Genomic DNA, 72,089 nt, shown 5'->3' with positions numbered 1-72,089 from the left:
TGCGTGGGAACATGGAACAACTTTCAGTGAGTTGCATGCGTGCCATGTGTCCTTCAGATGTGAACTGCCAGGGGCTCCTGCATAATAATATTGTGCCGTCCCTGTCCTTATAAATACACACCTCACCACGGTCATTATCTCTTCTTCCACCTCTTCTCCTCGCACCAAAACCCTAGCGCCTCCGCTAGCTCGTGTCGACGCCGGAGACGAAGTGCTTAGCTGCCGCGACATCTTCGACGCCGTCCTCACACCGGCCGCCGACCTCGTCCTCTCCGCCGTCGCCGTAGGTGTCTTCCGTTGCCAAGTTAGGGTGCGGGAGATTGAACTGCTCGGCCTCTCTCTCCATCTCGTCTAGCAGTTCGTCAAGCGGTAATTAAAACTTACTTTTTACTGCCTTTTTGATCTGTCAAATCCATTCACTTCATCCAAAACTAGTTTTTTCACTTTCATATCTGGATCTGTCCATGTCTGCATCTCATATCATGCCAAGTATATTCACTTATGCTTCACAACTAGTTAGATTCCTCACTTGTACTTATTCATGGATTCGTACAAATCTAGAACCGACTCTCTTCAAATAAGTGAATGTCTTCGCACTATGAGGTCAATGTCTTCAAACTGATTTATCTTCAAAATCTTCTGAGAATGCATATGAACTCTTCCCCTTCCCTCGCACCTTAATGCTGTCACAGGTACATGTCCGTGGGAGAATCCCTTGGTTCTCATAGTCTGCATTCATTTGCAGAGTTTTTGCAGTGTCACATCAACTCTCCTGAAGCCAGTTCCTGTCTGACCAGCAAGAGGAAGCCATTTACAGTCTTGAAGCCATTCAGCCTGAATCCAATGGCCATTGAAAAGTCTGTAAGGAAGGGTGGCAGGCAGCGTCGTGGACATACAGCCAAGGATCTGCCTCCAGATCTGTTTGAGCAATACAAGTCAGATCCCGAGGAGAGCTATGGCGAGCGCAAGATCCGAATCTAATGGATTCGAAGATATTGGGCAGAGCAATGGTTCATGTACAGATTTGTGACTGCTGAATATGCTGAAAAGAACGCCAACAAGGAGCCCTGGGGAGATATTCTATACAGAAATATGCAGCCCAAGTCCAAGCCTGGAGCCATTGCTCAAGACTTCTATCTGTGCATGCTCCGAGGGCCACAGCCCGAAAACGCTGACCCATCATCTTTGTTGTGGTGTTTTGACGAAAATCTCTTCAAGCGCAACTATCAGTTTGCAAAAGAGTCAGCAAAGAAGAACAAGAAGGACCTTGCACTCAATTTCAACCCTGGTCCGCCTACTCCAAGGGCTGATGGCACCCGCGATGCCAATCCCAATGAAATCGGCCCCTTCTACAACCTCGAAGGCCTCATCACTCACATTGTTGTATAGGGGGCTACGGTGGATCACTCAGTTGACGACGCAGATTCTAATGAAGCGCCAGCTCCACCTCAGTCACAGAAGCAGAAGAAATCAAAGGCTTCAAAGCCCTCTGCTGCACCGAAAGTTTCGCGTGCAAAGCCATTGGCAACTGCACCTCCTGAACCCAGTGTGCAATCAGAAGATCTCTCTCGTGTCTCCAAGAAGACGGAGAATCCCAAGAAGAAGAAACCCATGAAGATTTTTGGGCATGAACTTACTCCTGCTGCCGTTCTACGAAACAAAGATGAAACCATTGATCTGTCCAGCGATGAAGATCTTGGTGATGATGCCCTTGAGGTGCCGATCAAGAGCAAGCAAGAGGCGGAGATCTTCAACAATCTGCCCCTTTTTGATGTGGATATTCTGAACCACTTCATCGACGAATGGTTTGATGACCTGAGCCTCAACATTGATGATCTTCAGTTGCCAGTTGACATCAGCGTCACCTTCCATGGAGCCATTGCTAATGAGTTGGCCTTGGCTCAGAAGATTGTCGAGCCGAAGAACAAAATTGATTTTGAGAAGGCACAGTTCAAGAAGCACATGGCAAAGCTCAGCGTGGCTGATGTTCAAAGCTTCAGGAAGATGTTGCATGAGCTCAAGGAACAGTTTCACAAGAAACGTGAAGAAGCAAAAGGTTCAAGAGAGTGGATGAAATACTTCGCAGAGAAATGTGTTCAAGCACACAATGAGGCAGACAAGGCGCAAGGCACTGGGGAGTCCTGGTATCAACCCCAGAATGGCTACCAAACAGAAGAAGAAGTCTGCTACGGCCCGAACTGAAACACCAAGGCAGGAAGAACCTCGCATTGTCTTCCCTGTCAGCATGACACGCTCAAAGCCTAAGGTCCCCTCAGAAGCTTCACAGCTAAAGAAAACCAGTGCAGCTGAAGCTGATGCCAGGAAGCGCAAGCACAAGGATGCTTCTGATGATGCTCCATCCAAGAAGAAGAAGAAGAAGAAGACTAAGTCTTCAAAGAAAGAGAGTATTGTTGCTGCTGCCTCTAAGCCCCTTGTGGTTGAGCCAATTTCTGTTGCCCGTCCTGCCTCAACAAGCCAAGAGCGTCGTCTAGTGATTCACGAGCCTGCTTCCATAGAGGCCCCTGAAGATGAAGAAGTACCAGCTGTTGACCCCACCAAAGCTGAAGACATTGGTCGTAAAGACAATATAGATGATGATGAAGTCCTTCCTCAAATCAAGCACCAAACGGTATCATCGCCTGTTCTCATGAACAAAAAACTCATCAGCATTGGTCCTTTGATGCCAATTGCTCAGAATGATTCGTGGGCTGATCACCCCCAACAAGACACCCCAATTCAAGATGAAACTCCCATAACTCCAACCCCTCAAGTCACCACTCTGGTGCTTGGCGACGACTACATGCTGCAGACCACTCCATCCACACAGGCTTCGCCCGCATTCTGCAGGCTTCACAAAGGCCCTAGGCCTCAGGTCACCATGTCGAGCATTCCAGAAGGAGAAGTGCAACAAAGCTCAGTTGCACGTGAAGTGTTTTCTGAAGCCACTCCTACTGCGAATGTCTCTTAGTCCGAAGCAAAAGCTGCTGAAGACATTCCGGCTGCATCAGCCGATGACAATCAAGAACCACAGGAAGAAAAAGAGAGAGTTGCCACACCCCCTATGTAACGCCCCGGACACACCCGCCGGTGGTCGTTACTCCTGGCGGGATCTAGACTGGCCCCATAGATCAATACTAGTCTTTTCTGCGCACTTTGTCCTCACTCGTGTGCACCCGGGAGCAACTTCCCGGTCGGTCACCCATCCTGACACTACTCATATCAATAAGGAATTCCTTCTTTTCCGGAAGCCCATTTGGACAGAACTCCAAAGTTAAGCGTGCTCAGCTTGGAGTAGTGTCAGGATGGGTGACCGACCGGGAAGTTGCTCCCGGGTGCACACGAGTGAGAACAAAGTGCGCAGAAAAGACTAGTATTGATCTATGGGGCCAGTCTAGATCCCGCCTGGAGTAACGAACACCGGTGGGTGTGTCCGGCGCGTTACAAGTTGGTATCAGAGCCGACCCTCGCGGTTACACGGATGTTTGCGGACAAGTGTGCGGTCATGTTGTTCATGACGTTTGTGACCTGTCGTTGCACACGACATGGCACATGTACCGGACTGGAAGCACAGACGTATGTACCAAGAGGGAACGTTCATGTGGCCCGACGAGGACGTTGGTTCCTCTGAGTGGGGGTGTATGTGATAGCCTGGCTTATTAGGGATGATAGACTACTCATATCAATAAGGAATTCCTTCTTTTCCGGTAGCCCATTCTGACAGAACTCCAAAGTTAAGCGTGCTTAGCTTGGAGTAGTGTTAGGATGGGTGACCGACCGGGAAGTTGCTCCCGGGTGCGCACGAGTGAGGACAAAGTGCGCAAAAAAGACTAGTATTGATCTGTGGGGCCAGTCTAGATCCCGCCAGGAGTAACGACCACCGGCGGGTGTGTCCGGGGCGTTACACCCTATCACTCAAGAAGTTGTTCTCGAGGAGAACGTGCCTATGCGCGACCCTCCTTCAACTGAAGCGGAGGTTGAAAACATTGAGGCGGCCACAAACAACACTGCTGAAGCCAATGACGTTGTCATGGCTGAAGATACTGTGGCGCCCGAAGTCGCAATCAATGCCGAAGCTGCTGTTCCACCCCAAGGCCTCACACTATTGAGCAGACATTTGATCGCGACCAACTTGTCACTGTCAGATGGCGTGTTTTGGTTCCTCCCATTGCTCTCGGACCACAATATGAATACCATGTGGAGCACAGGCCTCAGGTCCAGAAGCCAAAGCCCAGACTGCCAAGGTTTCCCGGTGCTGCAACATCGCCAGGATCGTTCAGTGTAAACAGCTTCATGGCACACAACAAATTCTTTGACAGTGCCAAGAACCCTTACTCGAAGCCAAAGATCTCATCTGATCGCTTCTGGAGCTATCAACAGCGCAGTTATTACTCATGTGTATTGTACAATCAAGGGCGAATCTTTCCTCACATGCGTCTGGATTGTGAAGCCATTACTGGACTGCCCTGCTTGGAAGAAGCTCTAGACAATTTCAGAGATGTTGGCCTTCTGCAGTTCGTCACTGACAAAGAGCATTGGAACGAAGAGCTTCTGCTGCAGTTCTATGCTACTCTTCACATTCGTGGCTACAACAGGGATCCGAAGACTTGGGTCCTTGAGTGGATGACAGGAGATGTGCATCATGAAGCCAAAGCTCAAGATGTCATCGAGCTTACTTCCCTGCCCACTCCAGGTGAGTTCTAGTCAGCTACACAGGAATGCTCTGGAGAGTATATTTCAGAAGCCTGAGCCAAACATGAGTCAGATGCTCAGCATGATGAAGCCATTGCCACAAGATGCAGAATATCCCAAGGAATTCTTTGTCGAGGACCTCGAGTATCTGCCTCGTACCATTTATCACATTGTGAGGCAAAATCTATGGCCAGTAAAGGGACATTCACCTGCAGCCAAACCTGAAGGCACCATGAAGACTTTGGTGTTCTATATTCTCAATGGCATTTGCTTCAATGCTCAAGACTTCTTCATCAGGCAACTTGTTGCATCTGGAATTGATCTATTTGGCTTGAAGTTTTATGCTCCATGGGTGATGCGCCTGATCAAACTTCATTCATCTGTCGACTATCAACCCTCAGCGCGCAACCATCTTGTCTTCTTGCCTGAGGTTGATATGTCTGTCGAAGCCATCTACCCTGAGCCTGCTAAGGAGCCACTTTATCTTCATAACGTTGATCACCAAAGCTTCAAGCAACCAATTGAGGGAGTCCTTGCTGCCACTCGAGTCTATCCTCTGGCTGGAAATATGCGTGCACCTCATCATGCTCAAACTGAAGCCACTGAAAGCACCATTGCTCAAAGGCCTCGGAAGCGATCTCGTGTACTCAATGACTGAGAGCTTGTTGTGGCCTTACATCAAAAACATGATAGACACCATGACTGGCTAAAGCGTCAGATGCAGAGCCTCTCGGTGGATATTAATCGCATTCGCAATCTTGCCACCAAGAACGCATTTGTAGCGCATGAAGCCCGCCGGTGGTCTTGGAAGAGTCTCACACTACTATGCCCTGAAGAGGATCTTCGCGACAATGGCTTCACCGAGCGCTTCAAATTGGATTCCACGCCTCCCCAGAATGCCGTCTTGCGTCGAACTCCTTCCATAGTAGACTCTGAGTCCTCATCTTCGACTACAACAGTTGTTGCGAGAGTCGTCGATGAAGAAGACGGTGCCACTTCACCAACCATGGCTTTGCCGCGACTCGACACTCCACCAGGCCCCTCTGCACCACCAAACTCATACATCGACCCTACACCTACATCTACTCCTGATGGGAACGAGTGGATGCTCTATGTCTTCAAACCTTTTTGGTCATTACTGACAAAAGGGGGAGAAGCATATGAGTTGATAGTATTCAAGCAGGTCCATATGGGTGGTTGCTATAATTTTTGCCAAGTGGTTACAACTCTCGTTTTTAATACATTTGGTTCTTTGGGTTGTAACACTTAAACTTGATGGTCGTCTGCTATGTTTCCTGCTACTCTGTGATGTGATGATAAATTCCACATGAAGTCATTCCGCAGACGTCCATTTTTCATTATGCATGTCATTATCTTTGCTACATCTGTATATGCATTATGAATTTTCTTCATAGGTTGAAGAGGATCTCCACAAGTAAAACATGCCATGTGCATTTGCATTCCAGAGCAAACTACTTATATGCACATATTCAGGGGGAGCCTTTTTGCTACTTATGAAGACAATGTCTTAAATCCTTAAACTTTCACATACTTTTATCCCCGTTGAAAACTTCAACCAGTTTGTCATCAATCACCAAAAAGGGGGAGATTGTAAGTGCATCTAGTGCCATCCCTAGTTGGTTTTGGAGTATTGACGACAAACTTGGTTGAGGGACTAATGTGTTTGTGAGAATTGCAGGATAACACAGTATTCCCTCATTGATTCGGTTTACCTACCAGAGATGACCCCTAAAAATGTGTGAAGACATTGAAGACAATGGTGGTCTGTGAAGATATTCACAATGAAGATTATGACTCAAGAAGACATTCATGTGAAGACTATGGAGTGCGAAGACATGGTTGTTTCATAGTTTCCTTTTCTTCTTTGTTGAGTCATAGGAACCACCACACTGTTAAGTGGGGTCCAAGTGAACAAAGTCAGAGTGACTGAAGTGATGCTCAACCAAATCCTATGTCTTCGAGTGAAGACAATGAGAGCAAATCTTATCCAGAGCTGGATGAGTCAGCTTTACTTGTAGCCCAAGTCAAGCTGCCACGTGTGTTTGAAATTTGACCGTTAGACACGTATCAGTTCCTTAGTGACCGAGGGTCATTTCGGACAAATCAGGTCGGGTTGCCTCCTGGCTATAAATATCCCACCCCTACACCATAAATTGGTGGCTGCTCAGAGTTAGTGCACGGCTTTTGTCGTTTGAGAGCAACCCACCTTCAAAGCATTTGAGAGAGAAATCCTTGCGAGGAAAAAGCCCTAAACACCCAGAGCCAAAGAGTGTTAGGCATCACAGAAGTCTTTCTGCCTGCGTGACCTGAAGACTTGTTACACTTGAGGACTGTGAATCCTCGAGCCAGTTAGGCGTCGCGTTCTGAGCATCCAAGAGTCATTGTGGATTGCCGGTGAACGAAGTCTGTGAAGGTTTGGAAGTCTCCCTTGAAGACTTACGAGAGTGATTGGGCGAGGACTGTGTGTCCTTAGCTCAAGGGGAATAAGGTGAATACGCGGTCTTCTAAGTTGAATCTCAGCCTCCCTAACCAGACGTACAGTTGTCACAACAACTGGAACTGGTCCAACAAATCCTTGTCCTGACCAAGCAACTGGTTCTATCCTTTACCTCTTTTTACTTATAGTTTGTCTTCGTGAAGTCATTGCCAGCTTGCATGATCTGATTGACTTCATTGTGTGAAGACTGTTGTTGTTTGGCTTCATACTATCTTCCATCCTGATCCATACTACCTAGCTGCTGATAGTCTTCGTGCTTTCACTTCATTGCTTACATAACTATGGCTTGTCTAGTGTAGTCTACCTTCCACTGCATATCAATAGGTTCATTTCTACTGTTTGTCTTCAAAGCCCTCGTGTTTTGAATACTTTCATAAAAATCGCCTATTCACCCCCCTCTAGTCGATAACTAGCACTTTCAGATATACATTGTTCCCTTTGTCATCGGTATGTTACTTGCCCGAGATTTGATCGTCGCTATCTCAATACCTAGTTCAATCTCGTTATCGGCAAGTCTCTTTACTCGTTCTGTAATGCTACATCCCGTAAATAACTCATTAGCTACATTGCTTGCAAGGCTTATAGTGATGTACATTACCGAGAGGGCCCAGAGATACCTCTCCGACAATCGGAGTGACAAATCCTAATCTCGATCTATGCCAACTCAACAAACACCATCGGAGACACCTGTAGAGCACCTTTATAATCACCCAGTTACGTTGTGACATTTGGTAGCACACAAAGTGTTCCTTCGATATTCGGGAGTTGCATGATCTCATAGTCATAGGAACATGTATAAGTTATGGAGAAAGCAATAACAACAAACTAAACGATCATCGTGCTAAGCTAACGGATGGGTCAAGTTAATCACATCATTCTCTAATGATGTGACCCCGTTAATCAAATGATAACTCATGTCTATGGTTAGGAAACATAACCATCATCGATTCAACGAGCTAGTCAAGTAGAGGCAAACTAGTGACACTCTGTTTGTCTATGTATTCACACATGTACTAAGTTTCTAGTTAATACAATTCTAGCATGAATAATAAACATTTCATGATATAAGAAAATATAAATAACAACTTTATTATTGCCTCTAGGGCATATTTCCTTCAGAGGCAACAAAATGGGCCACCCTGGCAGCCCTCCACCCACTCGCACAGGATGTCCCAAGAGCTCATACTGAGAGTAGTCTAAATCTTGGCCACGCTCATTCTGAATGATCATGTTGTGCATGATCACACAAGCGTGCATGATGTATCAAAGCATCTTTTGATCCCAAAATCTAGCCGGTCCTCTCACAATGGTGAATTGGGCTTGCAAAATCCCAAAAGCTCTCTCCACATCTTTCCTAGCCGCCGCCTGAGCATTGTGGAAATCAAGTTTTTTTTACCTTCCGTTTTTTAACTTCTTCACAAATGTTTGCCACTTTGGGTAGATGCCATCCAAAAGATAGTAGCCATAGTTGTATGTATGGCCATTTGCTACAAACTGCACTGGTGACAGTTCACCATTTGCAATTTTATTCATCAGTGGTGACCGATTAACAACGTTGATGTCATTCAAAGATCCAAGCATTTCAAAAAAGCATGCCAAATCCAGGTCTCTTGATCGGCCACCGCTTCAAGGATTATAGTGGAACCCTTTTTTCGCCATGGAATTGTCCATGCCATGCCTTAGGACAGTTCTTCCAACTTCAATGCATGCAATCTATTGAGCCAAGCATACCTGGGAACGCGTGAGCTTTGTTCATCTCCAAAAGCCTTGCACAGTCTTCAACATTGGGAGATCTTAAATACTCTGGGCCAAACACTTGCATAATTCCAACTACGAAGCGCTTGACACACATGATGGCTTGACTCTCACCCATAGCCAAGTGGTCATCAACTAGATCAGCCGGAATACCGTATGCCAACATACGCAAAGCGGCTGTCACCTTCTGAAAGGTGCTATGTCCGAGCTCTGCGGCGGCATTCCTCATTTGCTGAAAAACCCGATCATGACTTGCTAGTTTCTCTGCAATGCGCCTGAACAACTTGGTGCTCATCCTAAACCAGCACCAGAAGTATGACTCGGGGTACACGGGATTATCCACAAAATAGTGCCACATCAATCTATTGACGGCATCGATTCGATCCCTCCAAATTTTCTGCCAACCCATAACCGAACCATCGTGCTTCAGTTTTTTTATTAATGTGCATAGCTAGGATCATTGCAAGGTCCTCCTCCTTTTCAATATCAAATTCTTCTTCGGAAGAATCATATGACGAACTCATCTACTCCCTCCGTAAACTAATATAAGAGCGTTTAGAATACTAAAGTAGTGATCTAAACACTCTTATATTAGTTTATAGAGGGAGTACAATGTTGAATTTAAACTAGTCTATAAAAACTACAAACAACATGCACCAAATTCATGTAAAAAATGTGAAGTTGAAGCAATACATACCTTGCAAGCATTTTGTTGAACATCTTGTGGGCACCGAGCGGCAGTGGACGGCCAGGCGTTGTTCGTCGGAAGAATGGCATGCGTGAGGGGCGGCGGCGACTAGAGGGAGACGAAGGAAGCAGCGGCGGCACGGGGATAAGCCGGGGAAGCGCCGGAATGGTGCTGGCGGTGGCGCCCACGATTGGATTGGGCAAGGTGGAAGTCGCGAGCAAGCGCTCGAGTGTGCAGCGCGCAGGAGCGGACGCAGCAAATAAATGGAGCACAATGCCGTTTCGGCCGGCGCGCTGAACTACTTATGCCACGCGTGCGGTTTTAGCGTCTCCGCTGGAGCTTCCGAAATGGTTGCGCGTGCAAAAAAGCCAAATTTTACAGCCCGACACTTATATAGCGCGGGTGTACGGACTTGTTACCGCGGATGGGTATGGACTAGCAACGGGACAGAAACGGCTTGCTACAATGCGTGGGGACCTCACAGCCTGAGGATCTCGAGTGAAGAGCTCAATTTGGAGAATAAGATATCGGTGGATGTACGGACTCCCATAAGTCCATAACATTGTTGTGTCCTTTGTTTCTTATTTTATCTTTCTGTAATGGTACTTGTGCAATTATCTCGGGTAGAAATTGCATTATTTGCTTGTCTTCATAGGATTTCTTTAGCTTTGCATATCTTGTCTTGTTGGCACAACTAGTTGACCCTAGTTGATTTAGGCTTTAAACTTGTGAAAGAAAAAACGTCTAGTTATATTGTGCAAGCCTATTCACACTCCATCCCATTCATAGGCAATATCCAAGGTCTCTCTTGCTTTGGCTTTACCGGCTGGAAGCAAAGATTGATAGCTAGTGGTTTAGCATATCGAGACACATTTCGTTATTATAGTATAAATTAACCATTACATGCTTCTTAATTTTCGGGACAAGGGTCTAAATATAGAGTAAAAGTAAAAAAAAATGTAGATGCAGGTTTTCCCCTGTGAAGGATTCCCAAAGTCCCTCTTGAGGTAGAGGAAATCGCCATAGCTATGCCCAAGCTGCTAAGGCTATTTTCGGTGCTTTGAGGGATGTAGTGTTTGAGTTGATCATGCCCCTCGATAATGTCCATGAGGTTTCGACAAAGCTTAAAAATAGATATGATGTTTCCAATATTTACGAGGATGATCACTTGTTTTCATGGTCATTGATTGAGGATTACTCGAGGACTTCCACCTCCGACCATGATGAATTTCCTCAACCGCGTCCACTTCATCAACATGTGTATGCAATGTATGTCTGAATCAAATTTGTTACATATTTGTGTAATGTGCTTCCTTACCACAAACGCCTTGCTACGTACAGAGACTAATGCCTTCTCTTGCGACGAAATAGTTCTTGAATATGAATCTGCTCAACCTCTATTCTGTGACAATTAATCAAATGTTCACAGTTGAATTCACCCTTTTGCTATAAAAAGGCCGGGTTTTGTTAGCCCTGATAAGCAAGCCACCTTGGACGTCATCCCCTAGGCGGCTCCTTACAAATATTAGTAGAGCTACTGACAGGTAAGGTTGATTAGTGTTAATACTCTCACCTAAGCTAGGAGTAGCTAAGATATAAAACGCCCCCACATGGAATTTGAGGGATATCCATTCCCGGTGCATGACCCAAGAAAGGAGGGAGGAAGAACACCGAAGTCTTCGACCCACATTTGTATATACATCATGATCGATGTCACTATGGCTAAACTATCCATGCAGCCGGACCTATAGGTACTACAATAATTGTACCGATTGTGCACCAAAAAATTACTACCACTGCATCAGTACATAGTATATTTCTTAGTTCTCCCTCTTTGCGAATGGGAAGCTGATTGATTAGGCATGCTTAATTATTAATTAGTATGACCGTATTAAGTTTAGTTTCCAAAATGTACTGTGGCCCCTGAGATTACGTCCTAACTCGACGCTCACAAGAAAGATTGATAAACATTTGTGTATTGTATTGTTTGACATTTTAATACATTTGACTCCTGAAATACATGAAACGCAATGAAAGCAACACTTACCTTACAATTGTGGATACGTCTATTGTGTTTTTCTGTTTACCACGATGGATATCATACTATTTTCTCCCTTCATTGACTACCAGCTTGACAAACAAAATAGTCATGTGCCATAAATAATGGTCAATTTGATTACTGTTTTTTTGTGGAGAAACTGATAACCAAAGTTAAAATATGAAATTCAGGGGCGCTATATAATACTGTATAAACGTAGATAGAAACAGAAGAAGTAGTTTGGTACAAAACTGAACCGAAAACATGTAAAGCAGACACTGCAGGCATGATTACCATATTCCAATCCAATAATCCAAGAGTTATTTGGACTCTCAAACAGTGTGGAACGTCCCGCGAAAATGATATAGAAATCCACACAACCAGCCCACCAAATACTCACACGTAATTGTCTAATCACATTAGCCACAGAGGGAGACGAAGTGCAACACTGCTATAGGCCGGCAGTTGGACGCGAGATCCTGCAGTTGGCTAACCATCCAATTAGTTTAAGCTGTCCAAATTAAGGAATCGCACGCAGCGATAATACGGGCCGATCGGTCGAGCTTGACGTATGCGTCCGGTCCAGCTAATGATCCAGCTGGCTCGTACTACCAGCTGATTTGCTAGGTAGGACGCACAGTGGCAGAGGTACGCATGTACTACTAGCTTGTGCGTGTCCGTACGTCCTCGGCAACCGACGTTCTTTCGTGTGTTCACATGCGTGCTGCTAACAGTGTTGGTAACTTGATATGATTTTTCAAAACATACGTATTACTACAAAAATTTGCGGAGACACTCACCTGCCAAGTCCTGCCGCCGCTTGATTTGCCTCGCGATTCAAGAAGTAGTTGAATCTTGTAGGAGGATACAATAAAAAAGAAAATCTCTCAAAAAGCTTTCAGTCTCAACGATAAAACTTACGGTTTTTGCATCTAAAATGCCAAGTTTCAGATATATTATTTTAAGCAATTTTTTTAGTCGGCCGAGGACACAAAATATTTGATTTTAATCGGTCGCTCGTACCATGTTTCAACATTGAAACTTAACACGTTTCTTTAAAGTCATCAAAATATATTGAAAATAGATCTTGTTTCAAGGCGTTGGGCACAAGAAACACGAATATGAAAATATAACTTAATCTGAAACTTTCATTTAAAAGATATAGAACTTTGAAAATCAGAAGCCAAAATAAAAATCGGTACCAGGGACTTGAATGCCCCGCACCTGCGTGCCGTGAATCCTTGTTCCGTGTTACTATGGGTTAACTGCTGCTACAGGACTTCAGAAATGTCGCCATCCTATGGATTTTATTAAGAATTGCCATCCAATGCTAATTAGGTACCACTACCCATTTCGGCGGTATCTTGATTTTCTAACCATACTGGGCCATGGGAACATGCCTACATTGATATGCATGGAAATGGAATGGATGGTTGGAGGTTAGCTCTAAAGTAACCATCAAAGTTCCTCCTCTTTGGGGAAACCTGTCATCATGGCTTCATATATACGGAAATAAGTATAGATATTTTTATTACTATGGACATAGCACCACAGAAAGCTAAAATAGAAAGAGAAAGTAACACGTGATTAAAATGTCATAACCTTGGTGTATAATAAAAAACCAAATAAAGGCATAGCCTATTGTCTTATATGGAAATATTACACCAACCTGAAGTGGGAAGGCGCGTCAAACATGCAAATAAATTATTTCGTCGGATGTAACATCTTACTAGTTAGGGCAACTCCAACGCCGTACCTCAGATCATCGCTAAACATTTGTATTTTTCTGACATCCAACACCGTACCTTAAATGTCTGCAAAAGTGTCTGGTGTCCGAAATCCTACAAACCGGCTGCAAAGTTGGGGGAGATTTATGGGCATATGGACCTTCGCCGCGTAGGCCTCCGAAAACCATAGCCCACCCAAAAACTCCACCTAGACCCCCTGTTTTCCTCCCTCTGCCCCTTCTCCCTTCTTTGCACCTACTCCCTTCCAGTCTAACGCTGCTATTGTGCCACCCAACCGCCGTTCAGGCTTTAGCGGACCTAACCACTACACCACAGCGTCAGGACCACTCTGCCAACACTGCTGATCCACCCCTAATCCGATCGCTGCCCACCTACCCTTCGCCCTGTAGATGATGCTGATGGCGGACACGACGCCTAGCAAATGTTCGACCAAATGCCATAGCCAATTTTTTTGACTTTTTTGTTCTTACTTTGAAGCAAACACGATGCATTCAGACATGGAGTACTTCTCTAGGAATTTCACGGATTCATGTTCGTTAGATGAGGACTGAGGATGAAATGGCGATGATGAAGGCGATCTTCCAGACATGCGCTGTGTAGAGGAGTATCTTCTGATTTACAAAAGATCAATCAAGGCGCATTGAGTGTCGAACCGGAATCGGACATGGGGCATTTGACACTCTTGGACGAGTACTTCAACAAGATGCACTATCTGAGTCATTTTTCGCCATATCTTTCATGATCATGCACACCATGATTGTAAATGATGAGGGTGATGGAGTTCGTCACGGTCTGGAATTTGAGGCCATGCGTGATCCTTCCAACTTCCACCATAAAATTTCACGACGTTTCATGATTTCATCCAAATGCATCAACATATTCAACATCGAGGAACCCATTAGCAACTTCAAAATGATCTGATTGAGCATCCGTGGGCGCTTCAAGGGGACAACAAGATCATATGTTGTACTAAGCTGAATTCAAATTTGAACCATTTTATTTAAAACCTTCATATTTGGATTGTAATATTTATAGTTGATAAATTGTAGTAGAATTTTTGCATGCTATTTATGGATGAATTGTGCATACGGTACAATACATCGGGGGTGGCACATCGGCCGGGAAGCCCGATGTTGGGCCGGCCTTGGGGCCCAGTGGGACCTGGCGACGACACGACTCAAGGAGGCAGGCCAGGCCAGGTTAGGAGCAAAGACTTCATCTTGGAGTTCAAGCGAAGAATCTCTCATGCATGAGATCGGTTAGGAGCCCTGTAAACCCTAGCTCTCATCTCCTTTATAAGGCGAGGCTAGGGGTAGCAAGATCCATCTACTCCCTAGACAGAACTCTCAGTAGCCATATTCACCATCCTCTTGTACCCCCCTCCCATGAGGTGCTCCCACGTCAATACATAACACAGCAGGACGTAGTGTATTACTTCACCACGAGGGATCTCACCTAGGTAAAAAACATGCGAACTCACCTCCGGTACTTATGGATACGCTTGCTACCCTATCGAGGAATGAAACGGTTTTTTGCACTGCCAGTTGGCGCACCAAGCATGAGTTGCGTTGGTGGAGACCAACTCGAGATCGGATCTTTCATCAATCTTGGCGAACTTGCATCGGGGAAGAGCGTTACTTTTGGATCACTCACCTTCATCACGGGTGGGGTAGGGTGGATCAACATCAACCCACCTCCGGCCCCAGCTCACACCATAATCTTTAGGATGCTCGCCTTCATCATCGACCGCTATGGAGACCGCACGCTCTGGGTCACACCAATCCACCAGACAGGAAAAGCGGCCTACACCAAGCCCGCACCGGGGACACCTGCCTCCGACTCGAATGATAGCGACGTTTCCTCAATGATGATCCTGGTAGATGCTCGGGTAGCGACCAAAAGACTGGAGCGTTGCGCCAACTCTGTAACAACCTACCGGACCTCCCTTGCACAGCTGGTCACGATGGTGTGCACGAACTGCCTCCTAATCGACGACAACAACCCAAAAAACTGCATCTGGGACGACTATATCACCTACAACAACACCTCTTCTATAAGCCTCATCTCCCTTCCTAAAATGGAAGCGAATAATGATGACCCACAAGTATAGGGGATCAATTGTAGCTCTTTTCAATAAGTAAGAGTGTCGAACAACGAGGAGCAGAAGGAAATGACAAGTGGTTTCCGGTAAGGTATTGTCTGGAAGTGCTGAAATTGTAAGTAGCGAGTAGTTTGATAGCAAGACAATTTGTAACGAGCAAGTAACGATGATAGTAACAAAAGTGCAGCAAGGTAGCCCAATCCATTTGAGGCAAAGGACAGGCCAAAACGGTCTCTTATGATAAGCAAAGCGTTCTTGAGGGTACACGGGAATTTTATCTAGTCACTTTCATCATGTTGGTTTGATTTGTGTTCGCTACTTTGATAATTTGTTATGTGGGTGGATCGGTGCTTAGGTGCTATTCTTACTTGAACAAACCTCCTACTTATGATTAACCCCCCTCGCAAGCATCCGCAACTACGAGAAAAGTATTAAGAATAAATTCTAACCATAGCATTAAACTTTTGGATCCAATCGGTCCCTTACGAAATAGCGCATAAACTGGGCTTTAAGCTTCTGTCACTCTCGCAACCCACCATCTATTTGCTACTCGACAATGCATTCCCTTAGGACCAAATATGGTGAAGTGTCATGCAGTCGATGTTCACATGACACCACTAACGGAATAACACCATACATACTATCAAAATATCAAACACATATCAAGTTCACATGATTACTTGCAACATGATTTCTCCCGTGACCTCAAGAACAAAAGTAACTACTCACAAATGATAAACATGTTCATGATCAGAGGAGTATTAAATAGCATAATGGATCTGAACACATAATCTTCCACCAAATAAACCATATAATAATCAACTACAAGATGTAATCAACACTACTAGTCACCCACAAGTACCAATCTATAGTTTCGGTAACAAGATTGAACACAAGAGATGAACTAGGGTTTGAGAGGAGATGGTGCTGTTGAAGATGTTGATGGAGATTGCCCTCCCCAAGATGGGAGAGTTGTTGGTGATGATGATGACGATGATTTCCCCCTCCAGGAGGGAAGTTCCTCCGGCGGAATCGCTCCGCCGGAGGCAAAAGTGCTCCTGCCTAAGTTCCGCCTCGAGGCAGCGGCGCTTCATCCTAAAAGTCCTCCTCTTATTTTTTTCTAGGTCAAAATGACTTATATACTAGAAGATGGCCACCGGAGGTGGGCCGGGGAGGCCACAACCCACTAGGGCACGCCTGGGGACCTGGCGCGCCCAGGTGGGTTGTGCCCACTTGGTGGCCCCGTCTGGTGTTTATTGGCTCCAGTATTTCTCAAATAATCCATAAAAAATCCCCGTAAAGTTTCAGCTCATTTGGAGTTGTGCATAATAGGTGGCCTGACGTAGCTTTTCCAGGTCCAGATTTCCAGCTGCCGGAATTCTCCCTCTTGGTGTGTTCCTTGCAAATTATGAGAGAAAAGGCATTAGAATTACTCCAAAAGGCATTATTATGGATAAAAACATTATAAATAATAGTAAGAAAACATGATGCAAAATGGACGTATCAGATAACTACGACGAGGCAAGCCCTGCCACAGCTTCATCAATAGACAGAGACGAGCTACCACGAGCCATCACCATGGAGCAAGTCCTAATGACGGCTTTGGGAGGCTCCAGAGGAAACTACAACCAATCTTCGACGCTCAACAACTCTCCCATCATTGCCAACCCTAGTGGAGCAGGGCCCACGACAATCGTGATACCTCCTTTTATTCGGTATTGGAACAAAAAAGAGTATCCCACACCTATTTCCCCAACGGTGACCCTGGGTTATCGAACTCATGAGAGGAAGATTCCCTTGAAGTGATGGTCTCTAGCAAGCTTTCCTCAAAGTGTCAAATCTAGCTTTTGACCATATCATCAAGCAAATAGTGATTCAAACACTAATAATAAAAATAGGTATGGGTATGAGGTCTTATGCTTACTACCTTGTGCTTGGATAAAATAAGGTAGTAATTTCTGCGCTGGAAGTCACCCATCTAGATCTACTTGTTACACATCAAAGTGGGGGATGTTTCCAAATAACATCTTGACCGCCACGACTCCTGCATTAAGAATTAGTTGTCCTACCGCAGGCCCTATCCGTCGTGCGGGGTTGCCTCGATAATTAAGATAATGAAATCAAACAAGAGCTTTGGGCGTTTGATGACTACACGTCATTTCTCCCCAAGAATATGATCCATGTTACCCTACTGAACCTTACCGTCATCGGTGTTCAGTATAACACTTCACGGTCCCCTCGCTCCTAGCCTCACCGGTGCCGGATCTCCATGATCCTGGGTATCTGTAGGGTTGAAGATCACGGACAAGACAAGAGAATTCTTCATGGAACAATTTTATTTCACACATATGGGACGCTATGTCAGAGTCTTCCATTGATCCCCTCAACAAATACCTTGGGTTGCAAGACCTATGCCTCAACCCATACCTTACTAAACTACTCACACATGGAGATTAGATCGCGAAAAAAACATTGAAGAACACATCTTGAGATTGATTGATTGTGATATGTCTTACAATGGATGCCTTGTGCGATGCACGATTACAAGTATGAATGAGATGGATGAGCATTATGGTGGTGGTGGAGATGGCTATGGCGATGACGGCGCCTAGGGTATGCGGATGAGGGTGATGATGAAGAGGTTATAGCTTCTGTGATCGTTTCTCTGCTATCACTTCGACGGGGTCCCTTTAACGAAAGTTGTTTAGGTGGATGATTTGCCTTGGAATTCACGCCATACGGGCGCCCGCATGAAATGCCGTATTTTGTGCTGTCTTCGCACAGACGCCTCCTGTTGATTCCTTCTTCTTACATTTGCCTTCCATTCCATTTCCACACGTGATTTCTTACATTTTTAGCCAATTTCCCATCGAAACACATCAAAGAACTACAAAAAACACTTTTGTGATGATACTTGTTTGTCACTGTAGGTCACGTTTTCTGTCATGCATGTACACCCATGACGATTTTATGACAGAATCAAGATAAGTCATACCTATGTTGTCGTAGAAGTGTTCTATGACAATACCAAAATTATCATCATGAAAGTGTCCACTTCCATGATGATAAATGGCGCATCATGGAAGTGTTTTCGTCAAGGGTAACCGACACGTGGCATCCACAGTAATGGGTCATCGTTAAGCTATGGGGTTCCGGTTTGGATCCAATACCCCGTTAACAGCCCAGACCAATGGGGATTTTCCACGTGTAAAATTCTCATTCACTGGATGATTCCACGAGTCAGCTAGGCGTTGGGATATATGTCATCCTAACAATGGACAAAACGTGCCTCTGATACGCCGACACGTGGCATGACCCAATAGTGGCCCATTTAGGTTAAAAAGTCCGACCCATTTGACTTGGTCAAAAGTTAACAAGCCAGCCCATCGGAAGCCTGTTAACAACCCGTGCGCGTATATCCCATTTATGACCCGTTATGGCCTTTTCGAACTCGACTCATTAGCGTGTTGTGGGCAGTCCAATATAATTCGAGCCCGTTCTCACTTTCGGCCCATAAATGGCCCATGGCGTCTTTCGACCCATATGAGGCCTTTTGTTTCTTTAGGCTCTTTAACGGCCCGTGGTGGTTCTGGCCCATAATAAACAGTAACTTGCTTTATACCCATTAACGACCCATGATTCAATTGGGCCGTTTCCAGCCCATGTTATCTTTCGGTCTTCTAAGGACCATATATTCTTGGCCTCATTTTAGGCCTTCGACTACTTGCGGTCCATTACTGGCATGTTCCGCTAATGGGACAAATAAGGCACGTGGTTACAGTCGGCCCGTTAACCCTTTGGGCCTTATTCATCCTGTCATGTATTATGGGCCCATCAATGACCTGTTAAGCCCGCGCTGCCTTATGACATGTTAACGACCCATTATGGCCTGAACCCATAAACAGATTGTTCAGGTTTTGGCCCGTTTACGGCCCAAATAACGTTCAAACAATGGTCCATGATCAGTATGGCACATGGATCCTGCCACCCGAAAGAGGCCCATGGATCCTATGGCCCGTAAGTGGCCCATGGATCCTAATGCTCGTATGTAACGCCCCGAGACCGATGTGCCAGGTGTCTTCCAGTTATTCGCTGTTGTTGCCTTGTCATTGCTTGCATGTCATGCATGTCATATCATGTCATCATGTGCATTTCATTTGCATACATGTTTGTCTCGTGCATCCGAGCATTTTCCCCGTTGTCCGTTTTGCAATCCGGTGCTCCTATGTCACCCGGTGTCCCTTTCTACCTATTTTCGTGTGCGGGTGTTAAACGTTTTTGGATTGGACCGAGACTTGTCATACGGCCTTGGTTTACAACCGGTAGACCGCCTGTCAAGTTTCGTACCATTTGGACTTCGTTTGATACTACAACGGTTAACCGAGGGACCGAAAAGGCCTCGTGTGTGTTGCAGCCCAACACCCCTCCAAAGTGGCCCAAAACCCACCTAAACCTCCTCCATCATCTCGGTCATTTGATCACGATCGCGTGGCCGAAAACTGCACCTCATTTGGACTCCCCTAGCTCCCTCTACCTATAAATATGTGATCCCCTCTGAAATTCGCGGTGCAAACCCTACCCTAACTCGCTCCGTCGTCGCCGGACATTTCTTCCACCGCACCGGACAATGTCCAGCCGTCGCCGCCACCTCGCTCCTCCCTATCCGGTGCCGCTACGTCAGCGCCGCCGCCCCGCTCGACCACTCCCCTCGCGCCACCTCAGCCCCGCCTCCCTCTCTCTCCTCAGTGCGCCGCCGCGGCCCGCGAGGCCCGTGACCGGCCCGCGCGGGCCCATCTCGCTCCGTCGCCCGGGAGACGCCGCCGCCTTCGCCCGAGCTCCTCCTGCCCGTGTCGCGCCGCCTCTCCAACGACCGCCGCCGCCGCCAGGCCCGAGCGCCGCCACTGCGCAGGCCATCGCGAGCTCGCCGCGTCGCCGCGCCATCACACCGGCGGTCCGCACCTCGCTGCTGCACATCACCCCGCCGCCACTTCCCTCGTCGCTGGCGCCGCCCATCGCCGTCGCCGGTCTCCCCCTCGTCGCTGGCGTCCTCTCCCTCCTCCTTCGCGGATTCCGGTGAGGATCCGGCCACCGCGGCCTCCATTCCCGGCGATCTCGGCTGCTCGCTGCTACAGTACCTCGAAGGAACCCTATATCTGAAATTGAACTCGGTTGACTTTTCCCTTTCTCCCTGATATTTTTTGCAATCTTCACAGCATCATAACTTCATCATCGTAGCTCCGATTCGTGCGTGTAGCATATCAAAGTGTTTGTCTCGACGAGTACATCATTTCATCTCATTACATCATTTTCATTTGAGCTCATCTTGATGCCCGAGATGCTGTTGGAAGAGGGCTATGTGAGGATTATGTCAGATCTGTTTCAGCAAATAACCTTTTGTCATTTTTGCCATGATTAATGTGTGCATGCTATGATCCTGAGCTCTACATGTGTTTTGTAGAATGCCATGTTATCTTTACAGAGGTGTATGCCATGTATTTTTGGGATCTTTGTGGTGACTAGCACAAGCATCCAAAGTAGCGTAATCGTTGATGTTGATTTCAGGGACTTAGTTTTTCACTAAGTCCTTGTCCTGTTATTATTTTTATGCCATATGCTCATGTTGTTTCCTAGTGATCCGTGCCTCTTTTGAGGATGATCAGTAAGGATGTTTTGTTAATATTGTGGTGCTCTATCCATCCATGTCTTTGTTTGCATTTATGGAGCACCCTAGCTTGAGTCAATCGAGCTCTACTTTTGCTATAAATTGTTCCTGGCAGATTGTTAACATGTTTAGCGATTTTGCCAAGCTTATTCCTATTGATCCGTGCATGCTATAGTGTTGTTCTTGCCTTGTCTAGCTTCTATGCCATGTCTTCTTGATGGTTGTATGCTTAGTTTATCATGCCATGCTTCTTAGTGAGTGCATCGAGCTCGTAAACATGCCTACTCGTTATCTGTTTTGCATGCTCCAGTTTTTCACTAAGTCTGAATCTGTTTTTGTTTTTGGTATGTTCACATGCTTGCAATTGAATTCTCTAATTCCTTTTGGCTCATGGTCACTAAGGGACTTTTGTTATATGCTTAGAGTAGCTTCATGCCATGCCTTGCTTTGCCATGATATGTTCCTGTAGCATGTAGTTTTCATGCTCTAAAGATTGCTTCCTGATGATAAATTCCTACTTGCTGTTAATTTCACAAAGTCTGAAACCTGTTATCGTTTGCACTTTTGCCATGCTTGTTTGAACCTGTTAATGACTGAATTAGCCGTATCTTAGTGTTCATATTTTGTCAAGCATCATGAGTGGATCCCTGCCATGTATTTTGTTGCGATGTATGAGTGCTGTAGCATGTTGTTCTTGATGCATTTAGAAGGTCACTTGCTGATTATCGCAGACCGGTGCCATATTTGTTTGGCTTGCCATTTCCAAACCGTGCATCCGATTCCGGTGATCTTTATATCGATTTCAACTGAAATCAACTCACCTTTCCAGTGGCACTCTTGGATTTCCAAGTTGAGGCCAGGTTCAATCATTCCTTTCCAAATCATGCATATGCATCACTTACCGCATCCCGCATATCATGCCATGTTCATGTGTTGGTTGTTTACTTTGTTGTGTGCTTGTTTCCGGTGTTGCTTCTTCGGGTTGGTTCCGATAACGTCGCGTTTGTGAGGACCCGTTCGACTACGTCCGTTCGTCTTCTTCATGGACTCGTCCTACTTCCTTGTGGGATCTCAGGCAAGATGACCATACCCTCGAAGTCACTTCTATCTTTGCTTGTTAGTTGCTTGCTCTTTTGCTATGCCTATGCTGCGATACCTACCACTTACTTATCATGCCTCCCATATTGTTAAGCCAAGCCTCTAACCCACCTTGTCCTAGCAAACCGTTGTTTGGCTATGTTACCGCTTTGCTCAGCCCCTCTTATAGCGTTGTTAGTTGCAGGTGAAGATTGGAGTTAGTTCCTTGTTGGAACATGGATATTTTGTTGGGATATCACAATATCTCTTATTTAATTAATGCATCTATATACTTGGTAAAGGGTGGAAGGCTCGGCCTTATGCCTGGTGTTTTGTTCCACTCTTGCCGCCCTAGTTTCCGTCATATCGGTGTTGTGTTCCCGGATTTTGCGTTCCTTACACTGTTGGGTTATAATGAGAACCCCTTGACAGTTCACCTTGAATAAAACTCCTCCAGCAAGGCCCAACCTTGGTTTTACCATTCGCCACCTACCCTTTTCCCTTGGGTTAGGCCAGCCCAAGGGTCATCTTTATTTTAACCCCTCGGGCCAGTGCTTGTCTAAGTGTTGGTCCGAAACAGAGCCACTTGCGGCGCCACCTCGGGGAAACTTGAGGGATGGTTTTAGCTGTACGTAGTGTTCATCCGGTGTTGCCCTGAGAACGAGATATGTGCAGCTCCCATCAGGATGTCGGTGCATCGGGCGGTCTTGCTGGACTTGTTTTACCATTGTCGAGGATGTCTTCTAACCGGGATGCCGAGTCTGATCGGATTGTCTTGGGAGAAGGAATATCCTTCGTTGACCGTGAGAGCTTGTGATGGGCTAAGTTGGGACACCCATGCAGGGATTTGAACTTTCGAAAGTCTTGCCCGCGGTTATGGGCAGATTGGAATTTGTTAATGTCCGGTTGTAGAAAACCTGAAGTTTATCTTAACTAAAATACACCAACCGCGTGTGTAACCGTGATGGTCTCTTCTCGACGGAGTCCGGGAAGTGAACACGGTGTTGGAGTTATGCTTGACATAGGTTGTTCTAGGATCACTTCTTGATCATTGTTGTTCGACCGTGCTTTGCCTTCTCGTCTCGCTCTCATTTGCGTATGTTAGCCACCAGATATGCTAGTCGCTTGCTGCAGCTCCACCTCATACCTTTTACCCTTCCTATAAGCTTAAATAGTCTTGACTGCGAGGGTGTGAGATTGCTGAGTCCCCGTGACTCACAGATACTTCCAAAACCAGTTTGCAGGTGCCGATGATATCGTGCAGGTGACGCAACCAAGCTCTAGGAGGAGCTCGATGAAGTTTGTGTTCGCTATGTTGTTCCGTTTCTAGTTGATCAGTAGTGGAGCCCAGTTGGGGTCGATCGGGGATCTGTGTAGCATTTGGGGTAGTCTTCTTTTATTTTGGTTCCGTAGTCGGACCTTGATTGTATCTGTATGATGTAATGCTTTATTCATGTATTGTGTGAAGTGGCGATTGTAGGTCAACTATATATCTCTTCCCTTATGTATTACATGGGTTGTGTGAAGATTACCTCACTTGCGACATTGCTTTCAATGCGGTTATGCCTCTAAGTCATGCTTCGACATGTGGGAGATATAGCCGCATCGAGGGCGTTACAAGTTCGTATCAGAGCCTTCTCCGACTTAGGAGCCCCCCTGCTTGATCGAATCACTGGCATTGTTGAGTCTAGAAAAATGTTTTGAGTCATTTAGGAATTATATATCGGAGAGTAGGACTTCTTTTTACTCCTCAGTTCCTTCGTCGCTCTGGTGAGGCATCCTGATGTAGAGTTTTGACTCTTCTCTTCTCAAATTTCACTAAAAAAAATTTAGGATCACGCGGGTATCTTGCAATCGTTCCGATGGTTTTGTGACGAGAACATTGTTCTTGGTGCCTCATGTCATTTAGGGGTTGTGGCAGTGTCCCGGGGAGTTGAGCTCCAAGGTGTTGTCGTCACAATTTTATGATTGCAGTTCTGGAATACCTGAGTTTGCCGACATCGAAAATCTCTTTTATGCAGTTGTTGGTGAGATAACCTCGACGCCACCTAGTACTGGGGCGGGAGTTCGGGAGTATTGCCATAACTCGTATAACGGATGCTTTTCGAAGGTTGAGGTAAACGATTTCCGAAGGTTTTTTGGTTATGTGTTGAAGGATGGATACAGCTGGATGTAGGATTTGTTAGTTTTGGGTGAGATATTATGCTTCCCCTGTATCCCCAACACCTGATTGCATAACCGGAAATTTTTGGGAGTTTATAAGTGGGAATTCAAGTAGCTCTTAGGATATCTTTCCGACAGATGTATGAAATGAAATTGGGGTTCGACGTCTAGTGGTCCGCCTATCCACGGTTGGTTTTATAGTGGTCTCGTTGTGTCTTAAAGAGTCCTTGGCTATGCCGACTCGGGGACGCTTCGTATGTCATGTGCACTGCCTTGTACATGATGGTGATGTACGATCGAGCCCGTGTAGGCCCCACCACGAAAACTTCGGACGAAATCTCTATCATATGTTTGTTCTGGCTTATTCTGCAAGCCAATCCTTTGTTTTTGTTTTGAGTTGTGGTATTCGAGTTGCTTCGAAGTCAAATGTTGATTCCATACCTTTTTCCTAAGCGGTGTTCTCATACTCCGATGTGAATACCAATCCTTCTTGATAATCGAGATTGTCATCTCAATCCTTTTCACCAGCGTGTTTCTTTTCAAGTGGATCCGATCATTTCAACATTACCAAGATCAATTATCAGTTCTTCTCAATGGTGTTTGCTTCATTAGTTCCATGTTGCCTTTGTTTTCCCTCCCACCCACCCCTTTTTCTTCAAGGACTCAGATTTCTTAATCAAGTATCCATTTTATTCGTGTGAAGTCTCTTCATTCTTTTCTTTCTATGTTCTTATCCGGTGATTCTCATGAAGATCCTAACGGAGCCTCAAGTTCATCATTATTCGTTCTCTTTCTTCTCCGGTGGTTTCAAGTCAAACTTTGTTGATCATATCCTTTTCCTTGTTTCAAATGTTTTCTCGTGCCGGTGCACCTCTAAATCATCCACTTCTCGCCATTCATTTGTTCTGGAGTGCTGAAGATATCTCAGAAGGCTTGTCTTGTCATTCAAGATCCATTCAAGCTATTTCGGGGTTGTTATCTCATTCAAGCCTTTTAATTCAACCTGTGCTATCTCTCTCTCTTCAAATCTTTTCAACAGTGTTTTTCTCTTGAGTGGGCCCTAACCCATAGGTCTTTTCCCAGGATCTTACCTGACTCTTCTTATTTTCCCGGAGCTATCCTCAAATTTCTTTTCGAAGTTTGATGTAAGAATGATTTATCATTAGTCAAATGCCTTCTCCTAGATCTTTCACAATTCTTTTCATCGTTGGCTCAACTTTTCCATTCTTCATTCCGGTGTGCCTCAATAATTCTTGATGGTGTTTCTCGTTGTCATTCTCATCATTTGAAGACTGAAGAAGATTTTTCTCTCAATCTTGTTCTTTTCTCTTCAAGATTCATGGTTCTAGCTTGATACCATCCTCTCATAATTATTTTCGGTCGTGAGAATTCTTTTCACCTATCGGAGTAACTCAGAAGTCTTTTCAGTTTGATTCCCTGGAGCCCATCATTTCAGAAGAATTATTCATTCCCAGCCTTCAGTTATCGTTCTCCTAATCTTACCGGTGCATCGACAAAATATCCTCTAATCAGTTCTTGATCTCTTCGTTCTCATGTATCTAAATCCCCTCAAGCTTCTTCATTCATTTGTTAATTCTTCCCGGTGTTTCTTTATCTTTTCTTCGTTCATTTTCAATTCTTACGGTGGTTCTTCCAGGATTCTCTTCCACTGTTATCATATCAATTCATTCGTTGTTCCCAAATCCTACCGGTGGTTCGTTGAAGACCTTCTCAAGTTTGCGCTATATCTATCTTAAATCCTTTCTACGAGAATAAGTAGTATGCCAATCCCATTGCTTGTCATCAATTTGAATTGGTGAAGGATAAGCATAACATAATTCTTATTCTTGTTTCATCGAGTAAATTCAATTCCTTATTCCTGAGGTTCATCAAATTCTTGATTTCATTTGCCCATCTTTCTTATCCGGAGTTCCAAGCTTTTCCGCTTTATCTCGTCGCAAAGCTCCTTTTAAATCTTTACAAGGTTTCACCTTGTGTTTCCAACTTCTCTTTCTTTTTATCATTCTTTTGTTTAACAGAGTTCTTCATGAAGGTTCTACATGTTGGTTCATCAAGGACGTAATTCCTTCTCGGAGTGTTCATCGAGATTCTTTTCAGAGGAGCTCAAGTATTCTTCATCTTGCAATCCGAAGTGCAATTCTTTCTTTCCATATCTTTGGAGGTGGTATTATGTCATTCTTGATAATTTGAGTTCATGTTTCATGATTCACAGGTTGTTAAGAATGGGGTATTTTAAATCCATCAACCTCTTCGTTGGAGTTATCTTGGGTTATATTTCACCTAAAGCTTTCCCTAAGGATTGTTGCTATTATGGTGCTTATAATTAACCCAAGTTCTTTTATCCTCCCGGTGGTATAAGTTTCTCGTCTCCTTGTTGATATCAATCCAATCTATCGTTTCCGTCAGTGGTAGAATTTCAACTCAGTTTTGAGAGGTTCTCCAAAAGCCCACTACAAGCTTACTCTTTTTCTTTGTTGATTTCCCAACAACTCCATTCAGTCCTTCTTTTTAAGGATGCTCACTCAAATTCATCTCAGGCAGAACTTGTTCTTTTGGGTCCATTCCTATATTTTTCTTCCGGAGGCTTTGTGAGGTTGCTCTCTTCAACTCATCTTCTTGTTTGTCAGGACATTGTTCTTTTCGTGCTTATCCTTTTAACCGGAGTGTTGTGTCCTCTGCTCAAGTTCTTTTCATCTTGTCAAGTCTTTCATCTCTTGTCAACCGGAGTGCTGCTCGAATTTGTTCTTCCTTGTTTCCTCTTTTCTAACGGAGTGTATTTAACTTTGTTCATCTCCGTTGTATTCTTTTCTCGAAATGTCTTAACCTTTTCAAGGTTCTTTGGTTTCACTCGTTTGTCAAGAAGCAACTTAGTTTTACCTCTTCTCTTTCTCTTCCGTTTTCCCTACGGTGTCATTCTAGATCTCGGGTCGAGATCCTCTCATAGTGGTGGAGTGTTGTAATGCCCCGAGACCGATGTGCCAGGTGTCTTCCAGTTATTCACTGTTGTTGCCTTGTCATTGCTCGCATGTCATGCATGTCATATCATGTCATCATGTGCATTTCATTTGCATACATGTTCGTCTCATGCATCCGAGCATTTTCCCCGTTGCCCGTTTTGCAATCCGGCGCTCCTATGTCACCCGGTGTCCCTTTCTACCTCTTTTCGTGTGCGGGTGTTAAACTTTTTCGGATTGGACTGAGACTAGTCATGCGGCCTTGGTTTACTACCGGTAGACTGCATGTCAAGTTTCGTACCATTTGGACTTCGTTTGATACTCCAACGGTTAACCGAGGGACCGAAAAGGCCTCGTGTGTGTTGCAGCCCAACACCCCTCCAAAGTGGCCCCAAACCCACCTAAACCTCCTCCATCATCTCGGTCGTTCGATCACGATCGTGTGGCCGAAAACTGCACCTCATTTGGACTCCCCTAGCTCCCTCTACCTATAAATATGTGTTCCCCTCCGAAATTCGTGGTGCAAACCCTACCCTAACTCGCTCCGTCGTCGCCGGACATTTCTTCCACCGCACCGGACAATGTCCAGCCGTCGCCGCCACCTCGCTCCGCCCTATCCGATGCTGCTACGTCAGCGCTGCCGCCCCGCTCGACCACTCCCCTCGCACCACCTCAGCCCCGCCTCCCTCTCTCTCCTCAGCGCGCCGCCGCGGCCCGCGGGGCCCATGACCGGCCCGCGCGGGCCCATCTCGCTCCGCCGCCCGGGAGACGCCACCGCCTTCACCCGAGCTCCTCCTGCCTGCGTCGCGCCGCCTCTCCAACGACCGCCGCCGCCGCCAGGCCCGAGCGCCGCCACTGCGCAGGCCATCGTGAGCTCGCCGTGCCGCCGCGCCATCCCACCGGCGGTCCGCACCTCGCCGCTGCACATCGCCCCGCCGCCACTTCCCTCGCCGACGGCGCCGCCCATCGCCATCGCCGGTCTCCCCCTCGTCGCCGGCGTCCTCTCCCTCCTCCTCCGCGGATTCTGGCGAGGATCCGGCCACCGCGGCCTCCATTCCCGGCGATCTCGGCCGCTCGCTGCTACAGTACCTCGGAGGAACCCTAGATCTGAAATTGAACTCGGTTGACTTTTCCCTTTCCCCCTGATATTTTTTGCAATCTTCACAGCATCATAACTTCATCATCGTAGCTCTGATTCTTGCGTGTAGCATATCAAAGTGTTCGTCTCGACGAGTACATCATTTCATCTCATTCGTTCTTCTTCCTTGCGGGATCTCAGGCAAGATGACCATACCCTCGAAATCACTTCTATCTTTGCTTGCTAGTTGCTCGCTCTTTTGCTATGCCTATGCTGCGATACCTACCACTTGCTTATCATGCCTCCCATTTTGTTAAGCCAAGCCTCTAACCCACCTTGTCCTAGCAAACCGTTGTTTGGCTATGTTACCGCTTTGCTCAGCCCCTCTTATAGCGTTGTTAGTTGCAGGTGAAGATTGGAGCTTGTCCCATGTTTGGAACATGGATATTTTGTTGGGATATCACAATATCTCTTATTTAATTAATGTATCTATATACTTGGTAAAGGGTGGAAGGATCGGCCTTATGCCTGGTGTTTTGTTCCACTGTTGCCGCCCTAGTTTCCGTCATATCGGTGTTATATTCCCGGATTTTGCGTTCCTTACACGGCTGGGTTATAATGGGAACCCCTTGACAGTTCGCCTTGAATAAAACTCCTCCAGCAAGGCCCAACCTTGGTTTTACCATTCGTCACCTAGCCTTTTTCCCTTGGGTTAGGCCAGCCCAAGGGTCATCTTTATTTTAACCCCCCCGGGCCAGTGCTTGTCTAAGTGTTGGTCCGAAACAGAGCCACTTGCGGCGCCACCTCAGGGAAACTTGAGGGGTGGTTCTAGCTGTACGTAGTGTTCATCCGGTGTTGCCCTGAGAACGAGATATGTGCAGCTCCCATCAGGATGTCGGCGCATCGGGCGATCTTGCTGGACTTGTTTTACCATTGTCGAGGATGTCTTGTAACCGGGATGCCGAGTCTGATTGGATTGTCTTGGGAGAAGGAATATCCTTCGTTGACCGTGAGAGCTTGTGATGGGCTAAGTTGGGACACCCCTGCAGGGATTTGAACTTTCGAAAGCCGTGCCCGCGGTTATGGGCAGATGGGAATTTGTTAATGTCCGGTTGTAGAAAACCTGAAGTTTATCTTAATTAAAATGCACCAACCGCATGTGTAACCGTGATGGTCTCTTCTCGGCGGAGTCCGGGAAGTGAACACGGTGTTGGAGTTATGCTTGACGTAGGTTGTTCTAGGATCACTTCTTGATCATAGTTGTTCGACCCTGCTTTGCCTTCTCTTCTCGCTCTCATTTGCGTATGTTAGCCACGAGATATGCTAGTCGCTTGCTGCAGCTCCACCTCATACCTTTTACCCTGCCTATAAGCTTAAATAGTCTTGATCGCGAGGGTGTGAGATTGCTGAGTCGCCGTGACTCACAGATACTTCCAAAACAAGTTTGCAGGTGCCGATGATATCGTGCAGGTGATGCAACCAAGCTCTAGGAGGAGCTCGATGAAGTTTGTGTTCGCTATGTTGTTCCGTTTCTAGTTGATCAGTAGTGGAGCCCAGTTGGGGTCGATCGGGGATCTATGTAGCATTTGGGGTAGTCTTCTTTTATTTTGGTTCCGTAGTCAGACCTTGATTGTATCTATATGATGTAATGCTTTATTCATGTATTGTGTGAAGTGGCGATTGTAAGACAACTATGTATCTCTTCCCTTATGTATTGCATGGGTTGTGTGAAGATTACCTCACTTGCGACATTGCTTTCAATGCGGTTATGCCTCTAAGTCGTGCTTCGACACGTGGGAGATATAGCCGCATCGAGGGCGCTACATCGTAGGAGGCCCATGGATCCTATGACCCGAAGGAGGACCATGGATCCTACAGCCCGTAGGAGGGCCATGGTTACAATGGCCCATATGTGGATCATTATTGTTGCAGCCACTAGGAAAGTGAAGAAAAAGAACTACATAACTACAAGCAAACAAATAAATAAGACTATAAGAAAATAAATGAGCAAGCAACTAATGGTAGGATATTACGACGATAACATAGATTACATCCACTGGGCATGAAAGTTCGCCACCAGTGCAACTATAGGGAACAAAGCAGCATATTACATACATTGGTTGTCAAAGTTGGTGACTAGTGCAAATAAATGCCGCAGCAAAACAAGTCCAGGACTGAAACCACTTTAGAAGAGCTCAAGAAACAATATCCTGGGTACCCACCATGTTGGCAAGAAGCTTAGCAAGCTTATTACCTTTCTCTTGTTTGACACTTAAATACTCTAGCGCTTGCTGTTGAACCAGAAAGTATGCATCTGAATTTTGCAGGGACTTCGTCAGTCCTTCGGCTTTGTGACGCAGCATATTTGATCGATGTATTTCAACCTGAAGTTGAGACTCAAGAAGCCAAACTGATTCAGGCAGCGAGTTCGAAGAGCTTGTGCCAGTGGTAGTGGCCAGTAACTCGAACACTACATCAAGACAAGACTTTGTGGTTGTCTCACTGGCTTGAAGATAATTTTTATCAGCTTTCTTGGAGACCAAGATGGATGTCTCACTATCTTGAACCTTATCGACATTACTTCCTTTACCATTGCATAATGGGGTACTCTTCTCCAATATTTTGTCTGCATTCTAAAAGAGAAACAAGCAGACACATCACAGGTTTACCATGTTGTATTATGAATCTCATTTTGGTAAACCAGTTCAGTTGTTAAGTGGGCAGGATAACAACATGAAACAAACATATATGTATGTACTAAGGTCATTGTATGGTCTACATCATTCTAGTTTATGTTGCCAAATCAAGATAGAGACATAGTTCAAACCATATCTATTTAAGACAAAGCAGCATAGTTAGAATATAAGTGTGGGAAACTACACAACACTAACAACACTTGTAATGTGCATGACATGAGAACATAATTGTTTATTCAATTGAAACTGAAATCAACATAGAGCAAGTTACAACAGCAAACCAGTTAAAGAAATAGGTTTAAAACATACCTGTTATGCCATTGGAGTTTCAATTGCATCCTTCAAATTTGAAATTAGTTGGTGTGAGTAACTACAGTGATGCAAGAGCAAAGGAGTATGAACCTTAGCTACGAAACCTTACCTGACAACAATTCCTCTTCTGCTTTAAGCGTTGAGTTGGGGTTTGGAGTGGTGGTCCTCGCGCTTTGGGCACTGCAGTTACCTTACTAACCGCTTGTTTTTGGGTGCTTTGTGGTGGAGACGGTGTTGTGTCAACTGGAACTGGGTTAATATCTATTGGGGTTGGGGTTAGAAGGGGTGTAGTGATACGTCCATTTTGCATCATGTTTTCCTACTGTTATTTATAGTGATTTTATGCATTAGAATACTTTGTGAAGTAATTCTACTACCATTTCTCTCATAATGTGCAAGGTTTACACAAAGAGGAAGAATACTGGCAACTGGATTCTGGACCTGAAAAAGCTATGTCAAAGATACCTATTCTGCACATTTCCAAATGAGCTGAAATTCTACGGAGAATTTTGGAATATTTGAAAAATACTACAGAAAAGAAATACCAGAGAGGGCCACTGTCGGTGTCAAAACCGGCGGATCTCGGGTAGGGGGTCCCGAACTGTGCATCTAGGCCGGATGATAACAGGAGGCAGGGGACACGATGTTTTACCCAGGTTCGGGCCCTCTTGATGGAGGTAAAACCCTACGTCCTGCTTGATTAATATTGACGATATGGGTAGTACAAGAGTAGATCTACCACGAGATCAGAGAGGCTAAACCCTAGAAGCTAGCCTATGGTATGATTGTATGTTATGATTGTTGTCCTACGGACTAAAAATCTTCGGTTTATATAGACACCGAAGAGGGTTAGGGTTACACAAGGTCGGTTACAAAGGAGGAGATATCTATATTCGTATTGCCTAGCTTGCCTTCCACGCCAAGTAGAGTCCCATCCGGACACGAGACGAAGTCTTCAATCTTGTATCTTCATAGTCTAACAGTCCGGCCAATGGAGATAGTTCGGCTGTCCGGAGACCCCCCAATCCAGGACTCCCTCAGTAGCCCCTGAACCAGGCTTCAATGACGACGAGTCCGGCGCGCAGTATTGTCTTCGGCATTGCAAGGCGGGTTCCTTCTCCGAATACACCGTAGAAGAATTTGAATACGAGGATAGTGTCCGACCCTGCAAAATAAGTTCCACATTCCACCGTAGAGAGAATAGTATTTTCGCAGATCTAATCTGCTGGCTTGTTTTGGCCGCATGACGTTACGTCATGGCCCGGTGATTATTCGAACCGTTTCTATTAACCAGCCCCGCACATAACGCGAGGCAGTTTTTCGACACGTCTTGTCAAAACAGAGATCGTGTCCCCTTATTACGAGATTCTCATCAATAGGGGCGTGGGTAACCCAACCGCGCCATCAATTGCGGCGCTTGGGGGATAAGCGAGTTTTACTAGGCAAGTGGGGACGCTTAGTTTCGTCCGCCCATATAAAGGGATAAGGATTCACCTTTCTATCCACGCCTTCTTCCTCCCTTATCCATTCGTTTTCGCACACTCGAGCTCTAGCGCCCAAGTCCACACTTCCCACCTCGACCTTCTCCAATCATGTCCGGAGCGGGAGGCAAGTGGATGGTCCCCTCCGTCACGGAGGGAGACGTCAAGAAACTGAGGAGAGCCGGATACCTCCCCGACGACATCGCGCACCGGCTCCCTGATGAGGGGCAGCTCATCCCCACCCCCAGGCCCCATGAGAGGGTGGTATTCCTCACCCATTTCCTCCGCGGACTGGGATTCCCTCACTAGTAGAAAACAGGGCTTTGGTCACGGGGCAATATTGACATTAGTCCCGGTTCAGTCACGAACCGGGAGCAATGTGAGCATTGGTCCCGGTTCATGCGGCTAAGGCATTAGTCCCGTTTCACCTGAGCCCTTTAGTCCTGGTTTGAGACACGAACCGAGACTAAAGGGTGCGATTCCCTTTAGTCCCGGTTTGTGTCTCAAACCGGGACTAAAGATTAGACCTTTAGTCCCGTTTTGAGACACGAACCGGGACTAAAGGGTGTGATGCCCTTTAGTCCCGGTTTGTGTCTCAAACCGGGACTAAAGGTCCCATTTTCAAACTCTACCCCCCACCCCCGTGGATCACCTTTTTTGTTTTGAAAAAATCAAAAGAAAATGATAAAAACTTCAAAAAATAAAATCCTTCGAGAGGTAGTTATATTACTACATCTACTAGTTAGGAAAATTTTAAAACTTAAATTTGGACATGTTTTGCAAAAAGTGTAGGGAAAATGTAAAACGGCTATAACTTTTGCATACGATGTCGGAAAAAAGTATAATATATCAAAATGTTCAGAACGAAAATCCGCTTCCGATTTTGACTGCCTACGGCCTGTTTGCAAATTTTTAGAATCCTCAAATTCTAAAAGGAAAAAAAGTTATGCTCAAATTTTAGTTTTTTTAATTTTTGTTAAATCTAGTCAAACTACTTATTCAAGAAGTATTAGTGTTACTAAATAATTATTCAAGAATATTAGTGTTACTAAATAGTTATTTCAGTTTTTTTTGAATTTTGGTCAAATATGGTCAAACTATGGTCAAACAATGGTCAAACTGCTTATTCAATAAATATTAGTGTTACTAAATAATTATTTCAGTTGTTTTGAATTTTGGTCAAATCTGGTCAAACTATGGTCAAACTGTGGTCAAACTAGGGTCAAACTGTGGTCAAACTACTTATTCAAGAAATATTAGTGTTACTAAATAATTATTGTTTTTTAGAACAATAGTTTCAAACTCAAACAGTGAAATGTGTGACTTCATGCTCAAGCTAAATTCCTGAGGGTTAATAGGATTAACATCTTACTATTGTCAGGAAAACAACAAGTGCAGACTTGGAAACGAGGGAGAATAGAACCCGGAAGTTAAGCGTGCTCAGGCTGGAGTAGTGAGAGGATGGGTGACCATTCGGGTAGTTAGATGATTTGGAATGATGAGGGGTGATTAGAGATTAAAGGTTAAATTGAGCAGTGATGAGGGGTGATTAGAGATTAGAGGTTAAAATAATTCAGAAATTTGAAAACAAAAAAATTGAAAAAAAAATTCAAAAAAATCATAAAATTTCCTTTAGTACTGGTTAGTGTTACCAACCGGGACTAAAGGTGGACCTCCAGGCAGCGGCCACGTGGAGGGCCTTTAGTCCCGGTTCGTATAAGAACCGGGACTAAAGGGGGAGGCTTTAGTACCGACCCTTTAGTCCCGGTTCCAGAACCGGGACTAAAGGCCCTTATGAACCGGGACTAAAGGCCCTTTTTCTACTAGTGCCTCTCCATCCCTTCGTCCGGGGGCTCATGTTTTATTACGGCCTGGATTTCCATGATCTGGCCCCGAACTTCATCCTCAACATCTCGGTGTTTATCGTCGTGTGCGAGGCCTTCCTCCGCATCAAGCCCCACTTCGGCTTATGGCTAAAGACCTTCAATGTCAAGCCGAAGGTGGTGGGCGGCCGTCAGGCGGAGTGCGGAGGTGCCATGGTGGGCAAGATGCTCAACATAACATGGCTCGAGGGCTCCTTTGTGGAAACCATAAAGGGGTGGCAATCGGCGTGGTTCTATATCACCAAGCCGCGTGACCCCGCATGGGTAGCGGCCCCCGAGTTTCGATCTGGCATCCCCATGCGGCTCACCTCCTGGAAAGAGAAGGGCCTGTCCTGGGGTAGTTCGAAAGAGCTGACCAGACTCCAAACATGTATTTCAAACATGGTGGACAAGAAGCTCAAGCTTGTCAACATAGTCCAAGTTATGCTCATCCGCCGGATACTCCCGTGCCAACAACGGGAGTTCAACTTGTGGGGGTTCAATCCGGCGCAACACCGAACTCTGAACATGCTCTTCGACAGGACTCATGAAGACGCCTTGAGGGTGCTGTTCAAAAGTGTCGAGGTCCCTCCCCCTATTACTGAGGATCGCGGATTCAGCGCGAAGCGCCAAGCCAGTGCGGTAAGCTGCTTTAGCTTTCACAAGATACTTATTTTTTTATATAGATTGACTCTATGCGGGATCTAAACTCTCGTACCTTTGACAGAACTGGCAGAAGATGGCCGGACAGATCGACTGTCCGGCTCCTTTGCCCGAAGGCCCCGCAGACGCTCTTCTGGCGAAGATGCTGACTCTGGCCCCTTATAAGGTGCCGGAGAAGACCAAGAAGGACAAGGGAACCCGAAAGAGTTCCCGACACCAGGTGTCGTCGGACTCACCGTCCGATGACTCTGCGGCGCACTCTTCCCCCGAAGACGAGGAAGAAGAAGAAGAAGATGCTCCCCCACCGACTGGGGGAGACAAGAAAAGGAAGGCCGCCCCAACTGGGGAGGCCGGAGGGTCCAAGAAGGGAAGGACTCTCCTTCCGGATAGTTCCACCGCCGCCGATGAAGGCGAAGGCGAGTGGTTGCCCAGGGTCAAGCCCCCGGGGAGATCGTAAGTATTCGGATACCAGAGTAACTCCTAGGATTCCTTTGTCGCATTGCTTTCCCTAACGCCGAATCCAATTATGCAGGCCGCCACGAGCCAGTATCGACGTATCATCGGACGGCTCCTTGGGCTTGTCGGACATGGATAGCGATCCAGTCCCGACCGCCACCTCCCCTCATCATGCCGACGACGCCGAGGTGTTGTCAAGAGGCACCGGATCAAGGGGAGACAGTCCTGGAGGCGCCTCAAGGCGACCTTCCGGACTCCGGGAGCCGCGGGGATGGGGCCCCCGAGAGCTTCGAGTTCGGCCCTCAGCCGAACACCGTGCCGGACCCTCCAGCGGTTCCAGGCTCGGGCAGGCGGCCTCCTTCTAAGAGGGGCAAAACACCTGTGCCGGTGACCTCTGTCCATCCAGAGGCACCGGACAATCTGCTGGAAGCGCTTCGCAGCGCTTCCATTGACGAGGAGCACCGCACTATCATGAGTGCGGTGATCCAGAAGGTTTAGTCCGCCAAGAGCGGATTGACTGAAGCCTGTGCCAGCCTTCTAACAGGCTTTGAGGTAAGTGTTTTAAAATGTAGTAGAAATATTACCGCATAGACAGTAGCCCCTCATGCTTTGTTCGGTGTTCACACAGAAAAGCCGAATAGAGGATCAAATAATATCGCAGGAGTCTAATGTAAGTATGTCAATATGCATATGCAGGCTTCGCTGCTGGCGTCCGCCGCACTGACTGCGAAGGTCGCTGTACTGAAGCAGGACCTCGAAGGTTCCAAGAAAGAGCTCGGCCTTGCCAAGAGGCAGCTCGAGGAGAACAAGGGTAACTAATACCCCGTCTATAGATATGTATATATAAAAAAGGACGCGATTGCAAAATGACAGGATCATTGTATGTTTGCCAGGGGCCACGACCGAGGTGGCGGCCTTGAAGCAAGCACTGACCAAGGCCGAAGATACAGCGGCCAAGGAGCGCACCGAGCGAGAGAAGCACGAGGCTCGGGTGGGTGAGGTGCAGCAAGAGCTCCAGGCTCTTGTGGCGAAGCACGAGGCATTGGAGCTTGACTCCAAGACGCGGGAGTCTGAGCTTGCCGCGGCCCACGAGAGTGTAAAAAGTGCCAAGGCCGAAGTCCAAAAGGCCCTCCAAGAGATCGACGCGATGAAGAAGATAGCGGCGGGTAAGGCTTTCTATATGCAAAGCAGGCATGTAAAAGTAAATTACCGATTACTTACCCGCATCCGGAGCTCTTCAGGAGCATTCGCAGATTTGCCCCGCAGTGTGTCCGATGCCGCACAATTTTACCAGGCCAAGGACGGAAGCTCGACGGAGAAGCTGTTCTGGTCTCAGTATGCTGAGGCCGAACATCTGGTGCCAATGAGCGACCAGCTGAAGCAGATGGTCGAGCTACATAAGGCGGCCGATCAGGCCATGAAGAGCTTTATAATCCGGTTGTGGCCTGGCGACGCCCTTCCGAATAGCTTCTTCGGCCTGGTGAGGCGGCTCATGGATGCCTGCCCGCGGCTGGAGGTCATCAAGCGATCTGTCTGCATTGAAGGTGCACGCCGGGCTTTCGCCCGTGTGAAATTGCAGTGGGTCAAGCTAGACGCCATGAAGCTGATCAAGGAGGTGCCCCCAGAGGGCAAGGAACACCGCCACCCCGAGATGTACTACGAGGGTGTTCTGCAGGGTGCCTGTCTTATCGCGGACGAGTGTTCGAAAGATGTAATATTTGAATGAGACTTGCTCGTTTTATCCTGTATGTATGAAAACTTGTTTCATATGCGCTATGAAACGCTTGTTGGAATTTAAAATATTACCTTCTGTTTGGCTGTTTATCCAATCTGAGAGATGGCTAGTCCTCGGCTTCTGCCCCCATGCCACGAGTGCTTTGGTGTTCGGGATAAACCTGAGCACTCTTGTTCCCATGTTTGGGTCCTTCGAGGGAGGTGCTCAGCACAACGAACAAGGCAACCGGACTAATAATGCTTTATCACTCTCACTTAGCCATAGAATTCTATAATTTTAAATTTCGGTGAAGCTCCTGGTATTCGGAAGGCCGAATTCGGGGCGTGATACATGCCTGTAAGCCGGACAGGGCCGGCCCCTCGCCCTAAGCGGCATAAGTCTTTAGGGACTCGAAAAACCTCGCCGAACAGCGACCAGTCTCTCGCCTTATCATGACAGTCAGTTTTAGCTTTCTCTACTGAGGTGCTCAGCCCGGCAGAACCGGGGCACAATCGCAGTAGTTCTCCTAGCGCTACCTTAGCCGATAGAGCGGAACGTAAGGTACCAAAACATAGGAGCCCGGCAAACCCAACATTTGACCAAAGACATGATTCGGAGCTGATACATATAATGCTATAAGTTCGGGGTGCCGCACTTGTGGAAGTGTTCGGACTATTCACACCGCATTGTGGGGTACGTAAGCCCCTGGTGTATTGGCCGTACCAGAGTGTACGGTTGCAAGGCGTCATTAATGAACACATAGGTATATATATACAACAAGAATGCAATAACAGTCGTAATGTCATGCATTGTTTATTGAAAAATTGCGTTAAAGCAGAGTGATACAGATAGTGTGATAAGCAAAGAGTAGGACTATGTCCCTTCCAAGGGCAAGCTGAGGAATGATATGAAATCGAATATTTCGCTCGTTACTGTAATCAACCTGGGAATTTCGTGGTATAACGTAGCTGCCTGCTTCCTTGGTTGCTGCATCATGTGTTCGGCAATAGTGCTGCGGGACAGTGTTTCCAGAGATTAAGGTCCTGAAAGAAAAAGAAAAATAACCAAACGGGAAGCCCCTAGTGCGGTTTAGGCCGCGTTTTGGGGCGTGCCGCAGTTGTGCCCCCCTCCCCACCTGTGCCCGTGGCATTTTTAATGCGTAATTATGTACGCGCGGCATGAATATTGCCGTTGGGCTGGGATTGGGGTGGCCGCCGTATTGCTACGCGAGCTCAGATCGCGCTAGGCGGTCTATTTGCCGATTGTCCCGAGCGCGCTTGAAGGTGTTCGGGCTTTGAAGCACCGAACTGGTTGATTGCCTTGAGAGGCTGCTTTGCGCTTCTGCTGTGAGGGCCGCGGTGTGCTCCTCTGTTCGGAGAGAGCGTTCTGTGTTTCCATTGAATGTAATAACTCCGCGAGGTCCTGGCATCTTGAGCTTGAGGTATGCATAATGCGGTACCGCATTGAATCTAGCGAATGCGGTTCGCCCGAGCAGCGGGTGATAACCACCGCGGAACGGGACTATATCGAAGATTAACTCTTCGTTTCGGAAATTATCCAAGGATCCGAAGACCACTTCCAGTGTAATTGAGCCTGTGCAATGGGCCTCTACACCTGGAATGACGCCCTTAAAGGTCGTTTTCGTGGGTTTGATCCTTGAGGGGTCTATACCCATTTTGCGCACCGTGTCCTGATAAAGCAAGTTCAGGCTGCTGTCGCAGTCCATAAGGACTCGAGTGAGGTGAAATCCGTCGATGATTGGGTCTAGGACCAGTGCGGCAAATACGCCATGACGGATACTAGTGGGGTGGTCCCTACGATCGAAGGTGATCGGACAGGAAGACCAAGGGTTGAACTTGGGGGCGACTGGCTCCAACGCATATACGTCCCTGAGCGCACGCTTCCGCTCCCTCTTGGGGATGTGGGTTGCGTACATCATGTTCACCGTCCGCACTTGCGGGGGAAACCTCTTCTGTCCTCCAGTGTGCGGCTGCCGGGGCTCCTCCTCATCATCGCTATGCGGCCCCTTGTCCTTGTTTTCGGCAATTAACTTACCGGCCTTCTTGAACACCCAACAATCCCTGTTGGTGTGATTGGCTGGCTTGTCTAGGGTGCCGTGTATTTGACACGAGTGATCGAGTATATGGTCCAAGATGGACGGACCCGGCGTACTTTGTTTGAATGGCTTTTTCCGCTGACCGGGTTTAGAGCCTTCGAATCCGGCGTTGACTACCGTATCCTCAGTATTTTCGCTGTTAATGCGGCGCTTATGCTTGTTGCAACGTGACCTGCTATTGCCGTCCTTGGTATCCGAGGTACCATGGTTCTTTGATATGTTGTTACTGCGAGCCAGCCAGCTGTCTTCTCCCGCACAAAAGCGGGTCATGAGCGTCGTGAGAGCTGCCATAGATTTCGGCTTTTCTTGACCAAGGTGCCGGGCTAGCCACTCGTATCGGATGCTGTGCTTGAAAGCCGCTAAGGCCTCCGCATCCGGACAGTCAACGATTTGATTTTTCTTTGTAAGGAACCGAGTCCAGAATTGCCTGGCCGACTCTTCTGGCTGCTGAATTATGTGGCTTAAATCATCGGCGTCTGGTGGTCCACATAAGTGCCCTAAAAGTTGTCGAGGAATGCGGCTTCCAGATCTTCCCAACAACTAATGGAGTCCGCTGGCAAGCTATTAAGCCAATGCCGCGCTGGTCCTTTGAGCTTTAGTGGGAGGTATTTAATGGCGTGTAAGTCATCGCCGCGGGCCATGTGGATGTGGAGGAGGAAATCCTCAATCCACACTGCGGGATCTGTTGTGCCGTCGTATGATTCAATATTTACAGGTTTGAAACCTTCTGGGAATTGATGTTCCATTACTTCGTCTGTGAAGCATAAGGGGTGTGCGGCGCCTCTGTATTGGGCTATATCACGACGCAGCTCGAATGGGTCTTGCCCGCTGTGTTCGGCCCGGCCGGATTTGCTTTTACTGTATCCGGCGTGACGTTTGTCGTCTCGCAGAGTGGTGCGCCCTCATGATCCATAGATCGATCTTGAATGCTTTGCCTTGTCCTCCAATATGTCTCGCAGGTCTGGAGTATCTCCCCATGCCTTTTTATTTGAATGGCGTTGGGGTGGAGGCTGAGCTTTTGGCTGGAATGCCTCTCTATCGCGGCCACGAGGTGGCCGATCAGCCGTATCATACGCTTCTTCCTCCAGTCGGGGTAGTAACCTGCGCCTTGGGTAACTCTTGGAGGGACGCTCGAGTTTATATTCCTTGGCCGCGAGGACTTCAGTCCATTTGTCAGCTAGCAGATCTTGATCAGCTTGAAGCTGCTACTGCTTTTTCTTCAGGCTATTTGCCGTGGCCATAAGTTGGCGCTTCAAGCGCTCTTGTTCGACGGGATCCTCTGGTACAGCGAATTCATCGTCGCCGAGGCTTGCCTCGTCTTCGGAGGGGGGCATGTGATTGTCATCTTCCTCCTCTCCGTCTGCCGCTCTCTCAGGAGAGCTGGCTCCTCCATCCTCCTGCTCTAAATCTTGCTGGAGGGGTTTGTTGTTTTCTTCGGCACTATCCGGAGTGTTGTTATCTCCTGTGCCGGTATCACCACTTTTGCTTTGGCCGGACTTAAAGCGGCGCCGCTGACGTCGGCGTTTGGGTTGCTTCTTGGAGGGGTCATCCTCCGCTATCCCGTCGCTATTGCCTTCTTTGGGTGTATCCACCATGTATATGTCATATGACGAGGTGGCTTTCCAGTGCCCTATAGGTGCTGGTTCATGTTCGTCTCCTACATCGTCGTCCATACCATTGATGTCTTCGGAGTCGAAGTCGAGCATGTCAGTTAAATCATCGACAGTGGCTACGACGTGGGTGGTGGGTGGGCGTCGAATTTCTTCGTCGTCCGCATCCCAATCCTGTTGGCCATAATTCGGCCAGGGCTCTCCTGACAAAGAGAGAGAGACCTTAGTGAATTCAAAATGTCACCGAAGGGCGAGTGCTGAAAGATATCCGCGGCGGTGAATTCCATGACCGGCGCCCAATCGGATTCGATTGGCAGGGGCGCGGATGGTTCGGAGTCAGAAGAAGTGTCCGGCACCTTGGAGTCACGGGCTACGCAGAGGATTATGCTGGTGTTTGGCTCGATCGCCGTCGAGACTGCAGCCCTTGAGGCGGTGTCTAGCCACCCGTCCTCGATTGGCGCAGTTGGCTCCGAGCTAAGGGTCGGAGCTGATGTGGGCGCGGCCTCTGGGTACTGTTCGGCGGCAGAGCTAGGTCGGACCCATCGCGACAGTGCGGCGCGCCCGGCTGTGGCACGAATCCGTCGAAGATCAAGTCTCCGCGGATGTCGGCCGTGTAGTTCAAACTTCCAAATCTGACCTGATGGCCAGGGGCGTAGCTTTCAGTCTGCTCCAGATGGCCAAGCGAATTAGCCCACAGTGCAAAGCCACCGAATACGAAGATCTGTCCGGGGAGAAAAGTCTCACCCTGGACTGCATTGCTATCGATGATAGTAGGAGCCATCAAGCCTAACGGCGACGACACAGAGGAACTCTCAACGAAAGCACCAACGACGGTGTCAAAACCGGCGGATCTCGGGTAGGGGGTCCCGAACTGTGCGTCTAGGCCGGATGGTAACAGGAGGCAGGGGACACGATGTTTTACCCAGGCTCAGAGATGACGATATGGGTAGTACAAGAGTAGATCTACCACGAGATCAGAGAGGCTAAACCCCAAAAGCTAGCCTATGGTGTGATTGTATGTTATGATTGTTGTCCTACGGACTAAAACTCTTCGGTTTATATAGACACTGAAGAGGGTTAGGGTTACACAAGGTCGGTTACAAAGGAGGAGATATCCATATTCGTATTGCCTAGCTTGCCTTCCACGCCAAGTAGAGTCCCATCCGGACACGAGACGAAGTCTTCAATCTTGTATCTTCATAGTCTAACAGTCCAGCCAATGGAGATAGTCCGGCTGTCCGGAGACCCCCCAATCCAGGACTCCCTCAGCCACCTAGGTGCCCACTAGGCTCCAGGGCACGCCACCCCCTCCAGGCGCGCCCTGGTGGGTAGTGGGGCCCTTGGCCCACCTCCGGTGCCCATCTTCTGGTACATAAGGTCTTTTGACCTAGAAAAAAAATTAAGAATAGGACTTTCGGGACGAACCGACGCCGTCTCGAGGCGGAACTTGGGCAGGAGCACTTTTGCCCTCCGGCGGAGCGATTCTGCCGGGGGAACTTCCCTCCGAGAGGGGGAAATCGAAGCCATCGTCATCACCAACAACCCTCTCATATTTGGGAGGCCAATCTTCATCAACATCTTCAACGCCACCATCTCATCTCAAACCCTAGTTCATATCTTGTGTTCAATCTTTGTATCCTCGGATTGGTACCTGTGGGTGACTAGTAGTGTTGATTACATCTTATAGTTGATGCTAGCCGGTTTATTTGGTGGAAGAGTATATGTTCAGATCCATTATGATATTTACTACTCTGATCTTGAGCAAGAATATGTTGTTTGAGTAGTTACTTTTGTTCTCAAGGACACGGGAGAAGTCATGTTGCAAGTAATCATGTGAATTTGATATTCGTTCGATATTTTGTTGATATGTATGTTGTGATTCCCTTAGTGGTGTTATGTGAACGTTGACTACATGACAATTCACCATCTTTGGGCCTAAGGGAATGCATTGTGGAGTAGTTATTAGATGATGGGTTGCTAGAGTCACACAAGCTTAAACCCTAGTTTATGCGCTATTCCCTAAGGGGCTGATTTGGATCCATATGTTTAATGCTATGATTAGATTTTATCTTAATTCTTGTTTCGTAGTTGCGGATGCTTGCGAGAGGGTTTAATCATATGTGGGAGGCTTGTTCAAGTAAGAACGGCACCCAAGCACCGGTCCACCCACAAATCAAATTATCAAAGTAGCAAACGTGAATCAAACCAGCATGATGAAAGTGACTAGATGAAATCTCCGTGTTTCCTCGAGAATGTTTTACTTATTATCAGAGCCGTTCCGACCCGTCCTTTGCTACAAACAGGATTGGGCTACCTGGCTGCACTTATTTTTACTATTTTTACTTGTTACTTGTTACAAATTATCTTGCTAGCAAACAATCTGTTACAGACAATTTTAGTGCTTGCAGAAATTACCTTGTTGAAAACCACATATTATTTCCTTCTGCTCCTCATTGGGTTCGACACTCTTACTTATCAAAAGGACTACGATTGATCCCCTATACTTGTGGGTCATCAAGACTCTTTTCTGGCGCCATTTCGGGGAGTGAAGCGCTCTTTGTAAGTGGAAATTAGTAAGGAAAAATTTATAATACGTGCTGCAATTTACTATCACTTGTTACAATGGAAAACAATCCTTTGAGGGGTTTGTTTGGGGTATCGTCACCTCGATGTGAAGCACAAATAGTTTCCCCTAAACCTACTACACCTACTGAAAATATTAGTTATGAAATTCCTTCGGGTATGATAGAGAAACTGCTAGCTAATCCTTATGCAGGAGATGGAACGAAACATCCTGATATGCATTTGATACATGTGGATGAAATTTGTGGATTGTTTAAGCTTGTAGGTTTACCCGGAGATGAGGTTAATTGTTGCGACCCGACCTCAGACGGTCAAGTCTCTGTGTATCTGTGCCATCCCTGGATCGGTATGCTGGCACACACAGTACATCAATGTATATATCAAAGTGCAATCACATGTATAAATAACCTAAAACTGATATATACCTCATAAGTCTCAGCGGAAACAAATAATCGGGTGTGGAGTCCCATTAACGCCATCGGCAGGTTGAGTGTAGACCGTACCCATGTACCGTACTCTTACTCGTCGGAAGGAACATATCTGCAACATGAGACGTTGCAGCCGTGTAGGTCAGTACATTGAATGTACTGGCAAGATCACAATATGAGGAAAGCAGATGAGAAAACTATTATATATGCAATATGGCTTTGTGGCTCTGTGTCTGATGTTTTTGCGTAAAAGCTGGTTTTATTTTCCCTACAACAAAGGAATATCAGGAGTCTGTACTATGGAGTTTTCTGTCATGACATGGTTCCGCCAACCGATGTCTCATACCCAAAGCATCATAAGTTGCCCACAATTAAATTATCAGTCCGGTGTTGAGAGTTCCGAGATAGATCCAAGTCCAGAGGCTCAAATTGTCCGTAACCGGGGACACGGCTAATCGATTAGGTTTTAACCCTCTGCAGAGGTTTGTACACTTTACCCGCAAGATTCGATCCCTCTTTTGTGTTCTCGCACTTCAGGGTGTTTGAGAACAAGATGACCGAAACATGGTCTTCCGAAGAGTTCCTGTGACCACTGTCCGGTGCTCATCCAATCCTATCGTAGTTCTACATCTGCTAGCACCGTCCCAGCCAGAGTCACCACTAAGGTCAACCAAGCCAGAGCCCATAGTGACTTGCGGTTGCACAGGTAAGCTTCCGGGCATGAAGTATTCTTCCGTCTCTTTGAGCCTTGGTGAAGCTTTCCGCAAGATGTCATGGCGCTTCTCCATGCATCCCGGCCAACCACTGGTTTCTCCAGGGTGCCCGTCAACCGTCCTTCACCCAGTAGTGTGTATTGAATTCTTGTCTCGAGTCTCAAAATCTTGAGGAGTCGTGAAGATGCAGTCCTTGCCGGTGCCATCATGAAGTTGTCGCCATTGACGTTGAGTCCTCCTTCTTCACACCACTCTCATGCACTCATACCAAACCCCGTCTACTATAGCGTAGCATTAAAAATATATAACGTCCCAGGTTTGGTAACAGGGAGATGGTTCCTACCTCATGCATTCTACTCAACTACAAGATTCAATAACACTACTGGAGAGACTGTTAAAAGGGTGATACTACATGCAAATAAACATAGGTATGGAAAACATGGTCAAAGTGAACTTGCCTGGCCAGTTGGTGAAGATATTATCGCTCTTAAAAACTTGATAAACTAGTCGTCACTCTCCGATGAAATCTATACAAGCAAGCATAGTATTCACATAAGCAATCAGTCTAGCACTCAATCATAACAATCAAAATAACAACGAAATCGAAATAGGGTCGAAGGTAAAAACCAAAGAAAACTCCAAATCACTCAAATAAACTTATAGGGCTAATCTACACCACAAAAACTCTACCTAACAACAAGTACAAATCCTAAAACAAAAAATACTTAACACGGTAAAAATAATTATCCTCTATGTAACATAAAGTATTTTTCCTATAATAAAATTCTAACAGTACCTAGAAGCTCTAACACTATTCCTATTGCTAGCAACTAGTCATACAAAAAATAACACCTAGAACCTCAAGAATACTAAGTCTAATAAATCCTAGAAATCACCTACTGTTAACCAATAGAATATATGACACACTGGCGAAAACTAGCAAAAGAAACTAATTAAAACTAATTTATAATAATTAAACTACAAACAGTACTAAAAACAGAGTAATCGGTACTGTTTACAATAAAAAGCTAATCTAACTAACTCACTAACATGCAAACTAAACACTACTGCGTAGCTAGTCTAATAAGTAACCAGTAGCAAAAAGAATCGGTCAAAAATAATATTCCTAACTCAAAATAGCTCAAATCTAGTGATTTGAGAAAATTCATACAAACACAAATTTAAACTGCTCAAATGTGAAATAAAATTGAACTAACAGAAACTTCATAAAATTTTTGATCCAAGGCAGTTGGAATCACTCAAAAACACCTCGTAGATAATTAACTATGGATTTTACAAGATTGAAACTATTCTGTTTTAAAAACAGAACGAAAAAAAACAGTAGGTCGGGATTTAATGTAGCAGTTCCGGTGATGGGGTCCTGGTGGAGCTCCGGCGACGTCCTCCGGTGGCCCTCTGGCGTCGGGGAAGGGACAGTCGGGGGCGGTAGAGCAGGGCGGAGCGATTGGTGGGGTCCATGGGTGGCGGGGATGGCCGGAGGTGGTGGGGCGGGGCGGCAATGGTGGCGGTGGTCCGGCGATCTCCGACGAGGTGGCGCGGTAGTGTGGGGCGAGGAGAGGCGGCTCTAGGGGCGGGAATGGGTGCGGGAGGTGGCCTTTTTATAGGGGGGAGGTCGGTTTGGAGGAGGGGGCAAGGGATTTCACGAATCCCGCGATCTCCGGCGATGGCCGACGTGGCTGTGCTCGGGAACGAAATCCCGTTTGTGAGGAAGGAGATGGTCTGGCACTATCGGGCCGGATTTGGCCCAAAACAAAAAATACCTTTCCTTTTTAAAAAGATTCCGCGAATAAAAATCATTTAAATAAAATAAAATATAGGAGTATTATATATCAAAACGATCAGAAAATTAAGCACAATTTAATGGGATAATTTCCAGGGGCAAATAAAATACTTTTTGAAAAAATCATTTTTTTAAATTCAAACAAAAATCCAAATGACTTTCAAAACTCTATGAAAAAATATTCCAACATTTTGGGGTGTCATGTTACTCCCTCTCAACACTTTTGTTCAAGTGTTCTTTGTCAGAAAAGTTTTTGAATAAAACTCAAATGCCACTTTGAGTTAAAATAAATAAATTAAATGACAACTTCAAAATGAAATTTTCTTTACTTCCCACTCTCTTTCATTGAAGAAATCATGAGGATCATTGAGTGGCATGAAGTTTGAAATATTTCCAAAATTCAAATATTTTCAAACAGAAACTTTTTTTGGAAAGTCCTTTTTATTCCCTCTCAACAAAACTTCAAAAGTTTAAAATTGTAATAAATTTCACTCAATCAATCACTCAACAATCAATCAACAATCATATATTTTAATTATTATAACATTCGAAAATTTATAATTTTGGGATGTTACATTAATAAGAAGGTTTTCCCTTTATCGTTGGGGGGGAGCATTGACATGGTATAGGCTATGTGATGACATTGGAGCTTGGAATTGGAACCGATTGAAATTGGAATTTCACCAAAAAAATTATCCTATGCATCTAGTTCATCGTGATCGGAATTATATATATAATTTTTGGCCTCATGAAGGATAAAGTATTGCTCTAGCTTGGGAGGAGGAGGCTTAAATCAATGTTACATTCAAGACCCAATCATGATCTCTCAAGAGAAATTATTATTCAGAATTTTTATGCTCGGCTTTCTCATGATGATCAATCCATGCTCGATACTTCTTGTACCGACTCTTTTATGAAGAAGACTATTGAATTTAGGTGGGATCTTTTGGAAAGAACAAAACGCAACTCTGAATATTGGGAACTCGACGAAGGTTAGGAGTCAGGTATAAAACTTGAGTTTGATTGTGTTAAACCTTTTATGAATGCTGATGCTTTTCACAAGTTTAGCACTAAATATGGACTTGACTCTGAGATAGTAGCCTCCTTTTGTGAATCTTTTGCTACTCATGTTGATATCCCTAAGGAGAAGTGGTTTAAATATCACCCCCCTATTAAAGAAGAGATTAAAGAACCAATTATAATTAAGGATGAAACTATCATTTACAATGTTGATCCAGTTGTTCCTACTGCTTATATTGAAAAAACACATTTCCCTGTTAGGATAAAGGAACATGCTAAGGTTTCAACAGTGGTTAACAAAAGTAATATCAGAGCATCTAACCCTTCGGAAAAAATTAACTTAGAACCTAGTATTTATATGGTGAAAGATCTCTTGGTCGATAATATTGTTGGGCATGTTATTTACTTCTGTGATGAAGCGGCTAGAATTGCCAAACCAGACACTAAAGACAAAAATAAGCCCGTTGTTGTCATGTCTGTTGTCTCAATTAAAATAGGAGATCATTATTATCATGGTTTATGTGATTTGGGTGCTAGTGTCAGTGCTATTCATTTTACTCTTTACCTAGAAATTATGAATTATATACCACCTGCTGAAATAGAAGATATTGATGTTACTATTAAACTTGCTAATAGAGATACTATCACACAACTTGGGATCGTTAGAGATGCTGAACTCTTGTGTGAAAAAATAAAATACCCTACTAATTTTCTAGTTCTTAGTTCCACAAAAGATGACTTTTGCCCCATTATATTTGGTAGACCTTTCCTGAATACTGTTGATGCTAAGATAGATTGCGAGAAACAAACTGCCGGTGTTAATTTTAGTGATGTGTCTCATGAGTTTAATTTCTCTAAGTTTCGTAGGAAACCTCGTGATAAAGAATTCCTAGTAAGGATGAAATAATTGATCTTGATTCTATTGTTGTACCTCGTACTGATCCACTAGAACAATATTTGCTAGACCATCAAAATGATATGCACTTGCATGAAAGAAATGAAATTGATAAAATATTCTTTGAACAACAACCTATCCTTAAACGCAATTTGCCTGTTGAAACTGTAGGAGGTCCTCCTCCACCTAAAGGTGATCCCTATGTTTGAATTAAAGCAATTGCCCGACACTTCGAAATATGCTTATCTTGATGAGAAAAAGATATATCCTGTTATTATTAATGCTAACCTTACAGAGCATGAAGAGAAAATATTATTAAAATCTCTAAGGTAGCACCGAGCTGCTATTGGGCATACTCTTGATGATCTTAAGGGCATTAGTCCCACTCTCTGTCATCACAAGATTAATATGGAACCTGATGCTAAACCCGTCGTTGATCATCAATGACAATTGAATCCTAAAATGAAAGAGGTGGTAGGAACTGAAATATTAAAGCTTTTGGAAGCAGGTATAATCACTATTGCAGGATGGTCCAAACGCGACACTACGATCAAAGACTGCTACCTCTTGAGCACTATGTTGATTTTCCCTTGAAGAGGAAAGGGTGATGCAGAAAAGTAGCGTAAGTATTTCCCTCAGTTTTTGAGAACCAAGGTATCAATCCAGTAGGAGACTACACGCAAGTCCCTCGTACGTACACAAACAAATAAGAACCTCGCAACCAACACGACAAAGGGGTTGTCAATCCCTTCACGGTCACTTACGAGAGTGAGATCTGATAGAGATAATAATAATAATAAGATAAATATTTTTGGTATTTTTATGATATAGATTGAAAGTAAAGATTGCAAAATAAATGGCGCCAGAAATAGCTAGTTGACGGGAGATTAATATAATAGATAATAGACCCGGGGGCCATAGGTTTCACTAGTGGCTTCTCTCAAGATAACATAAGTATTACGGTGGGTGAACAAATTACTGTGAGCAATTGATAGAAAAGTGCATAATTATGAGAATATCTAGGCATGATCATGTATATAGGCATCACATCCACGACAAGTAGACCAAAACGATTCTGCATCTACTACTATTACTCCACATATCGACCGCTATCCAGCATCCATCTAGAGTATTAAGTTCATAAGAACAGAGTAACGCATTAAGGAAGATGACATGATGTAGAGGGATAAACTCAAGCAATATGATATAAACCCCATCTTTTTATCCTCGATGGAAACAATACAATACGTGCCTTGCTGCCCCTGTTGTCATTGGGAAAGGACACCGCGAGATTGAACCCAAAGCTAAGCACTTCTCCCATTGCAAGAAAGATCAATCTAGTAGGCCAGACCAAACTGATAATTCGAAGAGACTTGCAAAGATAACAAATCATACATAAAAGATTTCAGAGAAGAATCGAATATTGTTCATAGATAATCTTGATCATAAACCCACCATTCATCGGATCTCGACAAACACACCGCAAAAAGAGTTACATCGAATAGATCTCCAAGAAGATCGAGGAGAACTTTGTATTGAGATTCAAAGATAGAAAAGAAGCCATCTAGCTAATAGCTATGGACCCGAAGGTCTGAGGTAAACTACTCACACATCATCGGAGAGGCTATGGTGTTGATGTAGAAGCCCTCCGTGATTGATTCCCCCTCCGGCGGAGCTCCGGAAAAGGCCCCAAGATGGGATCTCTTGGGTAGAGAAGGTTGCGGTGGTGGAAATAGGGTTTCGTGGTGCTCCTGGATGTTTTCGGGGTATGTGGACATATATAGGAGGAAGAAGTAGGTCGGTGGAGCCACGAGGGGCCCATGAGGGTGGGGGCGCCCAGGGGGCAGGCGCGCCTCCCTGCCTCGTGGCCTCCTCGTTGATTTCTTGATGTCCACTCCAAGTCCTCTGGATCACGTTTGTTCCAAAATAACTCTCCTGAGGGTTTCATTCCGTTTGGATTCCGTTTGATATTCCTATTCTGCGGAACACTAAAATAGACAAAAAAACAGCAATTTGCACTGGGCCTTGGGTTAGTAGGTTAGTCCCAAAAATAATATAAAAGTGTATAAATAAGCCCATTAACATGCAAAACTAATAATATAATAGTATGGAACAATCAAAAATTATAGATACGTTGGAGACGTATCAAGCATCCCCAAGCTTAATTCCTGCTCGTCCTCGAGTAGGTAAATGATAAAAACAGAATTTTTGATGTGGAATGCTACCTAGCATATTTCTCAATGTAATTTTCTTTCTTGTGGCAGGAATGTTCAGATCCGAAAGATTCAAGACAAAAGTTTAATATTGACATACAAATAGTAGTACTTCAAGCATACTAACAAAGCAATCATGTCTTCTCAAAATAACATGGCCAAAGAAAGTTATCCCTACAAAATCATATAGTATGGCTATGCTCTATCTTCATCACACAAAGTATTTAATCATGCACAACCCCGATGACAAGCCAAGCAATTGTTTCATACTTTTGGTGTTCTCAAACTTTTTCAATCTTCACGCAATACATGAGTGTGAGCCATGGACATAGCACTATAGGTGGAATAGAATGGTGGTTGTGGAGAAGGCAAAAAGGAGAAGATAGTCTCACATAAACTAGGCGTATCAACGGGCTATGGAGATGCCCATCGATAGATATCAATGTGAGTGAGTAGGGATTGCCACGCAACAGATGCACTAGAGTTATAAGTGTATGAAAGCTCAAATAGAAACTAAGTGGGTGTGCGTCCAACTTGCCTGCTCACGATGACCTAGGGCATTTTGAGGAAGCCCATCATCGGATTATACAAGCCAAGTTCTATAATGTAAAATTCCCACTAGTATATGAAGGTGACAACATAGGAGACTCTCTATCATGAAGATCGTGGTGCTACTTTGAAGCACAAGTGTGGAAAAAGGATAGTAACATTGTCCCTTCTCTCTTTTTCTCTCATTTTTTTATTTGGGCCTTCTTCTTCTTCTCTTTTTTTATGGCCTCTTTTTTTCGTCCGGGGTCTCATCCCGACTTGTGGGGGAATCATAGTCTCCATCATCCTTTCCTCACTTGGGACAATGCTCTAATAATGATAATCATCACACTTTTATTTACTTACAACTCAAAGATTACAACTCAATACTTAGAATAAAATATGACTCTATGTGAATGCCTCCGGCGGTGTACCGGGATATGTGATCAATCATGAGTGACATGTATGAAAGAATTATGAATGGTGGCTTGGCCACAAATACGATGTCAACTACATGATCATGCAAAGCAATATGACAATGATGAAGCGTGTCATAATAACGGAACGATGGACAGTTGCATGGCAATATATCTCGGAATGGCTATGGAAATGCCATAATAGGTAGGTATGGTGGCTGTTTTGAGGAAGGTATATGGTGGGTTTAAGGTACCGGCGAAAGTTGCGCGGTACTAGAGAGGCTAGCAATGGTCGAAGGGTGAGAGTGCGTATAATCCATGGACTCAACATTAGTCATAAAGAACTCACATACTTATTGCAAAAAAAATATTAGTTATCGAAACAAAGTACAATGCACATGCTCCTAGGGGGATAGATTGGTAGGAAAAGACCATCGTTCGTCCCCGACCGCCACTCGTAAGGAAGATAATCAATAAATAAATCATGCTCCGACTTCATCACATAACGGTTCACCATACGTGCATGCTACGGGAATCCCAAACTTTAGAACATGTATTTCTCAAATTCACAACTACTAAACTATCATGACTCTAATATCACCATCTTCATATCTCAAAACAATCATCAAGTATCAAACTTCTCATGGTATTCAATGCAGTTTTGATGATAGTTTTTATTATACCCATCTTGGATGCCTATCATATTAGGACTAATTTTATAACCAAAGCAAATTACCATGCTGTTCTAAAGGACTCTAAAAATAATAAAAGTTAAGCATGAGAGATCAATAATTTCTATAAAATAAAACCACCACCGTGATCTAAAAGATATAAGTGAAGCACTAGAGCAAAATTATCTAGCTCAAAAGATATAAGTGAAGCACATAGAGTATTCTAATTAATTCCAATTCACGTGCGTCTCTTCCAAATGGTGTGTACATCAAGGATTATTGTGGTAAACTAAAAAGCAAAGACTCAAATCATACACGACGCTCCAAGCAAAACACATATCATGTGGTGAATAAAAATATAGCCTCATGTAAAGTTACCAATAGAAGAAGACGAAAGAGGGGATGTCTTCCGGGGCATCCCCAAGCTTAGGCTTTTGGTTGTCCTTCAATTTTACCTTGGGTGACATGGGAATCCTCAAGCTTAGGCTCTTTCTACTCCTTATTCCATAATCCATCAAATCTTTACCCAAAACTTGAAAACTTCACAGCACAAAACTTAAACAGAAAATCTCATGAGCTCCGTTAGTATAAGAAAACAAACCACCACTTAAGGTACTGTAATGAACTCATTATTTATTTATTTTGGTGTTAAACCAACCGTATTCCAACTTCTCTATGGTTTATAACCTCCGATACTAGCCATAGATTCATCAAAATAAGCAAACAACACTTGAAAAACACAATCTGTCAAAAACAGAACAGTCTGTAGTAATCTGTAGGTTTCGATTACTTCTGTAACCCCAAAAATTCTAAAATAAATTTCGGGACGTGATGAATTTATCTATTAATCATATGCAAAAAGAATCAACCTAATCGCACTCTCCAGTATAAAATGGCAGCAAATCTCGTGAGCGCTAAAGTTTATGTATTTTACAGCAAGATCGCAAAGACTTTCCCCAAGTCTTCCCAATGGTTTTACTTGGCACAAACACTAATTAAAAGCATAAAACCACATCTAAACATAGGCTAGATTAATTATTTATTCCTAAACTGAACCAAAAATCAAGGAACAAAAATAAAATTGGGTTGCCTCCCAACAAGCGCTATCGTTTAACGCCCCTAGCTAGGCATAAAAGCAAGGATATATATAGGTATTATCATCTTTGGTATGAAATCCATAAGTGGCTCTCATAATAGATTCATAAGGTAATTTAATTTTCTTTCTAGGAAAGTGTTCCATGCCTTTCCTTAACGGAAACTGGAATCTAATATTTCCTTCTTTCATATCAATAATTGCACCAATCGTTCTAAGGAAAGGCCTACCAAGAATAATTGGACATGTAGGATTTCAATCTATATCAAGAGCAATGAAATCTATGGGCACATAATTCCTATTTGCAACAGTAAGAAAATCATTAATTCTTCCCATAGGTTTCTTAATACTGGAACCCGTGAGGTACAAATTTAAAGAACAATCATCAAATTCACAGAAACCTAACACATCACACAAAGTTTTTGGAATCGTGGAAACGCTAGCACCCAAATCACATAAAGCATAGCATTCACGATCCTTAATTTTAATTTTAATAGTGGGTTCCCACTCATCATAGAGTTTTCTAGGGATAGAAACTTCCAATTCAAGCTTTTCTTCGTAAGATTGCATTATAGCATCAACGATATGTTTAGTAAATGCTTTATTTTGATTATAAGCATGCGGATAATTTAGCATGGATTGCAACAAGGAAATACAATCTATTAAAGAACAATTATAATAATTAAATTCCTTGAAATCCCAAATCGTGGGTTCATTGCTATGTAAAGTTTTGACCTCTCCAATCCCACTTTTATTAATTTTTGCATCAAGATCTAAAAACTCCGAATCATAGGAACGCCTTTTAACTAAAGTTGACTCATCTCTAGTACTATCATTATCAAGATTCATATTGCAAAAAAAAGATTTAATAGGAGACACATCTATTACTTTTAGATCTTCATCCTTATTATTATGAAAACTAGAAGAACACGCTTTCACAAAGCAATATTTTTTAGCACGCATCCTAGCGGTTCTTTCTTTGCACTCATCAATGGAAATTCTCATATATTTGGGGGACTCATTGATATCATGCTTAGGTGGAATAGATCTAAGTTTCAAAGAATCAATATCAAGAGAAATTCTATCCACGTCCCTAGCCAACTCATCTATCTTAGACAGTTTTTCTTCAATTAAAGCATTGAAACTCTTTTGCGAAATAATAAATTCTTTAATATTAGATTCAAAATCAGAGGACATCTTATTATAATTACCATAAGAATTGTTGTAAGAATTACCATAATTATTAGAGGAATTACTAGGAAACGGCCTAGGATTAAAATTACCTCTATACGCGTTATTACCCAAATTGTTCCTACCAACAAAATTCACATCCATAGATTCATTATTATTCTCAATCAAAGTAGACAAAGGCATATAATTAGGATCAGAAGAAATACTCTTATTGGCAAACAATTTCATAAGTTCATCCATATTTCCACTGAAAACATTAATTTCTTCTATTGCATGCACCTTTTTACTAGTAGATCCTTCACTGTGCCATTGAGAATAATTAACCATAATATTATCTAGGAGTTTAGTAGCTTCTCCTAAAGAGATTTCCATAAAATTGCCTCCCGTGGCCGAATCTAAAAGATTTCTAGAAGCAAAATTCAATCCGGCCTAGATTTTTTGTATAATCATCCAAAGATTCAAACCATGTGTAGGGCAATTACGTATCATTAATTTCATCCTCTCCCAAGCTTGTGCAACATGTTCATGATCAAGTTTCTTAAAATTCATAATATCGTTTCTAAGAGAGATGATCTTAGCGGGAGGAAAATAATTAGAGATAAAAGCATCTTTGCACTTATTCCATGAATCGATACTATTTTTAGGCAAAGACAAAAACCAAGTTTTAGCACGATCTCTAAGCGAAAACAGGAATAGCTACAATTTAACAATACCATTATCCACATCTTTCTTCTTTTGCATATCACACAAATCAACAAAGCTGTTTAGATGGGTAGCGGCATCTTCACTAGGAAGGCCGGAAAACGGATCTTTCATGACAAGATTCAGCAAAGCAGTATTAATTTCACAAGATTCAATATCGGTAAGAGGAGGAATCGGAGTGCTAATAAAATCATTATTATTGGTATTAGTAAAGTCACACAATTTAGTATTATCTTGAGCCATCGTGACAAACAATCCAACACACAAGCACACAAGAAGCAAGCAAAAAGAGACAAATGGAAAAGAGAAGGGGAACGGAAAAAGAGGGCGAATAAAATGGCAAGGGTGAAGTGGGGGAGAGGAAAACGAGAGGCAAATGGCAAATTATGTAATGCGAGGGATAAGAGTTTGTGATGGTATCACATCCCTAGTTCTGGTCTGCTCTGGGTTAGCTAGTCTTGTGTTGCATCATGTTTAAATTTCTCTTAAACCTGAAATGGGGATCAACAAACCCCAGCACCCCCCTAAAAATACTAGGTTCAACTAAAAAACATTTCAATGAACCCAAAATGCCCTTCACAAAAGTTCATCATTTTTGAATAGGTCTAGAACCTCTCCCAAAAATGGTGCACATTTTCTAGGCCATTTTGGATTTTTGAATTAAATTATATAGTATTTGCATTTGGGCATTTAATTGCTAATAATATTTTAAATGCTCAAATAATCACAAACTGAAATGTTTGCTGTTGGAAATATTCCAAACAGTGACATTGGGCAGTTTCATGATTTTTGGAAATACCCTGGCATTTTTATTAAAGCCAAACAAAATTACAGAAAATAGAAAAACAGAAATAAAATAGAGAGAGGCTCACCTGGGCACTTACCTGGCGCTCTAGTCCACCTGGCGGCCCATCTGAGCTGGCCGGCCCAGCCCACCTCCTCCTCTCTGTCGTCTTCCTCCCCCTCGCCCCGAAGCAGCTCAGTGGTGAGCGCCGACGCCACCCTTGCCACCTCCTGCTTGCCTTCAAGGCGCCCCCGATGCGTTTGGACACGCCCCGCGGCCCCCTCTGCCTCTCCCGTCGCTCTCTGCTCTCTCCCGGCCCCTTCCCCCTTCTCTGCTTCCTCTCCCGAGCACACCCGAGCGGAGCTCGTTCTCGCCGACGCCATTTGCCACGGCCACCGTGCTCCCCTCGCCTCCCCGCGCTGTCCACGGCCTCTGCCATCGTCCGCCGCTCCGCCCCACCCTGGCCCCGAGCGCTGCGACGACCTGCATCGCCGGTTGCCTCATCTTCTTCCTCCTCGGTCGCCGGAAGCCACACGCGCCGATTCACCGCCGTCTCCGCCTTCCCGAGCTCGTCGTCTACCTCATCCGACCCACCGTGAGCTCCTTCACGTTTTGCCCCTGACCCCGTGGCTTGCCGCTCGCCGTAGTCATCGTTTCGTAGCTGGCCGTAGCACGCCACCGCCTGAGCTCGTCGTCAGCGTAGCTCCGATGACCATTAGGTCACTCTGGTGTGCCTAACCTGCTCCCGCATCGCGTAGCGCCCCGCTAGCCCATCACCTCGCTCGTTAGCACACCGCAGGGCTAACCCGCACCAGCCCCGAACTCCGGCAGCCGCCACGGGTTCCACTCCAGCGAACTCCGGCCACCCCCGCACCTCCCGTTGGTCTCCCTAGATGCGCACGAGCACGGGCTATCCTCTGGTGCCCCTGGCACGTCGATCCGTCGCCTCTGGCGAGTTCCGAGCGAACTCCGCCGCGGTTCGAGGTCACCGCCGGCGAGACTCCAGCGACTTTCGACGTGGCCACCTAGTTAGCACTAATCACCCACTAATTAACCTCCTGACCCACTTACATGTGGGCCCAGTGCCTAAAATAATTAGTTTAACTCTCTGTTAGATTAGCACTAATTTCAGTGGGCCCCACTTGTCAACTTTGACTTGGCCGCGTTAGCTTTGACCGGGTCCCACATGTCAGCATCTGTAGCTGACTATGTGTCACTGACTAGTGGGCCCTATTGGTCAAGTTTGACCTGGAGGCGCCCAGTTGACCAGCTGACGTCACAGTGACGTAGTGCTGACGCAATAAGTCTTATTCTGGATTTAACTTAATTCAGGAAATTCCAGAAAATGCCCCAAACTTCTGAAATTCATAGAAAATCAACCGTAGCTCCAAATCAAATAATTTATATATGAAAAATGATTAGAAAAATCCAATCTATCCATCTGTAGCATTTCCATGCATGTTTAAACAAATTAACCTTGCTGTTTAGATCAAAACATGATAATGCACTTTATAAGTTCTTAGTTTGAATTTGAATTTGAACCTTTGGTTCAAATCAACTTAGACCCTTCTGTTCTTAGCTGCATTAGCTCAAATCACAGCATATCAACATGTCATGATCATGCGTCATATTGTGCATTGCATTGATTGTGTTCTTTCTGTGTTTGCCGGTGGTTGTTCCCCCTCGGTAGACGTATGTTACCGACGATGAGTTCGATGACACTGATGAAGAGCTATAATATCTTCAGAAGTGCCAGGCAAGCAAAACCCCCTTGTTCATTCTGATACAATCCCACTCTCTCGCTCCTGCTCTCTTTTACTGCATTAGGACAACAACGATTCAACTGTTACATGCTGCGGTAGTTGAACCCCTTTTCCTCTGCATGACCTGTCATTGCCACAGTAAATAGATGAAACCCACTAGCATGAGTAGGAGTTGTTTGAGCCCTCATGTGCCTACTCATTCATGCTTGTTTGTCATGCCTGCTACTGCTTAGAGTTGAGTCAGGTCTGATTCATCGGGGATGAATTGGAATAGTGATGAACATGTCCTACTCTGTGTGAGCTAAGTGTGTGAACACGATTTGGTAAAGGTAGCGGTGAGAGCCCATGTAGGAGTACATGGTGTGTTGTCTCATTGAAACCGTTCTCAGGAACTGAGTTCTGTGTTTGTGATCCATGAACAGCTACTACCACTCATTGGGATCCTTAATTGACCCTCTCGACTTATTAACTGCCCTAGTCCTCTGTCCAGGAGTTGCAACTAGTTTCTGGTGTTTATAGGATATGTGTTGGCGGCTGTGCGTAGCGCTGACCCTAGGGATGGGCTATGATGCGGTACATACACCGTGGCATGGTGTACCGGGTGCCTGTTTGGTGTCTCGGGAACCCTGCACACATCGTTTGGGGCTGTGAGCGAAACTCCGGCCGGATCTCCTCGCGGATGGAACCAGAATAGGCGATAAACCTGGACTAGAGACTTGTGTGGTTAGTCAGGTCGTGGCCGACTTCCTCGCCAGGCTTTCGCTTGAAGTTTGCCGAGATACATGTCGTGTACATGGTGGTAAGTGGCGAGAGCGTGTGTGAAGAAGTACACCCCTGCAGGGTTATAAATGATCTATTCGAATAGCCGTGTCCGCGGTAAAGGACTTTTGGGTTGCCTATAACAGTTCATAGACAAGTGAAAGTGGATACTCTAATATGCGCAAGATAAGCGTGAGTGTTTTGGATGGCGTTCTCGTAGGGAGACGGGAGCGGATCCATAGTGGTGTATTGATTGGTGAATATGTGGACTCGTGTGCGCCACCTCAAAAGAGTTACCTGCAGTAGTAGTTCAGGTTAGCCACTGAGTCAAAGCTGGCTTGCTGCAGTTAAACTCCACTACCCCCTTTGTTGATATCGATGCATACGTAGTTAGTTCTGATGTAAGTCTTGCTGGGTACATTTGTACTCACGTTTGCCTATTTTATGTTTTTGCAGAGAGACGTCAGTCTCACTAGTAGTTCCGCGTGGACTTCGACGTTTAGCTTGTTACCTCAGCTACGATCTTGTGCCCTCGGCAGGGTCTTGTAGATAGTCAGGCTTCTCAGCCTTGTTCATTTGTAGTTGTTTGTACTCAGACAAGTTAAGCTTCCGCATGTGCTTGTTGCTTGTATGCTCTGTATGTTTGGGTCATGAGACCCATGTTTGTAATGCTTGGCTCCTCGGAGCCTAATGAATAAATACTTGAGTCGTAGAGTTATGTTGTGATGCCATGTTGTATTTACACATATCGAGCATATTGTGTGTGTGATTGAAATGCTTGGTATGTGTGGGATCCGACAACCTAGTTGTTTATCCTTGGTAGCCTCTTTTATGAGGAAATGTAGTCTTGTGCTTCCATGAGCCATAGTAGTCTGCTACAGCCCGGTTCATCGGAGTCCAGCTAGCCCAGCACTACTGCTCCGGAACACTTGACTGGCCAGCATGTGATTCACTTCGTTCCTATGTCTGTCCCTTCGGGGAAATGTCACGCGGTGACATCCGGAGTCCTGCCTAGCCTGCTACAGCCCGGGTTCCCGGAGTCCTGTTAGCCCAGTGCTACAGCCCGGATTCGCACGCTGCTGACCGACATACTCGATGTTGATTCATGTATGCATGTCCCCGTAAGTTAGTGCCACTTTGGGTTCACGACTAGTCATGTCAGCCCGGGTTTTCTGTCATATGGATGCTAGCGACACTATCATATACGTGAGCCAAAAGGCGCAAACGGTCCCGGGGCATGGTAAGGCGACACCCGTGGGAATACCGTGCGTGAGGCCGCGAAGTGATATGAGGTGTTACATGCTAGATCGGTGTGACTTAGAATCAGGGTCCTGACAGCTTTGGTATCAGAGCATGACTGTATGTAGGATTACCAAGCCAAACTGGTCGAAATTGTGTCTAGAAATGCTTTAGTTATGTAAGGGAATTGATTGGGGAAGGGAACGTAAGGATCTTTTTACTCCTTTACCTTATGCCCTTCTGATCTGAGTCATCCTGTTCCTTTCTACGGGGATTAAGAACTAGGCTTCTCATCTTTCTATCAGGATCACGTGTTACTAATCCGTAGACTTGTAGGATTGTTGGTTCCATGCCTCAATTTGGTTTCTACTACTTCCGTATGTTGACAGTTGATCTTGGAACCTTGATATGATGTTGTTAAGTGACTATGCAAATCCTTGTGAATGTCTCAAATCTTTTTATGAGCATTTACAGCCGTTATGCTATCCGAGTCATCCCAGGTCTCTAAATAGTCTGATGCATTTGCAAATCCTTTCTTTTCGTTCCCAATGTCCTTTATGGTCAGAATAAGCACACTAACCGGTGCGTTGAGGTAATTTATTGCCTTGACATATATGTTGGAGCTATTATTATGACCCTAGGTGTTGTAGGGAGTCACCTAGTAATCTAGCGATGTTTTGTGTTCTCGGTGTGATGATTCTGGCCACCATTCTCGAAAGCATCTCATGATGTTATTAGTTAGTAGGTATTCTTTCATGGGTTCTTGAACCCAAGATTCACTCTACTTAATTCGTATAGATAGTGTTGCTCGTTCCTTTAGGATATTAGAAACCTTGCAACAGTCCTCGAGGTCCGTGGAATTTCCTTCTTCCAAATATCATGAACCATTAAGGCAGAAGTTATTTGAACCAAAGGATCACAATCAGAGTACTATTGAGGAGTTCTCCATTCATAATTGTGACTCTGCCAGTCCTACCTCTCTGCATGGGTTATCCGGAAGAAACATGTTGAACTTGGTTCGACATACTAATCTATGCATCCACAACTCAGAAAGTTATATGTTCCTTGAGTTGACCCTCCTCAGTTGTATTCCGACCCTAGTCTATCAATTGATAGTCAGGAATAGTTGTGCATTCGTGTTCATCGATGCCTATTATTCTTGTGGTCCGTCAAGCCATTCCAGTTCAGAATGACTAGGAGAAACAAACTCCAGTACCTCATCCATTTCTAGGATTGGGTCAAAGTAGTTGTATCCCGCATATCAAAATGCCAATTCAACTTTTGTTCTATTCTATTCTGAAGTATTACCATCTTATGCCAAGATTGCCATGAGAATTGCACCACCTCTTATGAATTCTTGATGTAGTGATACTTCCCACCATCATTATTCATTCCTCAGTGCCGTGTTGTCGCAATCAGAATTTCGACTAATGAATCGTGATGTGTGAAATCTATACTCCTAGCAACCGTGTTGCCTGGTAGTTAATGGACAATATTCTCATTCTTATCGTGTTGGTTATTAAATCATCATCCTAAGATTGATCGTGCTACCTAGTCCATATTTCTGGTGCACACTTCGGTCAATGAGTTAGGATTATTAATCCCTAGCTCTTTTGATCCTGTCTTCTTGCTCTGAAAGGCAATATTGTTCTCGAGCTTATTAACATATCGGTGGTTCGTGATTTTCCGAATATCTTCTCGGAAGTATCACCAGGTCATCACCTGACCACTATGTTGAGTTCGTGATCAAGTTGGTTTCTGATAAACCACCCCTTCTCCAAGAATCTGTGTTGGATACCCCTGAGCTAGTTGGTTAAGCTAAACAACAACTTGGAGAGTTGGAAGATAAAAGCTTGTCTGACTTAGCTCATGTTAAGGGATATCTTTGTGTGTGTGTGTGTTGAAGAAAGATGATATATCCATCGATTGGTCGTCGTGATCAGTTGTTGGATCTATTGCCTTGTCAAAACCTTGACTTGAGTATGGGCTATCGTCAAGTCAGATCAGAACCAACGATGTTCGTAATGTTGCCTTACTCGTGGTTGATCCCTCGAGCATACACCATCATATCTTTTGGGTCTGACCAATGCTATCACCTTGTTCACATAGTTTTGGAATTCCATTTCCATGGGGATTTCGATGACTTGTTGTTGAGATCATCAGCAGCATTTTATCCTCTCCATGATTCATGTTGAACATCTAAGTTAGCATTGGAAACTTGTGTAAGCATTTTCTTCATGACCCGTTCGTGAAGCATATGTTTAGACGAAAGAAGTGAGTCCCTCTAATTCATGTGCACTTGATGCAAGTTGCCGCCATGAATTTGAGAAGGCTTGTTTTTACCTCCTCTGGATTCATCCCAAGTTAGTTGTGCACGTGCGAAGTATTCTATGGTGTGATAGACTGATCATCTTCATTCCATACGTATCCCTAGCACACCAAGCCACTGATTGATTTGTTCAAGGAGAAGGAGTTCCTTCATAAGAGCTAGTCATGACTTATGTTAGGACTTCGTTATCCTCGATGATGGTTCCCAACCTAAACTCGGTAGTGTTTTATTATAAGACTACTATGTGGCCATGCTTGTCTAGGACAGCATGTTCACATGTGTTTAGCAGGACCAGCTCATGTTTTGAAGCTTGCTATCATAGTTCATTTCCCGAGAATCTCGCAACGTCATCTCATCGATTTGTGTTGCAAACTTTCACTTTTCTTTCTAGATTCGATGAGTTTGGAATATCCTGACACCAACCAGATCTGAATCTCAGGCAGATATGATGGTTGGAACGTGTCCCAAGAATTATAATATTGGTCTCTCGGTAACCCGGTAACGTGGATGTCGTGGCCAACACACCTAGCCGGAAGGCCTATTATTGTAGGATCTTGGTTGAAGAAGTTGGTCACCTCCCCATAAGGAATTCGCCAGATCTGCCTCCGTAGTTATTCCTTATGGATTCTTGAGCTTCCGAAGTCCGACCTTTTACTTGATGTTTAGTTATCAAACCATATCTTTAAATGGGTTGCGCTAGCACATCAAGGAGAACATTAGAAGCGGGGTGCTAAATGTCTCCCGGTCGATCATCTAGATTTTGTTTCCTTGGCCTCGCTAAGGTGAAATCTGGGAAGGTGTTATCTTCCTTTGCATTTGCTCGTCCATCACTATTCATCATGGTAGTATGTTGTGTTGCCAGGATCCTTGACACGGATGTTGGTAAAACCTTGATGAATATGGAAATTCTCAAGTTCTTGAGAGCACGCGCAAGCAAAATCATTCCTTGCGTTGTCTTCAACAAGGTAGTCCACATCATCCATTCTAGTCCGAGTATGCCATTATACCGCACTCCGCCAATGATTGTTGTGTTTTGCCTTAGGCTGATATAAAAGTTTCAATGATCTATAAATCAAAAGTAATTCCTTTTGCCACTTAAGGTAATAATTCTACGAGTCACCCTTCTCGAAGGTGTCTCGTTGTGGTATCATGGCAACCCAACTCCTCGCTACGTTGACAACCGTTCACCACCCCCTTAGGTGTCAAATTTTTGTCTATCTAGTGAACCTTCGTCACCTGTTTCACTCCATCCCTCTAGATGTATGCTTCATGTCTCATCTCGAGAGATGTTGCTATGTCTCGTTCTGTGAGTTGATCGTCAGTTGCTCGATCTTCGAGAAGATTGATTCTTTGAGAGTTTCCTTTCTTCTCGTTATTGTGTTGGATGGAGTTCTCAGAGCAAGACGTCGAGACAAAGGCGATGACCGAATCAACGCTCCTATGAAGTACAACGTGGATCATGAAGATCGTGCTAGCTTCGTGTTCCCTTCTGACTGCTTACCCTACGTCTTGAATCTCGGGACGAGATTCTTGCTTAGTGGGGGTGAGTTGTCACATCCCTAGTTCTGGTCTGCTCTGGGTTAGCTAGTCTTGTGTTGCATCATGTTTGAATTTCTCTTAAACCTAAAATGGGGATCAACAAACCCTAGCACCCCCCTGAAAATACCAGGTTCAACTAAAAAACATTTCAATGAACCCAAAATGCCCTTTACAAAAGTTCATCATTTTTGAATTGGTCTAGAACCTCTTCCAAAAATGGTGCACATTTTCTAGGACATTTTGGATTTTTGAATTAAATTATATAGTATTTGCATTTGGGCATTTAATTGCTAATAATATTTTAAATGCTCAAATAATCACAAACTGAAATGTTTGCTGTTGGAAATATTCCAAACAGTGACATTGGGCAGTTTCATGATTTTTTCAAATACCCTGGCATTTTTATTAAAGCCAAACACAATTACAAAAAATAGAAAAACAGAAATAAAAGAGAGAGAGGCTCACCTGGGCACTTACCTAGCGCTCTAGTCCACCTGGCGGCCCATCTGAGCTGGCCGGCCCAGCCCACCTCCTCTCTGTCGTCTTCCTCCCCCTCGCCCCGAAGCAGCTCGGTGGCGAGCGCCGACGCCACCCTTGCCACCTCCTGCTTGCCACCTAGGCGCCCCCGATGCGTCTGGACACGCCCCGCGGCCCCCTCTGCCTCTCCCGTCGCTCTCTGCTCTCTCCCGACCCTTCCCCCTTCTCTGCTTCCTCTCCCGAGCACACCCGAGCGGAGCTCGTCGTCGCCGACGCCGTTTGCCACGGCCACCGTGCTCCCCTTGCCTCCCCGCGCTGTCCACGGCCTCCGCCATCGTCCGTCGCTCCACCCCACCCTGGCCCCGAGCGCTGGGACGGCCTGCATCGCCGACTGCCTCGTCTTCTTCCTCCTCGGTCACCGGAAGCCACACGCGCCGATTCGCAGCCGTCTCCGCCTTCCGAGCTCGTCGTCTACCTCATCCGACCCACCGTGAGCTCCTTCACATTTTTTCCCTAACCCCGTGGCTTGCCGCTCGCCGTAGCCGTCGTTTCGTAGCTGGCCGTAGCACGCCGCCGCCTGAGCTCGTTGTCGGCGTAGCTCCGGTGACCATTAGGTCACCCCGGCGCGCCTAACCTGCTCCCCGCATCGCCTAGCACCCCGCTAGCCCATCGCCTCGCTCGTTAGCACACCGCAGCGCTAACCCGCACCAGCCCAGAACTCCGACAACCGCCGCGGGTTCCACTCCGATGAATTCCTGCCACCCCCGCACCTCCTGTTGGTCTCCCTAGATGCGCACGAGCACGGGCTATCCTCTGGTGCCCCTGGCGCGTCGATCCGTCGCCTCTGGGGAGTTCCGAGCGAACTCCGCCGTGGTTCGAGGTCACCGCCGGCGAGACTCCGGGACTGTCGACGTGGCCACCTAGTTAGCACTAATCACCCACTAATTAACCTCCTGACCCACTTACATGTGGGCCCAGTGCCTAAACTAATTATTTTAACTCTCTGTTAGATTAGCACTAATTTCAATGGGCCCCGCTTGTCAACTTTGACTTGGCCACGTCAGCTTTGACCGGGTCCCACATGTTAGCCTCTGTAGCTGACTATGTGTCACTGACTAGTGGGACCTACTGGTCAAGTTTGACCTGGAGGCGCCCAGTTGACTAGCTGACGTCACAGTGACGCAGTGCTGACGCAATAACTCTTATTCTGGATTTAACTTAATTCAGGAAATTCCAGAAAATGCCCAAAACTTCTAAAACTCATAGAAAATCAACCGTAGCTCCAAATCAAATAATTTATATATGAAAGATGATCAGAAAAATCCAATCTATCCATATGTAGCATTTCCATGCATGTTTAAACAAATTAACCATGCTGTTTATATCAAAACATGATAATGCACTTTATAAGTTCTTAGTTTGAATTTGAATTTGAACCTTTGGTTCAAATCAACTCAGACCCTTCTGTTCTTACCTGCATTAGCTCAAATCACAGCATATCGACATGTCATGATCATGCATCATATTGTGCATTGCATTGATTGTGTTCTTTCTGTGTTTGCCGGTGGTTGTTCCCCCTCGGTAGACGTATGTTACCGACGATGAGTTTGATGACACCGATGAAGAGCTATAATATCTTCAGAAGTGTCGGGCAAGCAAAACCCCCTTGTTCATTCTGATACAATCCCACTCTCTCGCTCCTGCTCTGTTTTACTGCATTAGGACAACAATGATTCAACTGTTACATGCTGCGGTAGTTGAACCCCTTTTCCTCTGCATGACCTGTCATTGCCACAGTAAATAGATGAAACCCACTAGCATGAGTAGGAGTTGTTTGAGCCCTCATGTGCCTACTCATTCATGCTTGTTTGTCATGCCTCCTACTGCTTAGAGTTGAGTTAGGTCTGATTCATCGGGGATGAATTGGAATAGTGATGAACATGTCCTACTCTGTGTGAGCTAAGTGTGTGAACACGATTTGGTAAAGGTAGCGGTGAGAGCCCATGCAGGAGTACATGGTGCGTTGTCTCATTGAAACCATTCTCAGGAACTGAGTTCTGTGTTTGTGATCCATGAACAGCTACTACCACTCATTGGGATCCTTAATTGACCCTCTCGACTTATTAACTGCCCTAGTCCTCTGTCCAGGAGTTGAAACTAGTTTCTGGTGTTTATAGGATATGTGTTGGCGGCCGTGCGTAGCGCTGACCCTAGGGGTGGGCTATGATGCGGTAGATACACCGTGGCACAGTGTACCGGGCGCCCGTTTGGTGTCTTGGGAACCCTGCACACATCGTTTGGGGTTGTGAGCGAAACTCCGGCTGGATCTCCTCGCGGATGGAACTCGAATAGGCGATAAACCTGGACTAGAGACTTGTGTGGTTAGTCAGGTCGTGGCAGACTCCCTCGCCAGGCTTCTGCTTGAAGGTTGCCGAGATACACGACGTGTACATGGTGGTAACTGGTGAGAGCGTGTGTGAAGAAGTACACCCCTGCAGGGTTATAAATGATCTATTTGAATAGTCATGTCCGCGGTAAAGGACTTCTGGGTTGCCTATAACAGATCATAGACAAGTGAAAGTGGATACTCTAAAATGCGCAAGATAAGCGTGAGTGCTATGGATGGCGTTCTCGTAGGGAGACGGGAGCTGATCCATAGTGGTGTATTGATTGGTGAATATGTGGACTCGTGTGCGCCACCTCAAAAGAGTTACATGTAGTAGTAGTTCAGGTTAGCCACTGAGTCAAAGCAGGCTTGCTGCAGTTAAACTCCACTACCCCCTTTGTTGATGCCGATGCATACATAGTTAGTTCTGATGTAAATCTTGCTGGGTACATTTGTACTCACGTTTGCCTATTTTATGTTTTTGCAGAGAGATGTCAGACTCACTAGTAGTTCCGCGTGGACTTCGACGTTTACCTTGTTACCTCAGCTATGATCTTGTGCCCTCGGCAGGGTGTTGTAGATAGGCAGGCTTCTCAGCCTTCTTCATTTGTAGTTGTCTGTACTCAGACAAGTTAAGCTTCCGCATGTGCTTGTTGCTTGTATGCTCTGTATGTTGGGGTCATGAGACCCATGTTTGTAATGCTTGGCTCCTCGGAGCCTAATGAATAAATACTTGAGTCGTAGAGTTATGTTGTGATGCCATGTTGTATTTACACATATCGAGCATATTGTGTGTATGATTGAAATGCTTGGTATTTGTGGGATTCGACAACCTAGTTGTTTATCCTTGGTAGCCTCTCTTATGGGCAAATGTAGTCGTGTGCTTCATGAGCCATAGTAGTCCGCTACAGACGATTCACCAGAGTCCTGCTAGCCCAGCACTACTGCTCCGGAACACTTGACTGGCCGGCATGTGATTCACTTCGTTCCTGTGTCTGTCCCTTCGAGGAAATGTCACACGGTGACATCCGGAGTCCTACCTAGTCTGCTACAGCCCGGGTTCCCAGAGTCCTGTTAGCCTAGTGCTACAGCCCGGATTCGCACGCTGCTGACCGACATGCTCGATGTTGATTCATGTATGCCTGTCCCCGTCAGTTAGTGCCACTTTGGGTTCACGACTAGTCATGTCAGCCCGGGTTCTCTATCATATGGATGCTAGCGACACTATCATATACGCGAGCCAAAAGGCGCAAATGGTCCCGGGCCATGGAAAGGCGACACCCGTGGGAATACCGTGCGTGAGGCCGCAAAGTGATATGAGGTATTACAGGCTAGATCGGTGTGACTTAGAATCAGGGTCCTGACAGATGGGTACTTGGTATGTCTTGACTTGTGCGTAGGTCTCCCTGGCAACGGCGCCAGAAATCCTTCTTGCTACCTCTAGAGCACTGCGTTGGTTTTCCCTTGAAGAGGAAATGGTGATGCAGCAAAGTAGCATACTTTTTTGATTGCGGCTTAGGAAAACAAGCGGGCGGATGGTTTTTTTTTGCCTTGTCCATGTGCTGGCTGTAAGAATGATCACAATTACTCTAACTCAAGAACCATTCACGTCCACCTGTTTGAGTCCGGTTTCATGCCCCACTATATTGTTTGGACCAAGCACGGAGAAAGAGGGGTTATGATGGAAGAAAATGAAGAAGAAGAGGACGACAATAGCTATCCTGGCCATGGGTTCCCTGAATACAATGATACAAAAATGGGGGAAGAAGCTGAGCCGGCAATGCGGGAAGAAGCTGGGCTGGCAATGCGGGAAGAAGCTAAATAAGAGGCATCAGATGAGCCAACTGATGATCTAGGTCGGGCCATTGCTGACGCAGAGAGAAACTGCGCAAGTGAAAAGGAGAAGAAGAAGTTGCAGTGCATGTTAGAGGATCACAGGAAATTGTTGTACCTGAATTGCGAAACTAACAATAAAAAGCTGGGCACCACACTGGAATTACTGCAATGGAAGGCGGAGAATGGTGTGTCTGACAAGGCATTTGGAAAGTTGCTGGTAAAGTTAAAGAAGATGCTTCCAAAGGACAACGAATTGCCCGAGAGTACGTACGAAGCAAATAAGGTTGTCTGCCCTCTAGGGTTAGAGGTGAAGAAGATACATGCATGCCCTAATGACTGCATCCTCTATCGCGGTGAGTATGCGGATTTGAACGCGTGCCCGGTATGCGGTGCATTGCGCTATAAGATCAGCCGCGATGACCCTGGTGGTGTCGAGGGCGAGCGCCCAGGAAGAAGATTCCTGCCAAGGTGATTGGTATGCTCCTATAATACTATGGTTGAAACGTTTGTTCCTAAACCAAGAGCATGCCAAGGCGATGCGATGGCACAGAGAAGACCGTAAGAAAGATGAAAAGTTGAGAGTACCCGCTGACGGGTCGCAGTGGCGAAAAATTGAGAGAAAGTATAGGAAGCAGTTTGCAGGTGAGGCAAGGAACGTATGGTTTGGTCTAAGCGCATATGGCATTAATCCTTTTGTGGAGCAGAGCAGCAACCATAGCACCTGGCCTGTGACTCTATGTTTGTATAACCTTCCTCTTGGTTGTGCATGAAAGTTCATTATGATGCCAGTGCTCATCCAAGGCCCTAAGCAACCCGGCAACGACATTGATGTGTACCTAAGGCCATTAGTTGATGAACTCTTACAACTGTGGAATGGAACAAGTGTACGTGCGTGGGAGGAGCACAGACAGGAATAATTTGACCTAAAGGCGTTCCTGTTCGTGACCATCAATGATTGGTTTGCTCTCAGTAACCTTTCAGGATAGACAAACAAGGGATACCGCACATGCACACACTGTTTAGATGATACCGACAGTATATATTTGGATAATTGTAGGAAGAATGTGTACCTAGGACATCGTCGATTTCTTCCGAGTAGGCATCCGGTAAGAAAGAAAGGCAAGCATTTCAAAGGTGAGGCGGATCACCGGATGAAGCCTCGCCACGTACTGGTGCTATTGTACATGATATGGTCAAGGATTTGAAGGTAATCTTTGGAAAGGGTCCTGGCGGACAACCTGTTCCAAATGACGCTGACGGACGCGCACCCATGTGGAAGAAGAAATCTATATTTTGGGACCTGCCCTATTGGAAAGACCTAGAGGTCCGCTCCACAATCGACGTGATGAACATGACGAAGAATCTATGAGTGACCCTACTTGGCTTCTTGGGCATGTATGGGAAGACAAAAGATACACCAGAGGCACGGGAGGACCAGCAACGTATGCACGGAAAAGACGGCATACATCAGGGTCATGCCAGCTATGCTCTTACCAAAGAAGAGAAGGACATTTTCTTTGAATGCCTGCTCAGTATGAAGGTACCGTCTGCCTTCTCGTCGAATATAAAGCGAATAATAAATATGGCAGAGAAAAAGTTCCAGAACCTAAAGTCTCATGACTACCACGTGATTATTGTCGGTGTCAAAACCGGTGGATCTCGGGTAGGGGGTCCCGAACTATGCGTCTAAGGTCGATGGTAACTTGAGGCAGGGGACACGATGTTTTACCCAGGTTCGGGCCCTCTTGATGGAGGTAATACCCTACGTCCTGCTTGATTGATCTTGATGAATATGAGGATTACAAGAGTTGATGTACCACGAGATTGTTGTGGCTAAACCCTAGATGTCTAGCCAGTATGATTGCAATTGCCTCTATGGACTAAACCCTTCGGTTTATATAGATACCAGAGGGGCCTAGGGTTGTACATAGTCGGTTTACAAAGGAAGGAATCTACATATCCGAATGCTAAGCTTGCCATCAACGCAAAGGAGAGTCCCATCCGGATACGGGAGGAAGTCTTCTGTCTTGTATCTTCATAGCCCATTAGTCCGACCCATGTTGTATAGTCCGGACGCCCGAGGACCCCTTAATCCAAGACTTCCTCAGTAGCCCCTGAACCAGGCTTCAATGAAGATGTGTCCGGTGCGCAGATTATCTTCGGCATTGCAAGGCCGGTTCCTCCTCTGAATACTCCAAAACAGCCTTCGAACACAGAAAACGTGTCCGGCTCTGCAAAATGAGTACCACACACACACACACACAGAGTATAATATTTTATGAGTCCAATCCACTAACAACTTTTGTAGTGTGATATCACGTCACTTCCCGGTTATTATTTCAAACCGTTTTAGCATCCCGCTCTATGTTTCAAGATGCGGTTTTATTGACACGTCTTGTCGAAGCAAAGATCGTGTCCCCTTATTGAGGGTTTCTCATCAATACGGGCGTGAGTAATCCAACCGTGCCGTCTGCACAGTGATACGTCTCCAACGTATTTATAATTTTTGATTGCTCCATGCTATTATATTATCTATTTTGGATGTTAATGGGCTTATTTTTACAATTTTACAGTATTTTTGGGACTAACCTATTAATAGGAGGCCCAGCCCAAATTGCTGTTTTTTGCCTATTTTAGAGTTTCGCCGAAAAGGAATATCAAACGGAGTCCAAACGGAATGAAACCTTCGGGAGCGTTATTTTTGGAACAAACGTGATCCAGGAGACTTGGAGTGGACGTCAAGAATTAATCGACGAGGCCACGAGGCAGGGGGGCGCGCCCACTACCCCTGGGCGCGCCCTCCACCCTTGTGGGCCCCTCGTTGCTCCACAGACCTACTTCTTCCTCCTATATATATCCATGTATCCCGCAAACATCCAGGACCACCACGAAAACCTAATCCCACCGCCGAAACCTTCTGACCCCAAGAGATCCCATCTTGGGGCCTTTTCCGGAGCTCCGCCGGAGGGGGCATTGATCATGGAGGGCCTCTACATCAACTCCATGGCCCCTCCGATGATGTGTGAGTAGTTTACTTTAGACCTTCGGGTCCATAGTTATTAGCTAGATGGCTTCTTCTCTCTTTTTGGATCTCAATACAAAGTTCTCCCCCTCTCTTGTGGAGATCTATTCGATGTAATCTTCTTTTGCGGTGTGTTTGTTGAGACTGATGAATTCTGGGTTTATGATCCAGTTTATCTATGAACAATATTTGAATCTTCTCTGAATTCTTTTATGTATGATTGGTTTATCTTTGCAAGTCTCTTCGAATTTTCAGTTTGGTTTGGCCTACTAGATTGATCTTTCTTGCAATGGGAGAAG

Source organism: Triticum urartu, chromosome 6A (genome assembly GCF_056163025.1).
Source record: "Triticum urartu cultivar PI428250 chromosome 6A, HENAU_Tu73, whole genome shotgun sequence".
Classification (NCBI taxonomy): domain Eukaryota; kingdom Viridiplantae; phylum Streptophyta; class Magnoliopsida; order Poales; family Poaceae; genus Triticum; species Triticum urartu.
Note: the sequence above shows the minus strand (reverse complement) of the source record.